Source organism: Oncorhynchus mykiss, chromosome 17 (assembly GCF_057628025.1).
Source record: "Oncorhynchus mykiss isolate SJ-2025 chromosome 17, ASM5762802v1, whole genome shotgun sequence".
Taxonomy (NCBI): domain Eukaryota; kingdom Metazoa; phylum Chordata; class Actinopteri; order Salmoniformes; family Salmonidae; genus Oncorhynchus; species Oncorhynchus mykiss.
The window spans coordinates 8,182,050-8,254,138 of record NC_143038.1 but is presented as its reverse complement, the minus strand read 5'-3'; the positions used below and the strand labels follow the sequence as shown (position 1 = coordinate 8,254,138).

Here is a 72,089-nt window from a genome sequence, read left to right as displayed (position 1 = left end):
GCCTCATTTTGACTTGTTTTAGGGACAGTACATCAAAGTTGGATCAGCCTGTAGTGTGGTTTTCCACTTTAATTTTGAGTGTGACTCCAAATCCAGACCTCCATGGGTTGATACATTTGATTTCCATTGATCATTTTTGTGTGATTTTGTTGTCAGCACATTCAACTATGTAAAGAAAAAAGTATTTAATAAGAATATTTCATTCATTCAGTTCTAGGATGTGTTATTTTAGTGTTCACTTAATTTTTTTGAGCAGTGTATATTTGCATTCAAGTTGAGCTTCATCACTCAAGCTTGTAAACATCTTTGGTGAAGTCAAGATTAAATTGAGGCCTACATTTTGCAATGTACAACTTATTATAATTATTTTCCGACCCCACTGACATTATCAGCTGAGTCTATTTGCCTACCCCTGACGTATGTGTTAATATAGTCCAAGTATGTTTACATCAACTGTGTGAAAAGTGTGGTGAAGCAGCCCTGTCTTTTGTGAGACTTTACGTCTCTATTCTTAGCTGTTGTTTTCCTGTTAATTCTGTTGTCTTGCAAACATGGCCTGTACACCTTTTCTTATTCTAGGTTGAAGATACCCATTAACTTCAACCTATATGTAAATAGTGAGAAACTTAAAAGGCGGGTTTGTTATTTAGAATGCACTGGGTAAGGTAAGAGGAGATACTTGGATCAGGTGTTCCATCCGGTAAGAGGACAGGAAAGAAAGGAATCCAGTTGGAGAGTTTGTGCTCCCATTTCCTTTCCACTTTCAAGGCATGGAAGAAAAACGATACAAATATTTCCCATTCCTCTGAATATACAGTACACCTGCACAAAAACACAGTACTAATTAACTAATTTACAGTGCCTTGCGAAAGTATTCGGCCCCCTTGAACTTTGCGACCTTTTGCCACATTTCAGGCTTCAAACATAAAGATATAAAACTGTATTTTTTTGTGAAGAATCAACAACAAGTGGGACACAATCATGAAGTGGAACGACATTTATTGGATATTTCAAACTTTTTTAACAAATCAAAAACTGAAAAATTGGGCATGCACTTTCAGTGCAGCAAACTCTCTCCAGAAGTTCAGTGAGGATCTCTGAATGATCCAATGTTGACCTAAATGACTAATGATGATAAATACAATCCACCTGTGTGTAATCAAGTCTCCGTATAAATGCACATGCACTGTGATAGTCTCAGAGGTCCGTTAAAAGCGCAGAGAGCATCAAACCAATGACCCTAAGCACATAGCCAAGACAACTCAGGAGTGGCTTCGGGACAAGTCTCTGAATGTCCTTGAGTGACCCAGCCAGAGCCCAGACTTGAACCCGATCGAACATCTCTGGAGAGACCAAAAAATAGCTGTGAAGCATTGCTGCCCATCCAACTTGACAGAGCATGAGATGATCTGATCTATCCTTCCTGTTTGGCCCTGTCCGGGGGTGTCATCGGATGGGGCCACAGTGTCTCCTGACCCCTCCTGTCTCAGCCTCCAGTATTTATGCTGCAGTAGTTTGTGTCGGGCGGCTAGGGTCAGTTTGTTATATCTGGAGTACTTCTCCTGTCCTATCCGGTGTCCTGTGTGAATTTAAGTATGCTCTCTCTTTCTCTCTTTCTTTCTTTCTTTCTCTCTCTCGGAGGACCTGAGCCCTAGGACCGTGCCTCAGGACTACCTGGCATGATGACTCCTTGCTGTCCCCAGTCCACCTGGCCGTGCTGCTGCTCCAGTTTCAACTGTTCTGCTTGTGATTATAATTATTTGATCATGCTGGTCATTTATGAACATTTGAACATCTTGGTCATATTCTGTTATAATCTCCACCCGGCACAGCCAGACGAGGACTGGCCACCCCACATAGCCTGGTTCCTCTCTAGGTTTCTTCTTAGGTTTTGGCCTTTCTAGGGAGTTTTTCCTAGCCACCGTGCTTCTACACCTGCATTGCTTGCTGTTTGGGGTTTTAGGCTGGGTTTCTGTACAGCACTTTGAGATATCAGCTGATGTACGAAGGGCTATATAAATACATTTATACATTGTCATTATGGAGAACTGTTTAGATTGATGAGGGAAAAATAATTTAATACATTTTAGAAAAAGGGTGTAACGTAACGAAATGTTGAAAACGTCAATGGGTCTGAATACGTTCAGAATGCACTGTATAAATACAAAGTATGTGGACACCCTTTCAAATGAGTGTATTTGTCTATTTCAGCCATATCTGTTGCTGACAGGTGTATAAAATCGAGCACACAGCCATGCAGTCTCCATAGACAAACATTGGCAGTAGAATGGCCTTACTGTAGAGCTCAGTGTCTTAACGTGGCACTGTCATAGGATTCCACTTTTCCAACAAGTCAGTTTGTCAAATTTCTGTTCTGGTAGAGCTGCCCCGGTCAACTTTAAGTGCTGTTATTGTGAAGTGGAAACTTTTGTGAGCGAAGTGGTAGGTCACACAAGCCCACAAAACGGAATCAGAGTTCAGTGTGTCAAATCGGAGGGCCTGTTGTCCGGACCTCTGGCAGTCTCTATGAGTGTGCCACTGGGTTCAATCCTCGGGTCGACTCTTTTCTCTGTATACATCAATGATGTCACTCTTGCTGCTGGTGATTCTCTGATCTACCTCTACGGAGACGACACCATTCTGTATACTTCTGGCCCTTCTTTGGACACTGTGTTAACTGACCTCCAGAAGAGCTTCAATGTCATTCAACTCTTCTTCCGTGGCCTCCAACTGCTCTTAAATGCAAGCAAAACTAAATGCATGCTCTTCAACCAATCGTTGCCCCCCCGTCCAGCATCACTACTCTGGATGGTTCTGACAACTACAAATACCTAGGTGTCTGGCTAGACTGTAAACTCTCCTTCCAGACTCACATTAAGCATCTCCAATCCAAAATTAAATCTAGAATTGGCTTCCTATTTCGCAACAAAGCATCCTTCACTCATGCTGCCAAACATACTCTCGTAAAACTGACTATCCTACTGATCCTTGACTTCGGTGATGTCATTTACAAAATAGCCTCCAACACTGTACTCAGCTAATTGGATGCAGTCTATCACAGCGCCATCTGTTTTGTCATCACCAAAGCCCCATATACTACCCACCACTGTGACCTGTACGTTCTCGTTGGCTGGCCCTCGCTTCATATCCATCGCCAAACCCACTGGCTCCATGTCATCTATAAGTTTTTGCTAGCCCCACCTTATCTCAGCTCACTGGTCAGCATAGCAGCACCCACCTGTAGCACGTGCTCTAGCAGGTATTTTTCACTGGTCATCCCCAAAGCCAGTTCCTCCTTCGGCCGCCTTTCCTTCCAGTTCTCTGCTGCCAATGACTGGAACGAACTGCAACAATCACTGAAGCTGGAGACTAATATCTACCTCACTAGCTTTAAGCACCAGCTGTCAGAGCAGCTCACAGATCACTGCACCTGTACATAGCCCATCTGTAAATAGCCCATCCAACTACCTCATCCCATACTGTTATTTATTTTGCTCCTTTGCACCCCAGTATCTCTACTTGCACACTCATCTTCTGCACATCTATCACTCCAGTGTTTAATTGCTATATTGTAATTATTTCGTCACTATGGCCTATTTATTACCTTACCTTTGCACACACTGTATATAGACTTTTTCTATTGTATTATTGACAGTATATGTGTTTATTCCATGTACAACTCTGTGTTGTTGTTTGTGTTGCACTGCTTTGCTTTATCTTGGCCAGGTCGCAGTTGTAAATAAGAACTTGTTCTAGCCGACCTGAAATAACATTTAAAAAGGGGAAATCTTAACGCTATAGCATGCAATGGCATTCTAGATGATTCTATGCTTCCAACTTTGTGGCAACAGTTTGGGGAAGAGCCCTGACCTCAACCCCATCGAACACATTTGCGATGAATTGGAACGCCAACTGCGAGCCAAGCCAAATTGTCCAACATCAGTGCCCAACCTCAATAATGCTCTTGTGGCTAAATAGAAGCAAGCCCCCACAGAAATGTTCCAACATTTTGTGGAAAGCCTTCCCAGAAGAATGAAGGCTGTTATAGAAAAAAGATAAACATTTATGTTGAAAAAAAAAATATATATATATACTGGTAGGCTTGTTGCCACACTTCGCTGGTTAATGAATTAATGAAATTCTAAGTGTTTACGGTTCCCATCCGGACAAAATGAATGCATACTGTATGTGAGGATGCTATTCATTGACTACACCACAGCCTTCAATTCCATAGTGCCCTCTAAGCTCACCACAAATCTCACGGCCCTGGGTCTGAACTCCTTCCTATGTAACTGGGTCCTTGACTGGCTGCACACAGATGGTGAAGGTAGGCAGCATTACCTCCTCAACACTGATTCTCGACACGGGGGCCCCACAAGGGTGCATCCTCAGGCCCCTTCTGTATTCTTTGGATGGCCTCACACAGTTCCAACTCCATCATCAAGTTTGCTGACAACAACGACGAGATGGCCTACAGGGAGGAGGTAGGCACTCTGACTGCATGGTAGCTGATAAACAACCTCTCCATCAATGTCACAAAACAAAGGAGCTGATTGTGGACTTCCGTAGGAACCAGCCTGGACAGCCCCCATCCTCATCAACAGGACCGCGTGGAGATGGTCAAGAACTTAAAGTTCCTCGGCGTACACATCTCCAAGGAGCTGAAATGGTCAAACCACACGGACGCCGTGGTGAAGAAAGCACAGAATGCTGAAGAAATTTGGCCTGTCCTCGAGGGCCCTCACAGAGTCCTACAGGAGCACCTTCGAGATCATACTGTCGTGCTGCATCCCAGTCTGGTACGACAACTCCATCGTCATGGACCGCAAGGTGCTACAGAGGGTGGTACGCTTAGCCAAAAGCACCATTGGGTGCACATGTGACAGGTTAAATGAAATATTCATAGCCTGTTATACATTAAAAAGTATTAGTAAGTTCATAGTATGTGAGGATCTTAAAACATCTAATAAAAAAAGATCATGCATTCAGTATTAGTTGATAGAGATTGATAACTGTTACAACTTCTAACAATGGTGAGTGGAGGAGTCAAGCGCAGAGAGCAGGTAATTCAGTACGTGGATATTTTATTCCATAGACTGTGGAACCACGACATGCAAAACACCAGGGCGCATGAAACAACCCGTCCCAAAATACAACTGTTATGGTGAGTGAATGAGGACCCAAAAGCGAACTAACTTAAACAGAGCTTCTTTAATAACCAAACATAGGTAGGCTCAGATAGACCGGCAGATTCCGACAGGACAGGACAAGGTTACAGCAAACATGACGATAGTCTGGCTCAGGCATGAAACACAAACAAGAATCCGACAAGGACAGGAACAGAAACAGAGAGAGATATAGGGACCTAATCAGAGGGAAAAAGGGAACAGGTGGGAAACGGGGTGAATGGGTAGTTAGAGGAGACAAGGAACAGCTGGGAGAAAGCGGGGGAGAAAAGGTAACCTAACAACGACCAGCAGAGGGAGACAGGGTGAAGGGAAAGGACAGAGACAAGACACAACATGACAGTACCCCCCCACTCACCGAGCGCCTCCTGGCGCACTCGAGGAGGAAACCTGGCGGCAACGGAGGAAATCCTCGATCAGCGCACGGTCCAGCACGTCCCGAGAGGGAACCCAACTCCTCTCCTCAGGACCGTACCCCTCCCAATCGACAAGGTACTGGTGACCACGGCCCCGAGGACGCATGTCCAAAATCCTGCGGACCCTGTAGATGGGTGCGCCCTCGACAAGGATGGGGGGGGGGGGGGGGGGGGGGGGGGAAGACGAGCGGGGGCGCGAAGAACGGGCTTAATACAGGAGACATGGAAGACCGGGTGGACGCGACGAAGGTATCGCGGAAGAAGAAGTCGAACTGCGACAGGATTAATGACCCGAGAAATACGGAACGGACCAATGAACCGCGGGGTCAACTTGCGAGAAGCCGTCTTAAGGGGAAGGTTCTGAGTGGAGAGCCAAACTCTCTGACCGCGACAATATCTAGGACTCTTAGTTCTACGCTTATTAGCAGCCCTCACAGTCTGCGCCCTATAACGGCAAAGTGCAGACCTGACCCTCTTCCAGGTGCGCTCGCAACGTTGGACAAAAGCCTGAGCGGAGGGGACGCTGGACTCGGCGAACTGAGATGAGAACAGCGGAGGCTGGTACCCGAGGCTACTCTGAAAAGGAGATAGCCCGGTCGCAGACGAAGGAAGCGAGTTGTGGGCGTATTCTGCCCAGGGGAGCTGTTCTGACCAAGACGCAGGGTTGCGAAAAGAAAGACTGCGTAAGATGCGACCAATAGTCTGATTGGCCCGTTCTGCTTGACCGTTAGACTGGGGGTGAAAGCCGGAAGAGAGACTGACGGAAGCCCCAATCAAACGGCAAAACTCCCTCCAAAATTGAGACGTGAATTGCGGACCTCTGTCCGAAACGACGTCTGACGGAAGGCCATGAATTCTGAAAACATTCTCGATGATGATTTGTGCCGTCTCTTTAGCAGAAGGAAGTTTAGCAAGGGGAATGAAATGGGCCGCCTTAGAGAACCTATCGACAACCGTAAGAATAACAGTCTTCCCCGCTGACGAAGGCAGTCCGGTGACAAAATCTAAGGCGATGTGAGACCACGGTCGAGAGGGAATAGGAAGCGGCCTGAGACGGCCGGCAGGAGGAGAGTTACCGGACTTAGTCTGCGCGCAGACCGAACAAGCAGCCACGAAACGACGCGTGTCATGCTCCCGGGTGGGCCACCAAAAACGCTGGCGAATGGAAGCAAGCGTACCCCGAACGCCAGGGTGGCCGGCTAACTTGGCAGAGTGAGCCCACTGAAGAACGGCCAGACGAGTAGGAACGGGAACGAAAAGAAGGTTCCTAGGACAAGCGCGCGGCGACGGAGTGTGAGTGAGCGCTTGTTTTACCTGCCTCTCAATTCCCCAGACAGTCAACCCGACAACACGCCCCTCAGGGAGAATCCCCTCGGGGTCAGTGGAGGCTACTGAAGAACTGAAGAGACGAGACAAAGCATCAGGCTTGGTGTTCTTAGAGCCCGGACGATAAGAAATCACGAACTCGAAACGAGCGAAAAACAGCGCCCAACGCGCCTGACGCGCATTAAGTCGTTTGGCAGAACGGATGTACTCAAGGTTCCTATGGTCAGTCCAAACGACAAAAGGAACGGTCGCCCCCTCCAACCACTGTCGCCATTCGCCTAGGGCTAACCGGATGGCGAGCAGTTCGCGGTTACCCACATCATAGTTACGTTCCGACGGCGACAGGCGATGAGAAAAATACGCGCATGGGTGGACCTTGTCGTCAGAGAGGGAGCGCTGAGAAAGAATGGCTCCCACGCCCACCTCTGACGCGTCAACCTCGACAACGAACTGTCTAGAGACGTCAGGTGTAACAAGGATAGGAGCGGATGTAAAACGATTCTTGAGGAGATCAAAAGCTCCCTGGGCGGAAACGGACCACTTAAAGCACGTCTTGACAGAAGTAAGGGCTGTGAGAGGAGCGGCCACCTGACCGAAATTACGGATGAAACGACGATAGAAGTTCGCGAAGCCGAGAAAGCGCTGCAGCTCGACGCGTGACTTAGGGACGGGCCAATCAATGACAGCTTGGACTTTAGCGGGATCCATCTTAATGCCTTCAGCGGAAATAACAGAACCGAGAAATGTGACGGAGGAGGCATGAAAAGTGCACTTCTCAGCCTTCACAAAAAGACAATTCTCTAAAAGGCGCTGGAGGACACGTCGAACGTGCTGAACATGAATCTGGAGTGACGGTGAAAAAATCAGGATATCGTCAAGGTAAACGAAAACAAAGATGTTCAGCATGTCTCTCAGGACATCATTGACTAATGCCTGAAAGACAGCTGGAGCGTTAGCGAGGCCGAAAGGAAGAACCCGGTATTCAAAGTGCCCTAACGGAGTGTTAAACGCCGTCTTCCACTCGTCCCCCTCCCTGATGCGCACGAGATGGTAAGCGTTACGAAGGTCCAACTTAGTGAAAAACCTGGCTCCCTGCAGGATCTCGAAGGCTGAAGACATAAGAGGAAGCGGATAACGATTCTTAACTGTTATGTCATTCAGCCCTCGATAATCTATGCAGGGGCGCAGAGACCCGTCCTTCTTCTTGACAAAAAAAAACCCCGCTCCGGCGGGAGAGGAGGAGGGGACTATGGTACCGGCGTCAAGAGCTACAGACAAATAATCCTCGAGAGCCTTACGTTCGGGAGCCGACAGAGAGTATAGTCTACCCCGGGGGGGAGTGGTTCCCGGAAGGAGATCAATACTACAATCATACGACCGGTGTGGAGGAAGAGAGGTGGCCCTGGACCGACTGAACACCGTGCGCAGATCGTGATATTCCTCCGGCACCCCTGTCAAATCACCAGGCTCCTCCTGTGAAGAAGAGACAGAGGAAACAGGAGGGATAGCAGACATTAAACATTTCACATGACAAGAGACGTTCCAGGAGAGGATAGAATTACTAGACCAATTAATGGAAGGATTATGACAAACTAGCCAGGGATGGCCCAAAACAACAGGTGTAAAAGGTGAACGAAAAATCAAAAAAGAAATGGTTTCGCTATGATTACCAGAAACAGTGAGGGTTAAAGGTAGCGTCTCACGCTGAATCCTGGGGAGAGGACTACCATCCAGGGCGAACAAGGCCGTGGACTCCCTTAACTGTCTGAGAGGAATGTCATGTTCCCGAGCCCAGGTCTCGTCCATAAAACAGCCCTCCGCCCCAGAGTCTATTAAGGCACTGCAGGAAGCTGACGAACCGGTCCAGCGTAGATGGACCGACAAGGTAGTGCAGGATCTTGAAGGAGAGACAGGAGTAGTAGCGCTCACCAGTAGCCCTCCGCTTACTGATGAGCTCTGGCTTTTACTGGACATGAAGTGACAAAATGACCAGCAGAACCGCAATAGAGACAGAGGCGGTTGGTGATTCTCCGTTCCCTCTCCTTAGTCGAGATGCGGATACCTCCCAGCTGCATAGGCTCAGCTCCCGAGCCGGCAGAGGAAGATGGTAGTGATGCGGAGAGGGGGGCAACGGAGAACGCGAGCTCCTTTCCACGAGCTCGGTGACGCAGATCAACCCGTCGCTCAATGCGAATAGCGAGTTCAATCAGGGAATCCACGCTGGAAGGGACCTCCCGGGAGAGAATCTCATCCTTTACCTCTGCGCGGAGACCCTCCAGAAAACGAGCGAGCAAAGCCGGCTCGTTCCAGCCACTGGAGGCAGCAAGAGTGCGAAACTCAATAGAGTAGTCTGTTATGGATCGATTACCTTGACATAGGGAAGACAGGGCCCTGGAAGCCTCCTCCCCAAAAACAGATCGATCAAAAACCCGTATCATCTCCTCCTTAAAGTCCTGATACTGGTTAGTACACTCAGCCCTTGCCTCCCAGATTGCCGTGCCCCACTCACGAGCCCGTCCAATAAGGAGAGATATGACGTAGGCGACACGAGCAGTGCTCCTGGAGTAAGTGTTGGGCTGGAGAGAAAACACAATATCACACTGGGTGAGGAACGAGCGGCATTCAGTGGGCTCCCCAGAGTAACACGGCGGGTTATTGATTCTGGGCTCCGGAGATTCGAAAGCCCTGGAAGTGGCCGGTGGATCGAGGCGGAGATGGTGAACCTGTTCTGTGAGGTTGGAGACTTGGGTGGCCAGGGTCTCAACGGCATGTCGAGCAGCAGACACTTCCTGCTCGTGTCTGCCTAGCATCGCTCCCTGGATCCCGACGGCTGAGTGGAGAGGATCCGAAGTCGCTGGGTCCATTCTTGGTCGGATTCTTCTGTTATGGTGAGTGAATGAGGACCCAAAAGCGAACTAACTTAAACAGAGCTTCTTTAATAACCAAACATAGGTAGGCTCAGATAGACCGGCAGATTCCGACAGGACAGGACAAGGTTACAGCAAACATGACGATAGTCTGGCTCAGGCATGAAACACAAACAAGAATCCGACAAGGACAGGAACAGAAACAGAGAGAGATATAGGGACCTAATCAGAGGGAAAAAGGGAACAGGTGGGAAACGGGGTGAATGGGTAGTTAGAGGAGACAAGGAACAGCTGGGAGAAAGCGGGGGAGAAAAGGTAACCTAACAACGACCAGCAGAGGGAGACAGGGTGAAGGGAAAGGACAGAGACAAGACACAACATGACAACAACGGACTAAAAACTGTCCGGAAAAATATTGATAACACTAATACATAGATAACAGGAAACAAGCCCGCACAAATACCCAGCGGGCCTAGTGCCCTTAAATAGCCTACAAACAAACACTAACTCAAAACAGGTGTACCCAATTAAACCCAATAAACAAAAACAAACGGAAAGGGAATCGATGGCAACTAATAGGCCGGCGACGACGACCGCCGAGCGCCGCCCGAACAGGAAGAGGCACCATCTTCGGCGAGATTCGTGACAATAACGTTCATATAATTGTGTTAAAAAGTTCAAATCCGCCAAGCGTACAAAGGGTACGAATTGTGAGAGGAATGTGTAAACGTTATATTGATTACTTTATTTTGTGGTGCCTAATGGAAGGGTAAAAGTGTTAATCTGTGATCTACTAAATGCTCTTAATCTATGAGCCTAAGATCGATTGCTCTGGTGTCCACCCGTAGCTGCCATTTCATGTAGATTGTGAATGAACATGTGCGTTGTTAATAAGATATTTTGCGGTGTTATTTGCATAATGGTTTTTCAAATACTTTATTGCCTGTTGATAAATTGAGTTATGGTTTACTGAGTTAAAGCTTTGTGCTTGACAGTTATATTGACATTAGTATCTGTTTCAGTGAATTACAGTGTATACTGTTGTGACTTGAATAAGCCTTGTACCCTAAAAACTATCTATTTCCTGTAGATCTGGTGTTCTGTAAAATGTGTTACTTTTGTAAAATGATTGCACTAAAAGTCATTATTGAGGAAACAATAACGTATCACTCTCGTGATTATTTCTCCCCTTTTTCAGGGGCGTAACACACACTGCCTGACCTCCAGGACACCTACAACACCAGGTGTCGCAGGAAGGCAAATAGGATGATCAGGGACCACAGCCACCTGAGCCATGCCCTGTTCTCCCCTCTTCCTTCACTCAGACGCAGGCAGTACAGCAGCATCATGGCTTAAACTAGAAGACTGGCCAAGAGCTTCTACTCCCCAGACCACCAGGCTGCTCAATAGGAGCCACTACATTCTCCATCCCTCTGTTCCATGCCTCTGCCAGCAACGTGGATCAAGGTTGATATTAGGTTGACTCCAACATAATTTCTGATGTTCGCCGATAGCCTGATGCTCTAAAGCAGAGTGGCTGATATTCCAAACCTGGAGAGGTACTTGGAATATCTCGTGGCAGTGAACACCTCAATACGGGTTCCAGACCAATGCCTGTCTGACCATGAGGAGGTCCTGTTGATCCAGCGAGTGATGGGAAACGTTTTAGAATCATTAATCATCATCCTCATTGAGGTCCAGACCTCAGACCCAGGTACCAACATGGAGGAACTTGTGGAGGTTGAGGAGCATCAGCCCTCGGAGATGGAGGAGTAGCCCTTGGAAGTTTATGGCTGTTGGAAAGCCAGAGGTAGAGTTCCTCAGCCTTCGCAAGCATCTTCTGGTGACACCATAGGTTGCCAACGAGGAGGTGAACACAGAGGTAAGAAATAAGAGCCATCTGAAAAGGCCTATTATTATGATAGTCTTTGAATGAAATTTCAAGCAACCCTGCAGGTTTGGACGTAGACAACTTGACAATGTAGATATGACTTTGATATGTTTTGTAAAATGCTACTAGGTTCCAATAGTTATATGCGGTATGCCTGTCTGTTTGCAGACGGATTCCACAGAGAATGCAGACCTCAAACAACTAGGCACCATTCACCAAGGAGTAATGTGCCTGGAGATTAAATCTGAGCAACTCGCTCTGGGCAACACCAACAGCGAAGACAACTGTAACAAAGATGTCCTCCTCCTGCAAAGAGTCGGAGAAACAGGAGGCTATGATTTATACCTGGCCCTCGACTGTGTCCAAAGTAATATCATATCACAAATTTATATTACAAATGATCAACAATTATTTTCTTTGGATGTCTGTGGTATGTTTTGTGAAACAGCTACAGTAAAGATTGTCGTTATTCCTACTCTTACAGTGCTCTCGTCTGTCTGTTTTCAGAACACTGAATGCCTGCTGAAGGCCGTAACTCAAGAACTTATGTTAGCGACGGTCTCAGGTCTGTTCTTCTATATTCAAGGCAACACAACCCATCTCTATTGAAGCTCATACAACAGACATGCTTTCAAAACATTTATTTAGGCAATGTACATCACCATGGCAAATTGTTGCAATACTCAACGGTATTTCATTGTTTATAGAGGACGGAGCTGGAGGCAAATAGCCGAAGAAGCAAAAGAACTTCATTAGGAAGATCTTCAGCCGCATCTGCAGGATCATACCGTGTTCCTCTGGGATCTCCAGAGAGGACGACAACTGTTTTACCAGTTGCTACCACCAACTGAAATATCACCATGGACAATTATATCATTGTATTTAAATAACCCCAAAATAAAAACTCAATTTTGCCGAAAATAAACATTCTGTATGTGCATTTTCATACTATGCTGTTATAAAACATGCACAATTTTTTAAAGACATTTTTAAATCAGAAGAGAGTACCACTTAGACCTTGCGCATTCTGATTTAAGAATGAGATTTACACAAAGACAAAGTCGTAGAGTGTGAGAATAGGGATACAGCCTATGTTCCATATTCATATGTCATGCAGGTCATGCTGTGTGTGTTTGGTTGTTGTGGAGGGCCTTGGAATTGAGGTATTCACTCACTGTGGTTGGTTTCTGAAAATGGTGGGCGTGTTAAGCGGAAGCACTGTGTTTCCCTGGGATGTTGGATATGGTTTTGCGTGTGTCTGCTGCCACCACATCAGAAATCACTGTCACCAGCAGCACACTGAGGTCTGGCTTACATGGGTCTGTTTGACATTTATATTGTACTTGACTTATGGATATGATTGTAGAATGTAGTGTCAAAAACAACTTAATGATGCTGCTCATGTATACTGAAACGTTAATTGGACATTAAAAGTGATTCAGACCGGAAACGTCACATATTTGTTTAACCATTTATTAGAAAAAGACTACAATACAGTCAATACTTTACTCTTGGCGTTAGGCTCTGCTCCTTCGGGGTAGCTCACTGCCAGAGCATGCATAATGATAACATAATAACAAACAGAGAGCCAAGTATGCTATACCAATCTCCCTGACTGAAACAAAAGCAGTGCCCAAACAGGTGGAGTCTGGGGTGGGTGGTCAGAAAGCAGACGTGCAGGGTGAGTACCGCATGTTACAGCATCGCATGTCACCAAGAACACCAGTGCATAGCTTGCGTGCAGCAGACATCATGAAATGATGTGCATTACCTGGTTAACTAAATAGACCGCCATATTACGGTAGAGTGAATCTAATTGGTTCAATATCAGCAGATACAAATACTCTGGTTTCCTGTCTGAACTTTTCCTCGATTGATACTGTAAGCAATGTAGCTTTACATCACCAATGCATGCCAGAAACACATACACAAATACAACATAAACATGACATACACAAGTGGAATATCACATGACTATCAATGATGTATCAATATTTTGATTCAAATGGAAAATGGTGAGAATATTTTTCTTCCTTTAAAAAAAATGCAAAACACATTTACAGCTATTTAAAGTGAAAATAGCTGTTAGGAAGTTGAAAAATAAGTTTAAAAAAACAGTGACTCGTAGTGTAAAACAAATACTATGTCACTTGGTAAAAATAGTTTTTCCAACCACAAGACGCACTCGTTACTCCGTACCAGCATGAAAACAATGTACTCAGACCATTATGGTTTAACCTACTAGCTATCTCAACTAAAACCATAGATTAATCAAATGTAATTATAAAAATTGCTTATATCCTAATGTACCTGAAAGTTTAGGCAGCTAAAATATTTGTACCTATGATAAAATATAATAAAAGTCTTAACAAAATGTTCTCATTTTAACATTGAAGCTCTTTTGACTTTGTGTGCAGACAACATGCACAGGAACAGCTTGATGAGTGGTCCAGTGACCTAAAAACACTAAAATAAAAACAGCAATATAAATCTTATTACCTGATCTATTGAAAAAAATTATAGGGAGGCCTCCATCGCTATCAACTGTGCACCTTATGGACTAAAACAAGGATATTCAACTGGCGGCAGCGGGCCAGATCCGAACCGTTCAGTAATTTAGACTGGCCCCCTGATCAATTCTGAACATTCACAAAAGATCGGCACCAAACTCCGACGTTCAGTGCCGAAATGAAAAGCACTATGGTTGCTGTCTGTTATTTATTGAGATGCTTTAGTTGTCAGATGATTTTCAAATCACCTAATTACTTTAAAGACTCTTTCAATAGTTCAAATGGGGAGCAAGCATTGAGCCGGTTTCTTTTCAATGAGGACCACATTGTTTGGTTGCACCTCGACTCACGTTGATCGAGCACTTTCCACTTCTTCCCTAACTACTTTTAGCAACATTTCATTAGAAGAAAAGTGCTTTACTGGTGTGTGTGGGAAATGTCCGGCCCCCCTGCAATGAACTTTTTTTTTACATCTGGCCCCCGTAAGAATATAGTTGAATAGAACTGGAATATAACACTGGATGTTCCCTCTTTTGTTGAAATATGAATACTATCCATATAGAGATTTTATTCACACACATAAGCATGGTATGACGCACACACATACAAACAATTTACCAATAAGACTTGCATTGAGGCTAGAACTGCGAAAAACAGCAGAACAGGTTTGTCAATTCTGAGAAAGTAAAGAAGCAATATTCAGAAAAAGCATTTGAAGAAGCTACACAGTGGTCCTACTTCCTCCTTTGGTAGACACAGAATAGGGGTATGATTCTACCTGCTGTGTGCCTGGTGGATAAATGTGATTCCGGGCCATGTCTTCATAGACTGAGTCAGGAAAGACCTGTGCTGTGTATCCTCCCTGGTTACAGCACCTCTTCACCTGTGAAACAGGAATGTTGCTTCATTCATATCTTCTGATCGCTACAAGAAATCAACTACATTGTCTAATTCAACCACTTTAATTATTCTTGGACGACATTGTGTTTTGAGAGTTTAGAACAAAATGTAGATCTGCGTACTGGTAATATGCATTGAACGTGTTTATTAGGACAGGACAACTTGTTAAAAAAGGACAATGTTTTGACAGATATGCGTCATTGACCCATCACCTGGGCAACCTTCAGCACACTCACCAGTGGAGCGACCCAGACGAGGAAGATGACGGCACATATCAGGGTGGTCAAGATGCTGGTGATGATGATGATGATGATGATGCTTTCCACGCCGGATGGGCATGGCTTCTCGTTGACTGGGTGAAAGGGGGTCAGTGTTACTGCAGTAGCTGTGGAGCATGGCAGCTGGAGGGCATCGTCTATGGAAGACATCACCAGATGGGAAAATCGAATCAGTATGCTGCGGCACTCACACAAAATAACTATCGGAGACAGAATTGTACAAAAGAAAAGCCACTGAAAGACAATTTCTAAACTTTTTGGTATCGAGACCTGCAGGCTCTGGTTGTTTAGATTGAAACTAACACTTGAGAGTTGACTAAATTGGTCTGAAACACTGCAGGGACCGCTGCCAGTTCATGAACCAAAGACTGAGAAACACCCGTCTGAATTCTAGATTACACAAATGTTTTCTACATGTGAAATTGACTGTTCATTCATGAGAAGAGTAAAACATACATCTACCATTCACCACGACCAGAGTGGAGCCTCTTCCTTGGTTGATGTCATTTTCATATGTGGCTTCATTGAATTTTGTGTAAACACACCAGTAGACACCTGTGTCCTCTATGGTCAGGTTACTGATGGTGATGGTCAGTTGGTCCACAGGTCCCTCAGTCTTCACTCTGTCCCAGTAGCGTTTCCTGGGGGTCAGCTTGGAGTCACGCTGGTAGTAATACAGCACCTCCCTGTCCCTGTCCAGCCCAACATACAGGTACATTCCTTCCTGGTCTTTTAGAGTGGTGGAGCATTTCATGGTAAACTTCTCCCCCGTATTCACCCAGAGAATGGCTTCTAAAGAAAAGACAGGGAAGAAAGTGAAACCATGGTTGTTAGATTCAAAGTATATGTAAATATGTACCATACTGATGACGTAATACAGAATCAACCTTGATTGGTGGGAAGAAACAGCTTGCCTTACCTGCTGCTGTGGTCAATTCATTGAATGAGAAGTAGAACAACAGCAAACACCTCAGCAGTGGCATCATATCACCACATCTGGCTGTGTACTGCTGTCTGTCTCTGTCTGACATCTACTTATAAAGAACAGGAAATACGATACATCTGACATTACAGTCCCTCACAGTCAACCACACCTTCATGTATTACTGCAGTCAATTCCAACCTTTTGCGGTTACTGTACCACCAACTGAATTTTGCTCTGCCCGGAGTACCCCCGAAGTACCCCCTCGTGCAATTTACCAGTAAACCTATGGTCTAATCATGAGTCTTAAGTTCCTGCTGTGGATAGGCCAAGTACCTCCATGGTTCCTAGTACCCCTGGTTAAGAATCTCTGTATTACTGAACACTTTACACAATCTAATTTAGATTTCTTTACTGAATCAAATTCTCTATATATGTTATTATAATTTCAATGGTTTATTGTGTTAGTGTGTTGGACATGAAATATGGTGAGTGGAGAGTTTAGATGGATTGTATTGTTATAGAACCACAACAACATATCCAACTGTAAATGAACTTCACTGCATTCACATTACAACAGGCATGTTAAAAAAACATATCAAAGTTACATCATGTTGTGTTCATGTTATTCACCTTCCAGATGTCGATTTTTCTCAATGTTAATCAAACTCAGCTCATACCTCTTATCAGGCTTTGCATCAGAATTTGAATGAGAGGAGAGAATTCCCTCTAGTGGACATGTTGCTTCTGTTCAGTGTCACATGTCTAACTTCAGTTCAATCAATCCAGGGTTGTATTCACAAGGGACCAAATGAAAGCCGATGTAGAGGGACCACCAGACCGTGTCCAATAAGAAACTTGTTTTCGTTGTCCACTGTGAATTGTTTTGCTACTTCCCTGTACTGTCACCGGGCTAAAAAAAAGTAGTCTTTAGGTACTTTATCCACTTCTATAATACTTAATGATGGGGGGGGGGGGAACAACAGACATTCTTTGTACAGAAATTACATAAATGTTTCTTGTTGTGGGTTTCCTGCTTTTGGTTGCTTGAGTTAAACTTATTAAAACAGTTTAAATCTTAGAACATGAAAGAAGGCAGAATATTCTCTCTAAAAATGATCATTTTACTCTGTTTCAAGATTGTAATAATAAAATACAACAATTGAAATCCTTCCCTTCATTCCTTGAATATGCCATTATATCCACATATTCTACAGATATTTACTATCCAGACACTGACCATAATGTCTATACATCACATACAGTACCAGTCAAAAGTTGACACACCGACTGTTTGTAGGGTTTATATTTATTTGGACTATTTTCTACATTGTACAATAATAGGGAAGACATCAAAACTATGAAATAACACATATGGAATGATGTAGTAACCAAAAAAGTGCTGATTCTTCAAAGTAGCCATCCTTTGCCTTGATGACAGCTTTGCACACTCTTGGCATTCTCTCAACCAGCTTCGGGGCCGCAGTGTAGGACGTGGAAAGCTTTAAGTTCCACGACGTACACATCACTGACAAAACTGAAATGAATGGAACACACACACACAAAAAACACTGTGGCATCAGCATGTGTTATATTCCGATTCTCTGATCCCAGGCGCACGTCCTGTACGTTGGGAACGAGTGGGAAGCACAGATGGGGTCTGAAATGGGCCAGTGATAAGCCAGTGAGGCAGAGGTATGCTGTGACACACACAAACCACTATGTGTATTAATAGAGCACAGCCTAGAGAGGGCCAGCACATCACGGCCATAGAGAGCAGGAAGGAGAAGGACAAAGGGATGAAGCATAATGGGACAGACAGAGGCCTTAATGGCTAGAGAAGTCCAGGAGGCTCTCCTCTAGATGGAGAACACTCAGTCTGCATACACACACTGGTCAGAGGGGAGAGACGAAAAATGCAAGAGACAGAAAGATCAAATAAATAAAAGGAGAGAGTCTCAATAAAAAGGAGAGAAATGGAATAGAGGTGACTGACCTGTACTGCTCTGTGTTAAAATATAGGCTCTAATGACAGTGCGGCTTGGTTGGGTTGTGTATCGGAGGACGCATGACTTTCAACCTTCGTCTCTCCCGAGCCCGTACGGGAGTTGTAGCGATGAGACAATATAGTAGCTACTAAACAATTGGATACCACGAAATTGGGGAGAAAAAGGGGTAAAATAAATAACAAATATTTTTTTAAATGGCATGCTGCCTCAAAACTAGAGACATCTGTGGCATTATTTTGTGACAAAACTGCACTTTAGTGGCCTTTTATTGTCTCCAGCACAAGGTGCACCTGTGTAATGATCATGCTGTTTAATCAGCTTCTTTATGTGCCACACCTGTCAGGTGGATGGATTATCTTGGCAAAGGAGAAATGTTCCCTAACAGGGATGTAAACAAATTTGTACACGACATTTTAGATAAATAAGCTTTTTGAGGGTATGGAACAATTCTGGGATATTTTATTTCAACTCATGAAACATGGGACCAAAGCTTTACATGTTGCGTTTATATTTTTGTTCAGTAAAGTTGTAGCAATAATGAAACTAATTCAGTGAGGGCATAGACCTAAAAATGTTGGCCTTTGTCTCGCTGAAATTGATTTCCCCAAAAAATATAATGTGTTATCATATCTTTAGGCCACTGACAAAAACTTTAGCTCAACTTTTTATTATAGCACATGAAATATTAGAATTTGATATGGATGAGATTAGTCACTCGCTTAATATTTTATACTTATAGCTTAAGTTTCACATTTCACTTGAAATAGGCAGGTGAGCTCCTATTGTCTGAGCCTTATCTATATCCACACTAGCTCTCAAGAACCAAAGGGGGCTTATAGCCTTTTGGGTTGTCAGCTGAAAGTATGGACCACAACTGGCTCTATGTGAACTACAATCCCAACACTCTGTTTTAACGTTTAGAAACGTTCATAATCCTAGCTCGCAATACGGTTTTGGAAACTTTTGGAACTGAACTTTTGTACCAGCGAGTAAGAATCAAAATATACTCTTACTGTAAGCAGTTTAGAAAGTTGCACCCAGCTGTAACAGCCTTCAGCCATGGAATGACACATCCTCTCACTGTGCACTCACATTTCCATTGGACCCTTCCATTCCATATTTCCGGTCAGAAGCAGGTGTTAATCAAAACACAGCTGGCTGCAACTTTGCTATACTGTGTAATGTATGCAGTAAGTGCATATTTTGTGGTTGAAAAATGTTGTCATTCATATTAAAGTTAAGTTACAAATGTTTCCAAACGTGTTTCGAAGGCGAGGTGTATTTGCGATTAGATAGAGGATTTGGGCAGCGTCTAAGAGTCGGGGCATTTCCCTGACAAAGCTAAAGGGGTCATCCAATGACCCAAATGTAGTGCAATTGAATTGGAGTCATGATAATGGCTAAATCCACACTAACTTTAGGTTAAGACATGATTTGGGCTCCTCTTGTGAAGCCTAAAATAAACTTACCTTGCTGAAATAACTTACCTTGATGAAGTACAGTACTTATTCATTTAATATGGTTAGTTCCAACTCTGACTCCAACTCATTTTAGTGGCTGGAATGGAGTTTATGGAACAGAGTCAAATGTGGTTTCCATATGTTTGTGTTTGATACCATTCCACTTATTCCATTCCAGGCATTACAGTTAGCCCGTCCTCCTATAGCTCCTCCCACCAGCCTCCTCTGGTAGTCCTTTTTTTAATATGAATGATATTGACCTATCTGCCGCCTGATTGTCCAAAACAAAATGCTATACAGGCCTCAAGCAGCCAATCAAATTTGATTAGGCTGCTGGTTTTAAACGTAAAACAGCTGCCGAATGTTTAAAACAAAAGGCTGTGACAAAATACCCACTGGGCACAGACGTCTATTCAACTTTGGATCAACGTCATTTCATTGAAATAAGTGGAACAACGTTGATTCAACCAGTGTGTGCCCAGTGTGTAGGCTTCTGTTAGCAATTTGTCTTGATGACAATTGATGACGAGGCATGCATCCATTGGTTAATTCAAGCAACGTCAGAGCGGGGGAATGCGACCATTGGGCTTGTTCGACATTGTTGGCGACTGCCGAAGGACTGATCTACAAATCTTAAATAATTACTCATCAATATTTGCAGATCAGTCAGTGAGTCACCATTTACCCACAATGCCTCATGGATTTGATGCTCTCAGACGTAGCAAATGGCATCTCCTCATACCCCATATAGGCCTACATTATCATGGTTTTGCTGCCCTCTAGTGAACATACATTTAACAACTACAGTTTCGGTTACTGTCTGCAAAATGACAGTCACATCTTTTCTGGTTTACAAGGGAGAGGCCACAGCAGAGCATCTATCACTGTAAACTTTAAACACATCTTATACCTGTGTGAGGAGGCAGCCTTAGCCTGGCCTCATCACCATTTTAAAAGGTTTGTGCAGGTGTACTGTATATTCAGAGGAATGGGAAATATTTGTATAGTTTTTCTTCCATGCCTTGAAAGTGGAAAGGAAATGGGAGCACAAACTCTCCAACTGGATTCCTATCTTTCCTGTCCTCTTACCGGATGGAACACCTGATCCAAGTATCTCCTCCTACCTTACCCAGTGCATTCTAAATAACAAACCTGCCTTTTAAGTTTCTCACCTCCTTTTATTTCTGTATTTATTTCACCTTTATTTAACCAGGTAGACAAGTTGAGAACAAGTTCTCATTTACAATTGCGACCTGGCCAAGATAAAGCAAAGCAGTTCGACAGATACAACGACACAGAGTTACACATGGAGTAAAACAAACATACAGTCAATAATACAGTATAAACAAGTCTATATACAATGTGAGCAAATGAGATGAGAAGGGAGGTAAAGACAAAAAAGGCCATGGTGGCAAGGTAAATACAATATAGCAAGTAAAACACTGGAATGGTAGTTTTGCAATGGAAGAATGTGCAAAGTAGAAATAAAAATAATGGGGTGCAAAGGAGCAAAATAAATAAATCAATTAAATACAGTTGGGAAAGAGGTAGTTGTTTGGGCTAAATTATAGGTGGGCTATGTACAGGTGCAGTAATCTGTGAGCTGCTCTGACAGTTGGTGCTGTCACCAACTGCTTTACCTAGCAGGGTCTTGTAGATGACATGGAGCCAGTGGGTTTGGCGACGAGTATGAAGCGAGGGCCAGCCAACGAGAGTGTACAGGTCGCAATGGTGGGTAGTATATGGGGCTTTGGTGACAAAACGGATTGCACTGTGATAGACTGCATCCCATTTGTTGAGTAGGGTATTGGAGGCTATTTTGTAAATGACATCGCCAAAGTCAAGGATTGGTAGGATGGTCAGTTTTACAAGGGTATGTTTGGCAGCATGAGTGAAGGATGCTTTGTTGCGAAATAGGAAGCCAATTCTAAATTTAACTTTGGAATTGAGATGTTTGATATGGGTCTGGAAGGAGAGTTTACAGTCTAACCAGACACCTAAGTATTTGTAGTTGTCCACGTATTCTAAGTCAGAGCCGTCCAGAGTAGTGATGTTGGACAGGCGGGTAGGTGCAGGTAGCAATCGGTTGAAGAGCATGCATTTAGTTTTACTTGTATTTAAGAGCAATTGGAGGCCACGGAAGGAGAGTTGTATGTCCTTATTTACATATAGGTTGAAGTTAATGGGTATCTTCAACCTAGAATAAGAAAAGGTGTACAGGCCATGTTTGCAAGACAACAGAATTAACAGGAAAACAACAGCTAAGAATAGAGACGTAAAGTCTCACAAACGACGGCTGCTTCACCACACTTTTCACACAGTTGATATAAACATACTTGGACTGTATTAACACATACGTCAGGGGTAGGCAAATAGGCTCAGCTGCGGGGCGATGTTTGTGTGGGGCCGGAAAATAATTATAATAAGTTGTACATTGCAAAATGTAGGCCTCAGTTTAATTTTTATTTCACCAAAGACGTTTACAAGCTTGAGTGATGCAGCTCAACTTGAATGCAAATATATATATATATACACTGCTCAAAAAAATAAATGGAACACTTAAACAACACAATGTAACTCCAAGTCAATCTGTGAAATCAAACTGTCCACTTAGGAAGCAACACTGATTGACAATACATTTCCCATGCTGTTGTGCAAATGGAATAGACAACAGGTGGAAATTATAGGCAATTAGCAAGACACCCCCAATAAAGGAGTGGTTCTGCAGGTGGTGACCACAGACCACTTCTCAGTTCCTATGCTTCCTGGCTGATGTTTTGGTCACTTTTGAATGCTGGCGGTGCTTTCACTCTAGTGGTAGCATGAGACGGAGTCTACAACCCACACAAGTGGCTCAGGTAGTGCAGCTCATCCAGGATGGCACATCAATGCGAGCTGTGGCAAGAAGGTTTGCTGTGTCTGTCAGCGTAGTGTCCAGAGCATGGAGGCGCTACCAGGAGACAGGCCAGTACATCAGGAGATGTGGAGGAGGCCGTAGGAGGGCAACAACCCAGCAGCAGGACCACACCTCCGTCTTTGTAAAAGGAGGAGCAGGAGGAGCACTGCCAGAGCCATGCAAAATTACCCTCCAGCAGGCCACAAATGTGCATGTGTCTGCTCAAACGGTCAGAAACAGACTCCATGAGGGTGGTATGAGGGCCCGACGTCCACAGGTGGGGGTTGTGCTTACAGCCCAACATCATGCAGGACGTTCGGCATTTGCCAGAGAACACCAAGATTGGCAAATTCGTCACTGTGCTCTTCACAGATGAAAGCAGGTTCACACTGAGCACATGTGACAGACGTGACAGAGTCTGGAGACGCCGTGGAGAACCTTCTGCTGCCTGCAACATCCTCCAGCATGACCGGTTTGGCGGTGGGTCAGTCATGGTGTGGGGTGGCATTTCTTTGGGGGGCCGCACAGCCCTCCATGTGCTCGCCAGAGGTAGCCTGACTGCCATTAGGTACCGAGATGAGATCCTCAGACCCCTTGTGAGACCATATGCTGGTGCGGTTGGCCTGGGTTCTTCCTAATGCAAGACAATGCTAGACCTCATGTGGCTGGAGTGTGTCAGCAGTTCCTGCAAGAGGAAGGCATTCATGCTATGGACTGGCCCGCCCGTTCCCCAGACCTGAATCCAATCGGGCCCTCATGCCACCCTCATGGAGTCTGTTTCTGACCGTTTGAGCAGACACATTCACATTTGTGGCCTGCTGGAGGTCTTTTGCAGGGCTCTGGCAGTGCTCCTCCTGCTCCTCCTTGCACAAAGAACCGCCAGCATTCAAAAGTGACCAAAACATCAGCCAGGAAGCATAGGAACTGAGAAGTGGTCTGTGGTCACCACCTGCAGAACCACTCCTTTATTGCGGGTGTCTTGCTAATTGCCTATAATTTCCACCTGTTGTCTATTCCATTTGCACAACAGCATGTGAAATTTATTGTCAATCAGTGTTGCTTCCTAAGTGGACAGTTTGATTTCACAGAAGTGTGATTGACTTGGAGTTACATTGTGTTGTTTAAGTGTTCCCTTTATTTTTTTGAGCAGTGTATATAATAATTAATTTAAAACAAAGGACATCAAAGCGGTGATCCTAACTGACAAAAGACAGGGCATTTTTACTAGGATTAAATGTCAGGAATTGTGAAAAACTGAGTTTTAATGTACAGTGTGGCAAAAAAGTATTTAGTCAGTCACCAATTGTGCAAGTTCTCCCACTTAAAAAGATGAGAGGCCTGTAATTTTCATCATAGGTACACTTCAACTATGACAGACAAAATGAGAATTTTTTTTTCTCCAGAAAACCACATTGTAGGATTTTTAATGAATTTATTTGCAAATTATGGTGGAAAATAAGTATTTGGTCAATAACAAAAGTTTCTCAATACTTTGTTATATACCCTTTGTTGGCATTTACAGAGGTCAAACGTTTTCTATAAGTCTTCACACACTGTTGCTTGTATTTTGGCCCATTCCTCCATGCAGATCTCCTCTAGAGCAGTGATGTTTTGAGGCATTTGCATTTACATAAGTATTTAGATTACAGCCTGGAGTCTTCTTGGGTATGACGCAACAAGCTTGGCACACCTGTATTTGGGGAGTTTATCCCAATCTTCTCTGTAGATCCACTCAAGCTCTGTCAGGTTGGATAGGGAGTGTCACTGCGCAGCTATTTTCAGGTCTCTCCAGAGATGTTCGATCGGGTTCAAGTCCTGGCTCTGGTTGGGCAACTCAAGGACATTCAGAGACTTGTCCCAAAGCCACTCCTACACTGCCAGCTGGGCTGTGCATGCTCTGAGTACTCACCCTGGAATACTTCCGGCATTGCGAGTGTTGACCAGATTAAAAAACCTTACATTGGCCTCAGAGAGCGAGAACACCCAGCCCTCTTTGACAGCAGGGGCCCTTGTGAATGGCTCAGTGTTGTTTTTAGTAGAAAAGTGCATAAGATGCATTGAATTTGTCTGGTAGAGAGGCTTACAGTGGGGCAAAAAAGTATTTAGTCAGCCACCAATTGTGCAAGTTCTCCCACTTAAAAAGATGGTTTTCACTCAAAATCTCACAATACAATACACAATACATTCATTCTTTCCTGTACACGGATCAGTCGTCCTGGTCCCTTTGCAGAAAAACAGCCCCAGAGCATGATGTTTCCACCCCCATGCTTCACAGTAGGTATGGTGTTCTTTGGATGCAACCTAGCATTCTTTGAACTCCAAACACGACAAGTTGAGTTTTTACCAAAAAGTTATATTTTGGTTTCATCTGACCATATGACATTCTCCCAATCTTCTTCTGGATCATCCAAATGCTCTCTAGCAAACTTCAGACGGGCCTGGACATGTACTGGCTTAAGCAGGGGGACACGTCTGGCACTGCAGGATGAGTCCCTGGCGGCGTAGTGTGTTACTGATGGTATGCTTTGTTACTTTGGTCCCAGCTCTCTGCAGGTCATTCACTAGGCCCCCCGTGTGGTTCTGGGATTTTTGCTCACCGTTCTTGTGATCATTTTGACCCCACGGGGTGAGATCTTGCGTGGAGCCCCAAATCGAGGGAGATTATCAGTGGTCTTGTAGGTCTTCCATTTCCTAATAATTGCTCCCACAGTTGATTTCTTCAAACCAAGCTGCTTACCTATTGCAGATTCAGTCTTCCCAGCCTGGTGCAGGTCTACAATTGTGTTTCTAGTGTCCTTTGACAGCTATTTGGTCTTGGCCATAGTGGAGTTTGGAGTGTGACTGTTTGAGGTTGTGGACAGGTGTCTTTTATACTGATAACAAGTTCAAACAGGTGCCATTAATAAAGGTAACGAGTGGAGGACAGAGGAGCCTCTTAAAGAAGAAGTTACAGGTCTGTGAGAGCCAGAAATCTTACTTGTTTGTAGGTGACCAAATACTTATTTTCCACCATATTTTGCCAATAAATTCATTAAAAATCCTACAATGTGATTTTCTGGATATTTTTTTCTCATTTTGTCTGTCATAGTTGAAGTGTACCTATGATGAAAATTACAGGCCTCTCTCATTTTTTTAAGTGGGAGAACTTGCGCAATTGGTGGCTGACTAAATCTTTTTTTGATCCCACTAGCAATTTTTTGCCATAAACGTAGATGTGAAACGAGTCGAAACACATCAAAACAAGAGACATTGTATCAAGAAATAAGTCATCTACGATTCCCCACATAGTGAATTAACAAAGAATGTTGACATAATATGGAGTGACGAGTGAGAATTATTCTTGCAAGCTGACATGACGTTGCATGATGTAGCCTAATAAAAGGAATTTTCATACGTCACAAGATAAAAATGTATTCAACCAAATTAAACTCGCTATATCATTTTCCATAGCAGTCAGATTCAACTCTGACTGCTATCGAGTTTAAATAAATCCCTGTTGCACGTGTAAAACTATAGTCAAGTCCAGCCTCAAGGACCGCCAGAGGGCTCTATTATTCCAGACGTTGTCTGATCCCTGGTGTCCCAAGGCAGTCAGCCCAGCGGGTGATACACTCGTGCTTCCCCGCATCGAGCAGGTACATAAAACATCCTCCATTCAGGCTGTAAAGGCATTGGTTTCCTCCTAAACTAGCTTCAATGGCAACCAGTCCTAAAAAGCAGGGAAAATACCGGTACCGTCCGAAACAAAATAAAATGTGCTAACACCATGCTAGGGTGGGTAATGCTACTTCCGGAGGTTGCATACAGCCAATCCAATTTCACCATTCTGTTGTTTACCCCTTGGATGAACTCACCTGTGACTATGGCATCACCTTGGTCTGCGTTAGGATAAGGGGGTGAGGCAATAAATAGGCCATAGTGGCAAAATTAAATACAGTATGGCAAATTAAACACTGGGGTGATAGATGTGCAGAAGATGAGTGTGCAAGTAGCGGTACTGGGGTGCAAAGGAGCAAAATAAATAACAATGATGAGGTAGTTGGATGGGCTATTTACGGTTTCTGTCAAGAAATACAACGCTGCTGAGTTTCACGCTAAACTGTTTCCTGTTAGTATCAAAAATGGTCCAGCCAACTGTGGGTCAGCTAGGTGTTACGCTTGTAAAAATATCGCACCTCTACGCCCCTGTCCAGCCCAACAGAGCATTGGCGGCAGGTGGGAGGAGCTATAGGAGGACGGGCTCATTGTAATGGCTGGAAACAATAAATGGAACGGAGTCAAACAAGTAGTTTCTATATGTTTGATACCGTACCATGGATTCCAGCTATTACAATGAGCACTTCCTCGTATAGCTCCTCCCACCAGCCTCTGACATACAGGTATATTCCTTCTTGTTCTTTTAAAAAAGTGGAACACTTCATGGTAAACTTCTCCCCCGTCTTCACCCAGAGAATGACTTCTATAGAAAAGACTGGGAAGAAAGAGGAACCATGGTTGTTAGAGTCAAAGAGGATACATATGTCCCATATTGATGATTTAATACAGTCAACCTTGATTGGTGGAGTTGGATTCTGAGAATATGAAATATACTTATTCATGTCACTGAGGGAGAGGGGAATGTATAACGTTCACATTCTGTCTGGATATGTTATCGTTAGCCATCAGGGATCCTATGGGAGGAGAAAAGACACGGTCTGGTTCGAGTCACCATGTCAGCCGTGATTGGGGAGGAGTGAGCACTTTGGGGCAGAGGTCAGGTCAGACGAAGTGAGGAAGAACAGATATCACTAAGGTTCTGTCTAGCAACAGAGATGCATTGGCTGTTCAGATGCGTAGGAGGAGACTCCGCATAGGAGAAAGGGTTAAATATCAGAGCTTGTGTGAATATGTCTTGTCTGTCCAGCTGTTCGATCCTTTGGGGTGAATATACTTGGTTTAAGCTTTCATAGTGTCCGTCGAGTTCTTACTCTGATATATAGAACCTAAACGTGGGAAGAAACAGCTTGCCTTACCTGCTGCTGAGGTCAATTCATTGAGTGACAAGTGGGACAACAGAAAACACCTCAGAAGTGGCATCACCATCACCACAGCTGGCTGTGTACTGCTGTCTCTGTCTTATATATATATGCTTATAACGACACAGGAAATAGGATACATCTGATATCACAGTCCCACACCTGCATGTATTACTGAATACAATCTAATTCAGATTTTGTAATTTAATTGTATATGTTACATATTAAATTATTATAATTTAAACGGTTTATTGTGTTAGACAAATAAAATGTTAAGTGGAGAATTTAGATGGATTGCATTGTTATAAAAACACAAAATACCCACCTGTAAATCAACTATTGCATTCCAGTGGCGATTTTAGCATGTACATTTTATGTAGGCCCTAAGAGTTTGTGGGCACCGTTTGCCACCGTTCTAGTGCCATTTATGTATTGTGTTGTGGCTTTGCTGGCATGCAACTAAAACAGTTTTTTTTTTGTGAGGAGTCTGTTTCTCAAACTAGATACTCTAATGTACTTCTCCTCTTGCTCAGTTGTGCACCGGGGCTTCCCACTCCTTTCTATTCTGGTTAGAGACACTTTGCTCTGTTCTGTGAAGGGAGTAGTACACAGCACTGTACGAGATCTTGGTTTCTTGGCAATTTCTAGCATGGAATAGTCTATTCTTGTTCTGAGAAATAAAGGCTGTCGAGTTTCAGAAGAAAGTTATTTGTTTCTGGCCATTTAAACCCACAAATGCTGATGCTCCAGATACTCAACTAGTCTAAAGGTGGCCAGTTTTATTGCTTCTTTAATCAGAACAGTTTTCAGCTGTGCTAACATAATTGCAAAAGGATTTTCTAATGATCAATTAGCTTTTTAAAATTATTAACTTGGATTAGCTAACATAACGTGCCATTGGAACACAGGAGTGATGGTTGCTGATAATGGGCCTCTGTACGCCTATGTAGATATTCTAACAAAAAGCAGTTTCCAGCTACAATAGTCATTTACAACATTAACAATGTCTACACTGTATTTCTGATCAATTTGATGTTTTAATGGTGCTTTTCTTTCAAAAACAAGGACATTTCTAAGTGACCCCAAACTTTTGAACAGTAGTGTAGTTGAGTAAAAGTAGTAAAAAATATAACTGTATATTTTTGGGGGGCAAAATGAAACCACCGGCCCGTGGGCCGCCATTTGGGGAACCCTGATCTAATGGACAAGTTGTCTTCTGTTCAGTGTCACATCTCTGGATTCAATCAAACCAGGGTTGTATTCACAAGGAACGAAATTATAGATTGACCAAAATGTGGGGGGGGACCACCTGAACTTGTCCAATAAGAAACATTTGTTTTCCGTTGCAAATTGTTTTGCTACGGTGTGCACTAATGAATGCAATGATGTACTGTCGCTGGGCAAAAAAAAAATGTCTTTAGGTACTGTAACTACTTATATAATGCATAATGATGGATAAAAAAAATTATTAAAAAATCTTTGTGCAGTAATTATATACATTTTTCTCACAATGGTTTACCGCTTCTGGTTCCTTAAAACAGTTGACCTTAGAACATAAGAACATTTCAGATTAGCCTCCCCATCAATTAGGATTTTCATAAAAAAAAAAAAGATTGTAGTAATTAAAAACTACAATTAAAATCTTCATCCTATTTACAACACCTGAACAGTGTCAAGGTGTGGGATTTGAAAAGGAATTTCAAAGTGTGAAATATACAAAACAACGGGGGACAACAAAAACGTAAGTGAAGTAGGCCTCAAGCAGGCACATCAACAAATCGCTTGATATACACTTCATACAGAGAAGAAAACAACATTTTGTTGAACTGCGAAATAAACAAAACTTTACACATGAACATCTCAAACCACTATAGTAGAGCTAAACCAAAAGCCCAAGCTTCTTTGGAAGAGCCCTGACCAGTGCCAAGCAGGGTAGCATATAAATTGATTAATAGTTCTAGCTGTATCTATAGTGCCAACTTCCAATCATGTACTGAAGTAAGAAGGAACTGATACAAGATTTGGCAGGAATTATGGGAGGTGGAGTCTTGTCGTGGACACCATTCACTTCAAGCTGCCACAATACAACAGATTAGTCAGTCTATACGTAATGCCATCAGCAACATGATAGCAGTAAAACATCATGGGAACTGAAACAGTCATTCTATAACTACAATATTAAGACAGTAGCAGCCTCTTTCATAACATAAAACAATTGTGGCATTTACAAAAGTATCATAATCAACCATCAGGTAAACATTTACATGTTCAACTTGAAACTGATAACTAATTCTCTCAGATGACTAATTGACTCTCGTTTTTCAGGTTTAGCGTTCCATTGCACTGCCTTCATGGAGGCGAGCCCTGGGCAAGATATAAATGTAGATCTGAATTTTGCACCAGCAGATGGCGCCAGACAATGAGAAAGAGGAAGGCCAAAAACAAACAGCTGTGGGAGGAGTGACAGGCTGACTTCTGATAATGGTTATATGTTACATTCAATGCCAAAAAATGATAAAACACAAAGTCAAGTCAAAGGTTGCATTCCAAATGGCACCCTATTCCATCTGGTCAAAAGTAGTGCACTATATAGGGAATTGGGTGCCACATTCTCCCCAAAGATATTGTAGTAGAATCAAAGCCCAGGGAGAATACTGACAGATGCAGGAGTATCTCTTGAAACCTGATGATCAACATGTTTACAGTTTCATTCCATTGCATTTCCTGGACGTGCGCTCTGAGCAAGATATAAATCTGCATTTTACACTAGCAGATCGAGCAAGACAAGGAAAAAGAGGAAGGCCTAAAACTAAATCTGTGGTAGGAGCAACCGGCTGGCTTTTGGTTAGAAGAGTGGTTGTTGTGCAGTCTTGTGAAACCCTCTTTCAGAAGGGTAACCAGTTTTGCTACATGTTTTCAGAAAAGTACAGTGTTCAAATTGAATGTTCGCACAACCTTAGTATAGAACAGCGTGTAACATTAGTGATTAGATGGTATGGTGTTACAGTATAGTAATAACAACCAATATGGTAGAAACTACAGTAGAGGAAATGTGGAATGTTAAACCATGCACCTCGTGGTATAGTGTGCACAGTGATTAGATTACCTGGTATTACAGTATACCAATGTTCTACAGTGGTAGAATCTAGAGTATAGTGACACCATGGCAACCCTGTATAGAAACATATCATTTGTAATCAACCACAGACTTTAAAGGCTGCCATCAGCAGTAGATTGTGAAGAAACAAATGCCTCGATTAGAATGACCCGAGTGCCAAAGTGACTGTCATTGGACACTTAACAGGAAACAGTCCATCAAAGGATAGTGACAAGCCCCTTATTGATCGTCAAGGAAACAGTCCCTTCCAGAGACTGCCAGTTAACAAATCAGTTACTAAAGACTGGAATGCTGGTCCTGTGTACTGTCACTATTTAGACCTGGAGAGACAGAGAGAGGGAGCGAGAAAGAGAGAGAACAAGAAAGAGCATATTGTTATACAATAAGAGAAAGTAAAAACAGGAGAGACTTTTCACTAATCATTATAAGGAGCACGGCCAGCATGTAAACTACAATCATTAAAAAAAACATGTCCCCTATGAAGCTATGATGCTGAATAGAAAGAGAGCTATTATAAATACAGTAGATGTAGATACAATATGTTTTAGATATTCATTTTAGATGTACAATAGAGATATAGACATATTAGATGTAGATACAACATACAGTAAGGATAGCGTTTCCTTCTGCCTCATCATCGTGGTGCCTGTCAGTTGGGTGGCCACTGTGACCTATAACCGACAAGGACAAGTCAGAAGCTGATCTGTGACATATGGTGGACGAATGTCGTGTAAGGTTTCAATCTCCAGAGGAGCATTGCCTCCTTCAAATGTCAGTGAAAATAACAGTAGGTCAGATTTTTTTTTTAAAGTTAGTCAAGAGACTTGCAAGTAGGGTTGGGCGATGTGGCCTAAAAGTAATGGCTCCATTCCCCCCCTATATCTATCTATCTATCGAGATAGAGATATATAGAGAGATAGAGATATATAGAGAGATAGAGAGAGATGATAGAGAGATGATAGAGATGATATAGAGAGAGAGAGAGATAGAGAGATAGAGATATATAGAGATAGAGATATATATCGAGATATATACACACACCTTGATCTCTTGTTTTTCTATAAACAAATTAAAAAGGACAAGACTTAATTCTAAACAGAATTTTCTTTATTAAAAGAAAAAATATACAAGGCCTCAAGGCCTATTTGTGCAAAACAAATGAACACACATCCACACGTCTATTCTATCGTTTAGAAATGTTTGAGACGCTCGCTGTTTGAATATGTCATGTATATAATCATTTTGATTGGAAATGCATTAATTTAGTTAATTTGCTGTTATAATTAAAACAGCCTGTGGTTATTTGCTATTGGATTGGCACACAACACATTAGCCTACAGCTGGCCTGAACATAACTTTTTTTGAATGCACTTATCCAATGTCACACTTACCGATGGCGAGGTGAAGCCTGTGTCCAAAGCACTGCAGGCGGGTCCAGTTGTTCAAGCACAATGCTTTTATCATGTTGCTCCCGCTGTCAGTTGTCATGCACACCTGTTGGCCTTCACTCATCTTCCACAATGCCTGAGTCTTTGAGATCCTGGGCTATTACTTCACCCGTATGATCATCGGGGATGTAAGACGTCTGTAGGCAGACGTTTTACAATTTCCAGTCTTCATTTATGTAGTGGACTGTCAAATTTAGGTATGGCTCTGACGTTCTGCTCGACCATAGATCGGCTGTGCAGGAAAAATAAGAAACACTAGCCAGGTTCTCTGCGACTCTTTCGTGGGTAGCAGTGTATAATCGCGGCAGGGCTTCTTCTGTGAAATACTTGCGGCTTGGCAGCTGATTTGTGGTCACCTGTACCTAGCAGATTTTTAAATGCTGTCTTTTCTACTGTAAAGATTGGAACCATATCTTTCGCCATGTAATAGGTCACTGCATCCGTTATCTCCTTCCACCTCAAACTTTTGTCATAAGGGATTACATTTGAAAAGGAAGCGACTGCCACGGTCTTCCTCCTCTTCATCTGAAGAGGAGAGGCGAGAAGGATCAGAGGACCAAAATGCGGCGTGGTATGTGTTCATAGTGAATATTTAATTAAAGAAAGTACTGAACACTGCATACAAAAACAATAAACCAATAACGACCGTGACTCTACAAATGAGACCTGTGCTGACGCAAGCAACTAGCATAGACAATCACCCACAAACAAACAGTGAAACCCAGGCTACCTAAGTATGATTCTCAATCAGAGAAAACTAATGACACCTGCCTCTGATTGAGAACCATACCAGGCCGAAACATACAAATCATAGAAAAACAAACAGACTGCCCACCCAACTCACGCCCTGACCATACTCAATAAATACAAAACAAAGGAAATAAAGGTCAGAACGTGACAGCGACTATGGTAGTTTGTCTTTTAGCTGACATTTTGGAAATTGGGCGACTGGAATCGGCATTGCATAGTCTCACGAATTCCTCCCATTCCACCGCGTGTTTCATTTGCAGGTGATGGAAGGGGTTGGTTGTGCTGCTGCTTTTCGTAGCAATTGTCTTTCAACACATTTTGCACAAGACATTCGTTTGCTGAACAACAGACCTCTTCAACCCAAACCACTTCCATATTATTGAAAAAAGATTGCAGCCCTTTTCGGGGATGATTTCATCCTCACGAGAGGCTGAGTTGGTTTCCCCACTTTCCATTTTGGTGGAACTCTTACCGCCGCTACACTTTGTCAGTGTGGTTACAATTTGTGAAAGGCTGTCTACAGTTGTGATTGGTGGATAACCTCTGTGCACGCGTTGGCACATGATTCGACATTGCCCTGACAGCGAAGAGACAGTGAGAAGCTGCATTTGTCAAACGTTACAACATTATAACAGAACCTCAATTCTTGCGATAGACAATTTCCATATCAGTTTAAAACAAACTCGAATATATCGAAAAAAAAACTTGATCGCCCAGCCCTACTTGCAAGACAGCAGGTCTTCCCTCACAGTGCAGACAGGCCCATATTTAACCCAGCATTACAAAATAAACTCTGCAAAAAAAAATAACTGTCATTCAAAGATAATTGGTAAAATTCAAATAACTTCACAGATCTTCATTGTTAAGGATGTCAACACTGTTTCCCATGCTTGTTCAATGAACCATAAACAATGAACATGCACCTGTAGAACGGTCGCTAAGACACTAACAGCTTACAGACGGTAGGCAATTAAGGTCACAGTTATGAAAACTTAGGACACTAAAGAGGCCTTGCTAATGAATCTGAAAAACACCAAGAGAAAGATGCCCAGGGTCCCTGCTCATCTGCGTGAACGTGCCTTAGGCATGCTGCAAGGAGGTGTGGCCAGGGCAATAAATTGCAATGTCCGTACCATGAGACGCTTAAGACAGCAGTACAGGGAGACAGGACGGACAGCTGATCGTTCTTGCAGTGGCAGACCACGTGTAAAAACACCTGCACAGGATCGGTACATCCAAACATCACACCTGCGGGACAGGTACAGGATGGAAACAACTGCCTGAGTTACACCAGGAACACACAATCCCTCCATCAGTGCTCAGACTGTCCGCAATAGGCTGAAAGAGGCTGGACTGAGGGCTTGTAGGCCTGTTGTAAGGCAGGTCCTCACCAGACATCACCGGCAACATCGTTGCCTACGGGCGGGCACAAACCCACCGTCCCTGGACCAGACAGGACTGGCAAAAAGTGCCCTTCCCTGATGAGTCACAGTTTTGTCTCACCAGGAGTGATGGTCGGATTCGCAGTTATGAGCGTTACACCGAGGCCTGTACTCTGAAGCGGGATCGATTTGGAGGTGGAGGGTCCACCATGTCACAGCATCTTCGGACTGAGCTCGTCATTGCAGGAAATCTCAGCGCTGTGCGTTACAGGGAAGACATCCTCCTCCCTCATGTGGTACCCTTCCTGCAGGCTCATCCTGACATGACCCTCCAGCATGACAATGCCACCAGCCATACTGCTCGTTCTGTGTGTGATTTCCTGCAAGACAGGAATGTCAGTGTTCTGCCATGGCCAGCAAAGAGCCCGGATCTCAATCCCATTGAGCACATCTGGGACCTGTTGGATCGGACATTGAGGGCTAGGGCCATTCCCCCCAGAAATGTCCGGGAACTTGCAGGTGCCTTGGTGGAAGAGTGGGGTAACATCTCACAGCAAGAACTGGCAAATCTGGTGCAGTCCACGAGAAGGCCCATGAGAAGCACTGCAGTACTTCATGCAGCTGGTGGCCACACCAGATACTGACTGTTACTTTTGATTTTGACGCCCTTTTTGTTCAGGGACACATTATTAAATGTATGTTAGTCATGTCTGGAATTCGTTCAGTTTATTTCTCAGTTGTTAAATCTTATGTTCATACAAATATTTACACATGTTAGGTTTGCTGAAAATAAACAGTTGACAGTGAGTCATTTCTTAAGATTTCCCCATGAGAACAATACAAAAGCGGAGCTATCTTCATCGCCAACTGTTTTGGTAAACAATTAGTAATCATCTGGCCTCCATTTTCTACTCCACTTGTGAGGGAAGAAACACTACCGTTTGAAGTACATTCAATCAAATAAGTCATTCAATTCAAAGGAAGAGAACGGTGTTCCGGCTGAGTGGCTAGTTTCACAAACCAAATGCATGTGAATGCTAGCTTGGTCAAATATCTGTTTGTACTACTCTTGCCAACTCCATCTCATTGTCAAGACAAAGATGTTAGGCATGCCAATGAGTGACAAGGGGTTGGCATGATAGCCCAAACAGACTGGCACTCAGGATATGTGACTGCATTATGGAATGTTGTTTTTGCCTTGGAAAATGTAATCATTTTAATTTGTTGAGTTATAATTATCAAGTTTTCCAAATGAAGATGCTGGTCATTATAAAGTATGTGTATTGCTTTTACAGGGAATTATGTGAACTGTCTAGGAAAGATGGGAAACCATTTTTTATTTTTTTATAAATACTGAATATTGAAGGACTTACTCATTAATGGGAAGGTGGACTGCCTTCGAGCACCTGTGAAAAAGAAATGACATAAAACCTACTATTACAATTTAGCTTAAAACAAACTATACTGAACAAAAATATAAATGCAACATGTAAAGTCTCGGTCCTATGTTTAATGTCCTGAATTAAAAATTCCAGAAATGTTCCATATGCACAAAAAACATATTTCTCTCAAATTTTGTGCACAAATGCATCCCTGTTAGTGAGCATTTATCCTTTGCAAAAATAATCCATCCACCTGAGATGTGTGGCTTGTCAAGAAGCTGATTAAACAGCATCGTTACACAGGTGCACCTTGTGCTGGGGACAATAAAATGCCACTAAAATGTGCAATTTTGTCACACATCACAATGCCACAGATGTCTCAAGTTTTGAGTGAGTGTGCATTTGACATGTTCACTGCAGGAACGTCCATCAGAGCTGTTGCCATATAATTAAATGTCCACTTCTCTACCATAACCCGCCTCCAATGTCGTTTTAAAGAATTTTGCATTATGTCCAACCGGCCACACAACCGCAGACCACATGTGACCACGCCAGCCCAGGACCTCCACATCCGGCTTCTTCAACTGCAGGATCATTTGAGACCAACCAACCGGACTGCTGATGAAACTGAGGAGTATTTCTGTCTGTAATAAAGCCCTTTTGTGGGGAAAAATGAATTAGCCTGTCCTGGCCCCGAAGGGGGTGGACCTATGCCCTCCCAGGCTCACCCATTGATGCACCCCTGCCCAGTCATGTGAAATCCATAGATGAGGGCCTTATTCATGTATTTCATTTGACTGATTTCCTTATATGAACTGTAACTCAGTAAAATGGTTGAAATTGTTGCATGTTGCGTTTATATTTTCGTACAGTATACATAAAAAAGCTAATAAGTAAAGCAAAAGTGATGTTGATGAACAATAAATAGCCTACTAGTGCAGTTCATGCTGAATCCATTAATATTGACTTCGAGCATCAAATACACTGTTTTTCATGGTTAATATAAGCCTATGCCACACATGGCTGAAAGCCACTGATCGTATAGTAAAGATGTCTGATGTTTAACTACTGTATATGACGACTGGCTGAGCCTGGGTATTTTCACTACGTTGTTTGACTACTGAGGTTCTTGGCAGTGTAACTTTAAGGTAATCATCCCTATTCAGAGACAAAATGGGTGGCTGCCAACTGCTAAAGCATGCAGACCCACTATACAGGTTAATTTAGCACGCCAAGCAGAGATCCATGATACTCAACAAAGCTTCATGCAATGATATCTGTTCATGGAGGAGTTACACACACAGAGAGATCACACATATCAGCCAGGCCCATGTAAGCACCGTCTGAGAGCTGTCATCAGTCTGTATTGTATGACAATTCATGTACTTACGTTGGACAGAGCGCCTCTTAAATATCAGCAGCGCAGCAAGGAGTCCAATGACCAGAGATCCTATGACCCCAACTGGGGCAAGCCACTGGGTAGTGGAGTCAGAAGCAAAATCATCTTTTGAACCTTCAAATGCAGGTGGAAAATAAACAATTTGCCAATTAAATAGGAAATTCACAGGTATTTGAATTAAATACTGGTAGTGCTACTCTGTGACCAGACATAGATGCACGAAGTCCATGATTGAGAACAAATCAAATCTGATTATTTTTACAAATCTAATCCAGCAGACCTGGATTCAGTCAACCAAAGTTTAATGTCATTTCAACTAAAAAGAAGTTCCAATATTATTCTAAAATATCAAATCCAGAGGAAAAGGTCATTTATGATTGGTCAAAGTCAGCATCAGGTCAACTTCATTTCCTGCAGTATAATATTTGATTATTTTGATATCTTAAAATAAACAGACTAGAGCTCTTTTCTAATCTAAATATAATCTTAATTTACTCCCCATTGCTAAGACTAATTCGTTTTCGCATCAGATGGATAATTTGTGTTTGGAAATTCCCAGCCAGGCAGGTCTGAAAAAACATTCAAAATGGCTGCGAGAGGTGAGAAACAACTGCAGAGAAGGAATGTTCTGGTAAGAAGGTATTATGACTGCACTGAATCGTGATAAAGATGGAGCATTGGAGACGATGAGCTCTAATTTGCAACTAGTGCAGGTAATTTACAACCACTATTTCTTCTAGGATCACCAGATGACACGCAGACTGGGTTAAGCAAACATTGAACATCTTCTGGGGTCATAGTGAAACATGGAATGTTTCTTAGCCAAACCAAGACATTAATTTTATTTTTTTCATTTTCAAGGAAGATGTTCAATCAGATTTGGGAGCATGTTATGGCCTGATCTACTCCACCCCTCAGTGACATGTTTTCTCATTACGAGGCTGATTTATTGTGCTCACACATGATAAAGATGTCATTAAAAAGGCCTATGCTAATAAAAGTAGGCTAGATTGAGGCTGAAATGTTTACAATGATCAGGGTTAGGATGAGCGAATAAGGGAGACTGGCATGTTTTGGATTTGGCCCATCTTTCAAAAAGGATGACATCACAAACATTCATAGACACTGTGTATACCGACCACGATGGCAGAACATACCTGCTGAACATACAAACGGGATCTCAAATGATGCCTTCCCCTCCTGGACTCCATTGGTGTTGTGCACTGTGCATGAGTAGTTTGTGGAACCACTGTATGTAGCCTTCAGAACTGTCAGTTTACTGGAGAGGCTAAACAGTGTATCGTCTGTCTTTTTGGCCACGAGTTCAGCACTGCCTGTGCAGTTCGTGCCAAACTCGTCAAACCACCAGATCAACCCTTTCTGGTGCCCGCCTGTAGAGTTGCAGAAAATGGTCACACCAGTGTTCTGTTTTATGCAGTTCTCAGGACTGGAACTCATGGTTGGTGATTTGTACATAGCTGGACGAGAGAGAGAAAGATACATTATATTACATACAGTTGAAGTTGAAAGTTCATACACCTTAGCCAAATACATTTAAACTCAGTTTTTCACAATTCCTGACATTTAATACTTGTAAAAATTCCCTGTCTTAGGTCAGTTAGGATCACCACTTTATTTTAAGAATGTGAAATGTCAGAATAATAGTAGAGAAAATTATTCATTTCAGCTTTTATTTCTATCATCACATTCCCAGTGGGTCAGAACTTTACATACACTCAATTAGTATTTGGTAGCATTGCCTTTAAATTGTTTAACTTGGGTCAAACATTTCAGGAAGCCTTCCACAAGCTTCCCACAATAAGTTGGGTGAATTCTGGCCTATTCCTCCTGACAGAGCTGGTGTAACTGAGTCAGGTTTGTCGGCCTCCTTGCTCGCACACGCTTTTTCAGTTCTGCCCACAAATATTCTATAGGATTGAGGTCAGGGCTTTGTGATGGCCACTCCAATACCTTGACTTTGTTGTCCTTAAGCCATTTTGCCACAACTTTGGAAGTATGCTTGGGGTCATTGTTCATTTGGAAGACCCATTGGCAACCAAGCTTTAACTTCCTGACTGATGTCTTGAGATATTGCTTCAATCTATCCACATAATTTTCCATCCTCATGATGCCATCTATTTTGTGAAGTGCACCAGTCCCTCCTGCAGCAATGCCCTCACAACATGATGCTGCACCCCCGTGCTTCACGGTTGGGATGGTGTTCTTCGGCTTGCAAGCCCCCCCCTTTTTCCTCCAAACATAACAATGGTCATTATGGCCAAACAGTTCTATTTATGTTTCATCAGACCAGAGGACATTTCTCCAAAAAGATTGATCTTTGTCCCCATGTGCAATTGCAAACCGTAGTCTGGCTTTTTTAATGGCGGTTTTGGAGCAGTGGCTTCTTCCTTGCTGAGCGGCCTTTCAGGTTATGTTGAGATAGGACTCGTTTTATTGTGGGATAGAGATACTTTTGTACCTGTTTCCTCCAGCATCTTCACAAGGTCCTTTACTGTTGTTCTGGGATTGATTTTCACTTTTCGCACCAAAATACATTCATCTCTAGGAGACAGAACGAGTCTCCTTCCTGAGCGGTATGACGGCTGCATGGTCCCATTGTGTTTATACTTGAGTACGATTGTTTGTACAGATGATCGTGGTACCTTCAAGTGTTTGGAAATTGCTCCCAAGGATGAACCAGACTTGTGGAGGTCTGAGGTCTTGGCTGATTTCTTTTGATTTTCCTATGATGTCAAGCAAAGAGGCACTGAGTTTGAAGGTAGGCCTTGAAATGCATCCACAGGTACACCTCTAATTGACTCAAATGATGTCAATTTGAGCCTATCAGAAGCTTCTAATGCCATGACATCATTTCCTGGAATTTTCCAAGCTGTTTAAAGGCACAGCCAACTTAGTGTATGTAAACTTCTGACCCACTGGAATTGTGATACAGTGAATTATAAGTGAAATAATCTGTCTGTAAACAATTGTTGGAAAAATGACTTGTGTCATGCACAAAGTAGATGTCCTAACCAACTTGCCAAAACTATAGTTTGTTAACAAGAAATGTGTGGGGTGGTTGAAAACGATTTTTAATGACTCCACCCTAAGTGTATGTAAACATCTGACTTCAACTGTACATGTGGGTGCAGTTCGCAACAACGTCAGCGGGTAAACATCGTTAAGACAGACTTTGCACCTTTTCAACACCCATCAAAGGGTTATAACTTGGAATGAGATTACTGGAGGAGTGATTTTAATAAACTGGAATTACCTTTTATCACTCACATGTTCTAATTGAGTCTGTGTACATTATTTGTAAACACTGATTGCGTGACGTGGGTAGAATGGCATTATGGAGGCTAGTTGTGGACATTCCCACTGGTACTACTCTGTGCCATTTGAGAACTGTCAAGTAACTCTGGCTCCTGCTGTGCTGTCCAATCTCTCTCTCTCTCACAATAGATCTGAACTCCCCCTGAACACATTTCAGACTAAACATCCTTATCAACTTTTTATCATACATGTATGGGCAGGTGTGTGTGTGTGTGTGTGTGTGTGTGACAACAATGGAAGTTGAATATAACTTCATTTCAACATGTGGGCATCATAACACCCTGATGAAGGCTATGAGCTGAGACGCATTTAAAAAAAATAAGTGTTGTATTGTATTGTATTCTTCTATTGCCCTTAAAGAGTGGCTGAATATCTCACATGTTCCAGTTTTTTCCTTTCATTGACCTGTGTTGAAAGGTGCTTTTATAATCACATTTGGTTGAACTGTAGACAGTATAGGACTCACCTGTGACACTGAGGCTGACTGTAGCTGTAGCATCACCACTGTCTGTTCTCACCATGCATTCATACACACCCTTGTCGGCCATCTTGGTATTTGTCAACAACAAGGACACATTCATATTATTCTTGTTCCAGGATGGCTCAGCAAATTTAAATCCAAGGGTTGAGGCATTTGCATGTTTATGGTATTCCAACAAAGGTGCATCACCTCCCACCCTCTTCCAGGTCACCGTCAAGATGGTCACGTTCTGAACAGCTTTGACAATACACTCCAGCAATGACTGCTGACCATAAACCCCATGGTATTCTTCTTCACACTCCAGTTTGACAAATGCTGTAAGTAAAATATCATTTCAGAGAAAAAGACCACATAAATACAGAAGATAATTACTGTTATAGTGGTCAGGTTTATCATAATGTCACCAATCTTATTGAACTTTTAGTAAAAAATAATATACAGTTCTTCCAAACCACAATGTTAATAATCTGCTGAAAACAATAAATAAATTGTTGTATTTATGTATATAACATTTTATAATCATTATTATGGAATTTATGGCACAACTTACTCTCAGAAGAAATTCCAGCTCTGATATAGGCTAAATGGATCGCAAAAAACAGAAAACTGGTAGCTGAAGTCATCTTTGGATTCCTGAGTAGGAAGAGAGAAATGTACAATGACAACACTTGTCACAGCAGTTTGAGATAAGTCTGTAGACTGCGTGAGGTAGGTCTATAGACTGCCTATCACTCACAGAGTGGCTCTGGACTGTCATTGGAAAATAAGGACATAAAACAGTTGCTAACAGAAACAAATCCTGATCGACTAAAGTAAAGGGCTGAATAGGTCTTAATTATACTGAACAAAAATATAAATGCAATATGTGACAATTTCAAACATTTGATTAATTTACAGTTCATATGATGAAATCAGTCAATTGAAATAAATTCATTAGGCCCTAATCTATGGATTTAACATGACTGGTAATACAGATGCATCTGTTGGTCACAGATACATTTAAAAAATAAAAGGGCCTCACAGTAATTCTGTGCGTTCAAATTGCCATCGTTAAAATGCAATTGTGTTCATTGTCCGTAGCTTATGCCTGCCCATACCATAACCCCACCGCCACTATTGGACGTACTGCCAAATTCCCTAAAAGGACGCTGGAGGTGGTTTATGTGGACATCTATAAGTACCTAGGTGTCTGGCTAGACTGTAAACTCTCCTTCCAGACTCATATCAAACATCTCCAATCTAAAATCAAATCTAGTCGGCTTTCTATTCTGCAACAAAGCCTCCTTCACTCACGCCGCCAAACTTACACTAGTAAAACTGACTATCCTACCATTCCTCGACTTCGGCGATGTCATCTACAAAATAGCTTCCAATACTCTACTCAGTAAACTGGAGGCAGTTTATCACAGTGCCATCCGTTTTGTTACCAAAGTACCTTATACCACCCACCACTGCGACCTGTATGCTCAAGTCGGCTGGCCCTCGCTACATATTCGTCGCCAGACCCACTGGCTCCAGGTCATCTACAAGTCCATGCTAGGTAAAGCTCCGCCTTATCTCAGTTCACTGGTCACGATGGCAACACCCACCCGTAGCACGCGCTCCAGCAGGTGTATCTCACTGATCATCCCTAAAGCCAACACCTCATTTGGCCGCCTTTCCTTCCAGTTCTCTGCTGCCTGTGACTGGAACGAATTGCAAAAATCGTTGAAGTTGGAGACTTTCATCTCCCTCACCAACTTCAAACATCTGCTATCTGAGCAGCTAACCGATCGCTGCAGCTGTACATAGTCCATCGGTAAATAGCCCACCCAATTTACCTACCTCATCCCCATACTGTTTTTATTTATTTACTTTTCTGCTCTTTTGCACACCAGTATCTCTACCTGCACATGACCATCTGATCATTTATCACTCCAGTGTTAATCTGCAAATTTGTAATTATCTGCCTACCTCCTCAAGCCTTTTGCACACAATGTATATAGACTATTTTTTTCTTTCCACTGTGTTATTGACTTGTTTATTGTTTACTCCATGTGTAACTCTGTGTTGTTGTCTGTTCACACTGCTATGCTTTATCTTGGCCAGGTCGCAGTTGTAAATGAGAACTTGTTCTCAACTAGCCTACCTGGTTAAATAAAGGTGAAATAAAATAAAAATATGGTATAGAAATGAACAATAAATTCTCTAGCAACAGCTCTGGTGGACATTCCTGCAGGCAGCATGCCAATTGCACGCTCCCTCAAAACTTGAGACATCTGTGGCATTGTGTGGTATGACAAAACTGCACATTTTAGAGTGGCCTTTTAGTGGACCCATCACAAGGTGCACCTGTGTAATGATCATGCTGTTTAACCAGCTTCTTGATATGCCACACCTCTCAGGTGGATGTATTATCTTGGCAAAAGAGAAATACTCATTAACAGGGATGTAAACAAATTTGTGCACAACATTTGAGAAAATATTGTGGGCATGGAACATTTCTGGGATCTTTTATTTCAGCTCATGAGACATGGGATCAACACTTTACATGTTGCATTCATATTTTTGTTCAGTGTAAGTGCATAGTGAATGAGAGCCTAACATAGGCAACTGCCCCCTATTAAGCTATCTATTTGTCACCTCCCACCTGGATTGTCAACATACCTGTTTTAACTATTTATTTGGCAGGCAAACACAATAAAATGTGAACATTATGCAAATCGACAAAAGAGCATTTACATTTTAGTCATTTAGCAGACACACTTATCCAGAGCGACTTAGGTGTTCATCTTAAGATGCACTACATGTACAAAAGTATGTGGACACCCCTTCAAATGAGTGGATTCGGCTATTTCTGCCACACCCGTTGAAGACAGGTGTATAAAATTGAACACACACCCATGCAATCTCCATAGACAAACATTGGCTGTAGAATGACCTTACTGAAGAACCCAGTGACTTTCAACTTGGCACCGTCATAGAATGCCACCTTTCCAATAAGTCAGTTCATCAAATTTCTGCCCTGCTACAGCTGCACCGGTCAACTGTAAGTGCTGTTATTGTGAAGTGGAAACATCTAGGAGCAACAACGGCTCAGCCGCGAAGTGGTAGGACACACAAAATCGTCTGTCCTTAGGTGCAACACTCACTACAGAGTTCCAAACTGCATCTGGAAGCAATGTCAGCACAATAACTGTTTGTCAGGAACTTAATGAAATGGGTTTCCATGGCCAAGCAGCCGCACACAAGCCTAAGATCACCATGCACAATGCCAAGCTGTGGCTGGAGTGGTGTAAAGCTCGCCGGCATTGGACTCTGGAGCAGTGGAAACGCGCTCTCTGGAGTGATAAATCATGCTTCACAATCTGGCAGTCTGACGGACGAATCTGGGTTTGGCGAATGCCAGGAGAAAGCTACCTGAATGAATGCATAGTGCCAACTATAACGTTTGGTGGAGGAGGAATAATGTTCTGGGGCTGTTTTTCATGGTTCGGGCTAGGCCCCTTAGTTCCAGTGAAGGGAAATCTTAATGCTAAAGCACACAATGACATTCTAGACGATTCTGTGCTTCCAACTTTGTGGCCACAGTTTGCGGAAGGTCTTTTCTTGTTTCAGCATGACAATGCCCCCATACACAAAGCGAGGTCATTACAGAAATGGTTTGTTGAGATCGGTGTGGAAGAACTTGACTGGCCTGCACAGAGCCCTGACGTCAACCCCATTGAACACCTTTGGGATGAATTGGAATGTCGACTGCAAGCCATGCCTAATCACCCAACATCAGTGCCCGACCTCACTAATGCTCTTGTGGCTAAATGGAAGCAAGTCCCCACAACAATGTTCCAACATTGCTGGAGAGCCTTCCCAGAAGAGTGGATGCTGTTATAGCAGCAAAGGGGGACCAACTCCATATTAATGCTCATGATTTTGGAATGAGATGTTTGACGAGCAGGCGTCCACATACTTTGGTAATGTAGTCTAGCTAGGTGGGTCAACCACATATCGCAGTCATAGTAAATACATTTTTCCTCAATAAAGTAGCTATCAGTAAAGTTAGAGCTAGTAAGGGAGGGAGAAGTCAAGTGTGAAAGGCTTTTTTTCACACTGAAGGAAACACATTCTGTTATTAAGGAAACAATGTGTGGGAGATGACAGTACTGTAAAATTAATTAAAGTGGCCACTAAAGCTGTTGGAGTTATTCTCACCCACAATATAGTTGTTGCTTCTGGAGTCAATGTAGCTGAAGAATAGGGATAAACAGCTGCAATGGGAGAACAAGGGATTTTTTCCTCCCTTGTGAGGACTACTGAAAGGACCTTTTACAGAAAGATGCATGAAATAGGTCTACAGATGCAAAACTGCAGGCAATGATCAAGGGATAGGATGTAGTACCACGCTAACTTGGTTGTGGTTTAAGACAACAAAAAAATCCATACTTGACATGTGGAGAAAACTCAAAAATGTTGGACACACAAAATGAAACATTTGCAGGACTCAGAACCCTCACTTTAATGAGTTAACATGATTTAACACAGAATCAACCTTGATTGGTGGGAAGAAACAGCTTGCCTTACCTGCTGCTGTGGTCAATTCATTGAATGAGAAGTAGAACAAGAGCAAACACCTCAGCAGTGGCATCATATCACCACATCTGGCTGTGTACTGCTGTCTGTCTCTGTCTGACATCTACTTATAAAGAACAGGAAATACGACACATCTGACATCACAGTCCCTCACAGTCAACCACACCTTCATGTATTACTGCAGTCTAATTTAGAAATCTTAATTGAAATAAATGCTATATATATATGTTATTATAATTGCAATGGTTTATTGTGTTAGTCAAAAAATATGGTGAGTGCAGAGTAGATGGACTGAATTGTTATAGAACCACAACAACATATCCAACTGTAAATGAACTTCACTGCATTCACATTACAACAGGCATGTTAAAAAAACATATCAAAGTTACATCATGTTGTGTTCATGTTATTCACCTTCCAGATGTCGATTTTTCTCAATGTTAATACAACTCAGCTCATATCTCTTCTCACGCTTTGCATCAGAATTTGAATGAGAGGAGAGAATTCCCTCTAGTGGACATGTTGCTTCTGTTCAGTGTCACATGTCTAACTTCAGTTCAATCAATCCAGGGTTGTATTCACAAGGGACCAAATGAAAGCCGATTGGGAATTGTTTTGCTACGGTGTACTAATGAACTGTCGCTGGGCAAAAAAATACAGTCTTCAGGTACTGTAACTACTTATATAATAAATAATGATGAAGATTATTTTCTTTCTTTGTGCAGTAATTACATACATTTTCCTCACAATGGGTTTACAGCTTTTGGTTCCTTAAAACGTATGAAAACAGTTTACATCTTAGAACATGAAAGAATGCAGATTAGCCTCCCCATCAATTACGCTTTTCATTTGTTTCAAGATTGTAGTATTTAAAAACAACAATTTAAAATATTTACAAAACCTTCCGTGTAACATCTTTCTCACTGCCCTGTGTTTAATGAACAGTATCAAGGTGCGCCATTTGAACAGGAATTTCACAGTGTGAAATATACCCAGAAACATCACACAAAATGATATTCTGCATTTTACATGGTTTATCTGGACAAAGTAAAAAAACTTTCATCTCAATGATATCATTAATAATAAACAAAGTCACATAAAAACATACAAAATAGGGCAAGGTACATATGGGGTAAGGTACATATGGGGTAAGGTACATATGGGGTAAGATACATATGGGGTAAGATACATATGGGGTAAGGTACATATGGGGTAAGGTACATATGGGGTAAGGTACATATGGGGCAAGGTACATATGGGGCAAGGTACATATGGGGCAAGGTACATATGGGGTAAGATACATATGGGGTAAGATACATATGGGGTAAGGTACATATGGGGCAAGGTACATATGGGGTAAGGTACATATGGGGTAAGATACATATGGGGTAAGATACATATGGGGTAAGATACATATGGGGTAAGATACATATGGGGTAAGATACATATGGGGTAAGATACATATGGGGTAAGATACATATGGGGTAAGGTACATATGGGGCAAGGTACATATTTTGGGCAAGGTACATATGGGACAAGGTACATATGGGGCAAGGTACATATGGGGCAAGGTACATATGGGGTAAGATACATATGGGGTAAGATACATATGGGGCAAGGTACATATGGGGTAAGGTACATATGGGGTAAGATACATATGGGGTAAGATACATATGGGGTAAGATACATATGGGGTAAGATACATATGGGGTAAGACACATATGGGGTAAGATACATATGGGGTAAGATACATATGGGATAAGGTACATATGGGGTAAGGTACATATGGGGTAAGGTACATATGGGGTAAGATACATACGGGGCAAGGTACATATGGAGTAAGGTACATATGGGGTAAGGTACATATGGGGTAAGGTACATAGGCCTCAAGCAGACATGTATTGTATTGCTTTTACAGTGACTTCTGTGAACTGTCTAGGAAAGATGGGAAACCATAAACTCAAAGTGACAAATTAAAATGACATATACTGAATATTGAAGGACATACTCATTAATGGGAAGGTGGACTGCCTTCGAGCTCCTGTCAAAATGGACATAAAACCTACTATTACAATTTAGCTTAAAACAAATTCAATCAAAAAGATCATCATTAAACCAAAAGCGATGCTGATGAACAATAAATAGCCTACAAGTGAGGTTAATGCTTAATCCATTAACAGATTAACAATAAATAGCCTACAAATGCAGTTGATGCTTAATCCATTAACAGATTAACAATAAATAGCCTACAAGTGCAGTTGATGTATTAATAGATTATAGTTTTATTACAATATTATATTGTCTTTTTTTTGTACCTATTATCAAATCACTTGACAATCACTTCATATACAGACAGGAGTCCTCTCTCATCTTGGCCTCTTACACTACGAAATAACATTTCTTAATTTTGTTAGAATTGGCAAATTGTCATAACTTTACACACAAACATCTCAAGCCACCATAGTAGAGCTGAGCAAAAATGCAGGCTGGCATAGAGATAGGTTAATCATATCTGTATCTACAGTGCCAAGTTTGCACTTAAGCAAGAAGGAACAGATACTGTAGAAGGGTTGGAAGGAATTGTGGGAGGTGTAGTCTTGCTGTGGACAGCATTCACCTCAAGTTACCTCAATACAACAACAGATTTCTCAGTCGATATGTAACGCCATCACCAGCAACACGATAGCAGTAAAATGTGAACTGAAACGATCACTATATAAATATAAGACAATTGCTGCCCCTTGCATAACACAAAATGTTTTGAAATGTTTTTCCAAAATGATCATAATCAACCACCAGGTGAAGATGTTTACGTCACCTTGAAACTTAATTAATAATTGACTCTAGTCCATCGGTTTTCATGTTTACTGTTGCATTCCATTAAACTGACTTCATGGAGGCGGGCCTGGGCAAGACATAGACATGGATCTGAATTTTCCAGCAGCAGAAAGAGGAAGGAGAAATCAAAAGAAACTGCTGCGGTAGCACTGTTGAAGCAACAGGCTGGCTGTTGGTAACAAGGTTGGTTTAATGTTACAATAAGTTCCAGATATTACACAAAGTCAAGTCAAAGGATGACTTCAAAATGGCACCCTATTCCTTCTAGTCAAAAGTAATGTGCTATTTAGCTTAACATTTCTTCTCATACACATTGTAGCAGAATGAAAGCCCAGGGAGGACAGTGGCAGGCACAGCAGTATCTATTGAAACCTGATGATCAACAAATCTTTGGTCAAATGAAACGTGTCGTATTGCACTGTACAGTCTTGCGAAACCTCAGAGGCGAAATTAGTTTCACTTCATCTTTTTTGAAAAAGTGCTGTGTACACTCATGAACAATGTTCCCTCTAAGCTGCGCATGTGCAGCTCCCCGGGACTGATACGCAGAAGAAATATCAGCCCTGTGCGAGTCTGAACTTTACTCAACTTTCTAGAGTTTTGCCCGTTAGTTAACACTATCAGTGTTTCCCTTTACTGTGGGAATTGTGATCGAATGAACGCAATATCAGCCACTTTCAATACAACATACCGAAACAAAACAAACAGTGCAATACTTGCTATGCAAAACTAAATATATAAAATATTTTGTTGTAGGCAGAACGCATCAGAGTAGGATTCTATTGCATTGACAGGCAGACTTGTACTCTACACAGACCAGTGTGCCAATAACCAATCAGAGCTGCAGTAGGCCTATATACAAATAGACCATTGTCATCTGTGCCATTCACTTTGAACTGGACTGCTTTTACAGCATGAGCGGTTGTGAGTAGATCAAAGCAAGAACTATATGTAGCGACTTGTGCACATTTGTACATTTGTTCACTAGTTAGTGAGTTATTAGCCCAGTTATTGATAATTTGTAGTCAGAAATGTGGGAGGGGGGGGGGGGGGGGTGATTGCTTCCTACAAGAACACAAAACTTGTGCATTTCAGCCTTGAATACGCTAAGTAGCCAATAGGCAGAGGGTAGCATAATTTGTGTCATTCTCTGTCATAATGGTATGGGAATAATGATGCAAGTGGTTTCTTGCATCAAACAACACAACAACATTTTCAATCACCTCCTTGTCTGAAGGACAAGTGGATAAACAGGTTCATGTCAAGTCCTACATGTTTTTTTCAAAAGTCTCATGGAATGTAGACTTACATTGAACACCGCACATTGGCTGCTACTGTTGGCTGAATGATAGAACAGCTATTTCCATGTTATAATGTTATGGGATGCATTTTCTCCATTGTTTATTATGGTAGGCCACTCTGGTAGGCCTACATTATGATCAAATAGCCACAGTACCCTACTTGACCACTGTTAAAACTAACTTAAAGCAGGAACAGCCTGTAAACCTGCACCGGAAGTTGCAAAGAATTTTCACAGTATTCAAATTTGCTCTTAGCAGACCTGAGTTTTAACAATCATGCTGGTAGAATCTACAGTTTACCTACACCATGGCAACTCTGTATATAACAATTTATGTTAGGCTTTTAAACATAGGCTGTTAAAGAGTTATATCATTTGTAATCAACCACAGTGCTTAAAGGCTGGCATCCTCAGTAGATTATGAAGAAACAAATGCCTCAAATCAGAATGACCTGAGTGCCAAAGTGACTGTCACCGAACACTTAACAGGAAACAGTCCATCAAAGGACAGTGAAGGTGACAAGCTCCTTATTGATGGTCAAGGAAACAGCCCCTTCCAGAGACTGCCAGTTAACTAATCAGCTCCTGTCGCTGTTTAGACCTGGCAACAGGGAGACAGAGGGAGAGAGAGCAAAAGAGAGAAGGCGAGAGAGAGAGAAGGAGAATATGTTACAAAATAAAATAATAGAAAGTAAAAACAGGAGACACTTCACTAATCATTACAAGGAGCATGAGCAGCATGTAAACTACAAGATAACTAGAAGATAGAAGATAATCAATATAAAAAAAAAAATGAAGCTATGATGCTGAATAGCAAGAGAGCTATTATAAATACAGTAGATGTTGATACAATATGTTTTAGATAGATACAGTGGGGCAAAAAAGTATTTAGTCAGCCACCAATTGTGCAAGTTCCCCCACTTAAAAAGATGAGAGAGGCCTGTAATTTTCATCATAGGTACACTTCAACTATGACAGACAAAATGAGAAAAAAAAAATCCAGAAAATCACATTGTAGGATTTTTTATGAATTTATTTCCAAATTATGGTGGAAAATAAGTATTTTTGAAGTGTACCTATGATGGAAATTACAGGCCTCTCTCATCTTTTTAAGTGGGAGAACTTGCACAATTGGTGGCTGACTAAATATTTTTTTGCCCCACTGTATATTCATGAGATTTACAATATAAATATATTAATTGTAGATTGAACACGTGGATACAGTACCTCCTGCCTCAACATATTGATCATGCCTGGTATCTGGTTGGTGGCCACCTAAAAAAGAAAAATACTAAGTGAGAAGCTAATCTGTGACATATTGTGGAGGAATGTCATCTAACGTTTAAATCTCCAGAGGAGCATTGTCTTCTCCAAAGTTCAGTAGAATTAAGAGTTGGGCAGAAAGAGAAAAGTTAGTCAAGACAGCAAGTCTTTCCTCTCATTGCAGATAGGCCCATATTTCACCCAGCATTACATAATAGTATGACCCAAATAAATAATCTTCCTTCACTACAGCCATGCAGCTTAACTACCTTAATTAGAAAAGGGGTAAGTCAATTCTTAAGATTTCCCCATGAGAACAATGGTAAAGCAGAGCCATCATCATCGCCAACTGGTTTGGTAAACAATTAGTCATCCGGCCTCCATTTTCTACTCCACTTGTGACGGAAGAAACACTACCCTTTGACCTACATTCAATCACCCTAATAGTCATGTTTAATAGGAAAGCTAAGTCAGATACTGTGTGTACAGCATATCAGATATTACACAGGGACAGATACAGGGACGAACTGGGACAAGAAATCTAACAAACAGGCAATAATGTCTAACACACAGGCCCATGTTTGCCCCTGGAGGCCCCAACACCTGCCCTGGACTGATAGGACAGATACTGTATGTACAGCATATCAGACAATGTAAAGAAGGTATCTCCCTCTGAAGCAACAGTGAAGAGGAACTGATAGAGGATGTGGTTAGTGAGGAGATTTGGAAGGGTGAGAACAGACAGACATGTGTCCCGGGTGAGTGGCCACAGTTTCACAGTTTTACTGTCCAAGGCTGAGTGGCTAGTTTCACAAACCAAAATCATGTGAATGCTAGCCTGGTCAAATATCTGTTTGTACTACTCTTGCCAACTCCATAGCTCATTGTCAAGACAAAGATGTTAGGCATGACAATGAGTGACAAGGGGTTGGCATGATAGCCCAAACAGACTGGCACTCAGGATATGTGACTGCATTATGGAATGTTGTTTTTGCCTTGGAAAATGTAATCATTTTCACTTGTTGAGTTAAAATGTTGATCAAATATTCAAAATATGATGTTGGTCATTATAAAGTATATGTATTGCTTTTACAGTGACTTCTGTGAACTGTCTAGGAAAGATGGGAAACCATAAACTCAAAGTGACCAATTAAAATGACATATACTGAATATTGAAGGACATACTCATTAATGGGAAGGTGGACTGCCTTCGAGCTCCTGTCAAAATGGACATAAAACCTACTATTACAATTTAGCTTAAAACAAATTCAATCAAAAAGATCATCATTAAACCAAAAGCGATGCTGATGAACAATAAATAGCCTACAAGTGAGGTTAATGCTTAATCCATTAACAGATTAACAATAAATAGCCTACAAGTGAGGTTAATGCTTAATCCATTAATAGATTATAGTTTTATTACAATATTATACACTGAGTATACAAAACATCAAGGACACCTGCTCTTTCCATGAAATAGACTGACCAGGTGAATCCAGGTGAAAGCTATGATCCCTTATTAATTGATTGGCTGAGTTACCAGACAACATTACAGGTTGTGTAATCCCCCATGCAAGGCCAAAATGGATGACTGCCAGAGCATGCAGGCTTGGCAGAGACAGGGCCACTGTACAGGTTAATCTAGCACCAGCTAGCATGACAAACAGGTACATGATCAGGTACATGAGTATGACAATTAATGCACTTACGTTGGGCAGAACGCCTCTTAAAGAACAGCAGTGCAGCAAGGAGTCCAATGATCAGAGAGCCTATGACTGCAACCGGGGTTAGCCATTTGGTGGTGGAGACAATATCCAAGTGGTCACTTTTAATACCTGGACAGACAAAATGGACAGAAATTAGGAGTTACAAAATAAATAGGCAATTCATAAGAAGTCAAGAGAAAAAGCGTCACGACTTCCACGGAAGTCGGCCCTTCTCCTTGTTCGGGTGGTGTTCGGCGGTCGACGTCACCGGCTTTCTAGTCACTACCGATCCATTTTTCTGTTTTGTTTTGTTTTGTCTGATTACATACACACCTGTTTTACATTCCCTCCTTCTGTTCTGTCCGTGATTGTTTATGTCGTTAGTGGTTGTGTTCGTGTTAGAGTTTTGTTGTATTTTCCATTTTGGAATTTTGCTTTATTCTTTGAGTAAATTCAGTTGGATTACTCCATACCTGTGTCCTGCGCCTTACTCCGCTTTCACTCTGCACCCAATCGCTGACAGAATCACGGACCATTCAAATGGAGTCAGCAGGTACAGCCAGCCCTTCTCTTCCAGTAGAGGAGCGAGTTCAGCAGCACGCAACCATGTTAAACCGGCTAGGGACAGCCATGGATCGCGTGTTGTAAACTATGTACAGATGGGAGAGGAGGCTTTCCTGTCAACGCTACTACACCTCCACCCGAGCCTCAACCTACACCGATGTTCACCCCTTAGTCGTCAAGTCCCAGTGGAATTCGGCTCTTGCTCACAGGAGCGTATGACGGATCAGTTGCCGGGTGCCAGGGTATCCTACCCCCGCTGGAGCTCTACCTGGCAGCTGTTCAGCCGGCTCCTTCCGGACGTGAGAGAGTGGGCGCTCTCATCTCCTGCCTGACTGGAAAAGCCCTGTAGTGGGCCAACGCCATCTGAGGAAGGGAAGGTCCGACTCTGGATGACTACAGGACTTCTCCCGCCGCTTCCATCTGGGGAAGGGAAGGTCCGACTCTGGATGACTACAGGACTTCTCCCGCCGCTTCCATCTGGGGAAGGGAAGGTCCGACTCTGGATGACTACAGGACTTCTCCCGCCGCTTCCGGGCAGTTTTTGATCATCCACCTGAAGGGAGAGCGGCGGGAGAGAGATTGTTCCATCTGAGACAGGAGATGAGGAGCGCTCAAGAGTTCGCACTGAACTTCAGAACTCTGGCAGCTGGTGCGGGATGGAATGACCGGGCCCTGATCGACCACTACAGGTGTAGTTTACGTGAGGACGTTCGTAGGGAGCTAGCCTGCAGGGACACTACTCTCAACCTGGACCAGCTGGTGGACTTGTCTATCCGGCTGGATAACCTGTTGGCCTCCCGTGGACGTCTGGATCGGGGTCCGCCCGTAACATTACCAAGCACATTGGATCCCATACCTATGGAGTTAGGAGGGGCTGCTATGAGGGGGACCGGAGGGGGGACCATTCCCTGTACCAGTTGTGGCCGCAGAGGGCACACTGCTGGTCGGTACTGGGGTGGTTCTCCAGGAGGTCGAGGTAGCAGGCGGAGCACTGGTGGGTCATCCCAGGTGAGTAGGCACACAACTCACCCAGAGTCCCCTGTTGCACACGTGGTTACCTATAGAATTTCCTGAGTTCTCCCCACATTCCCAGCATAAGGCGCTAGTAGATTCAGGCGCAGCTGGGAACTTTATTGGCCGCTCCTTAGCACATAGATTAGGGATTCCTATTGTTCCTGTTGATGTTCCCTTCCCTGTACATGCCTTAGATAGTCGTCCTTTGGGGCCGGGGCTAATTGGGGAGGTCAAAGCGCCCATTGCTATGAGAACGCAGGGGGATCACGAGGAGAGAATTAGTATCTTCCTGATCGACTCTCCTGCGTTTCCTGTTGTATTGGGTCTTCCTTGGTTGGCCTCTCATTATCCTATTAATTCGTGGCAACAGAGGGCTCTCAAGGAATGGTCCTGTCAGTGTTCAGGTAGGTGTGTTGGTGTTTCCTTAGGTGCCACTACGGTGGAAAGTCCAAACCAGGTTTCCACCATGCACATTCCCCCCGAATATGCCGATTTGGCACTCGCCTTCTGTAAAAAGAAGGCGAATCAATTACCACCCCATCGACAGGGGGATTGTGCGATAGATCTCTTGGTAGATGCTGCACTTCCCAGGAGTCATGTGTATCCTCTGTCACAGGAGGAGACGGTGGCTATGGAGACATATGTCACCGAATCTCTGGGACAGGGATACATTCAACCTTCCATCTCACCTGTCTCCTCAAGTTTCTTTTTTGTGAAGAAAAAGGATGGAGGTTTGCGCCCGTGTATTGATTATCGAGGTTTAAATAAGATAAAGGTAAAATACAGTGTTTACACGGGGCGCGTTTCTTCACAAAATTGGCCCGCAGGAGCGCTTACAACCTGGTGCGTATCCGGGCAGGAGATGAGTGGAAGACAGCATTTAGCACCACTTCTGGGCATTATGAGTACCTCGTCATGCCGTACGGGTTAATGAATGCTCCATCAGTCTTCCAATCCTTTGTAGATTAGATTTTCAGGGACCTGCACGGGCAGGGTCTAGTGGTGTATATAGATGACATTCTAATATACTCCGCTACACACGCCGAGCATGTGTCCCTGGTACGCAGGGTGCTTGGTAGACTGTTGGAACATGACCTGTACGTCAAGGCTGAGAAATGTCTGTTCTTCCAACAGTCCATCTCCTTCCTAGGGTACCGCTTTTCAGCGTCAGGGTAAGAGATGGCGAATGACCGCATTTCAGCCCTGTGTAATTGGCCAACTCCAACCACGGTAAAGGAGGTGCAGCGGTTTTTAGGGTTTGCCAACTACTACCGGAGATTTATCCGGGGTTTTGGTCAGGTAGTGGCTCCCATTACCTCACTGCTGAAGGGGGGACCGGTGCGACTGCAGTGGACAGCAGGGGCGGACAGGGCTTTTGGTCACCTGAAGGCTCTGTTTACCTCGGCTCCAGTGCTGGCTCATCCTGATCCCTCCTTAGCGTTCATAGTTGTGGTGGACGCGTCCGAGGCAGGGATAGGGGCTGTGCTGTCTCAGCGCTCGGGTACGCCACTAAAGCTCCGCCCCTGTGCATTATTTTTGAAGAAGCTCAGCCCGGCGGAGCGAAACTATGATGTGGGGGACCTGGAGTTGTTAGCTGTTGTCATGGCTCTGAAAGCGTGGAGACATTGGCTTGAGGGGGCTAGACACCCTTTTCTCATTTGGACTGACCACCACAATCTTAAGTACATTTGAGCAGCGAGGAGACCGAACCCTCGTCAGGCAAGGTGGGCCATGTTTTTTACCCGTTTTGTTTTCACCCTTTCCTACAAACCAGGTTCCCAGAACGTTAAGGCAGACGCACTGTCCCGGCTGTATGATACAGAGGAGCGGTCCACGGATCCCACTCCCATAATTCCAGCTTCTCGCCTGGTGGCACCGGTGGTATGGGAGGTGGACACGGACATCGAGCGGGCGTCACGTGCAGAGCCCACTCCCCCAAGTGTCCAGCTGGGCGTCTGTACATTTCCGTTTGATGTCCGCGATCGTTTGATCTGTTGGGCTCACACGTCACCCTCCTCTGGTCATCCTGGCATCGGTCGGACGGTGCGCTGCCTTGCTGGGAAGTACTGGTGGCCCACTTTAGCTAAGGACATGAGGGTGTATGTGTCCTCCTGTTCGGCATGCGCACAGTGCAAGGCACCTAGACACCTGCCCAGAGGGAAATTACAACCCCTTCCCGTTCCACAACGATCATGGTCACACCTATCCGTGGATTTCGTGATGGATCTTCCCCTGTCGCAGGGTAACACCACGATTCTGGTCGTCTTTGCCCGGTCTCCCTACCGCTCTACAGACTGCGGAGGCCCTTTTCACCCACGTATTCCGGCACTACAGGGTGCCTGAGGATATAGTTTCTGATCGGGGTCCCCAATTCACGTCTAGAGTATGGAGGTCGTTTATGGAACGCCTGGGGGTCTCAGTCAGCCTTACCTCAGGTTTTCACCCCGAGAGTAACGGGCAGGTGGAAAGAGTCAACCAGGATGTGGGTAGGTTTCTGCGGTCCTATTGCCAGGACCGGCCGAGGGAGTGGGCGATTTACATCCCCTGGGCGGAGATGGCCCAAAACTCCCTCCGCCAATCCTCTACCAACCTATCACCATTTCAATGTGTGCTGGGTTATCAGCCGGTCCTGGCACCATGGCATCAGAGCAAGATCGAGGCTCCTGCGGTGGATGAATGGTTTCGGCACTCAGAGGAGACATGGAACGCTGCCCATGTGCGGCTACAACGGACCGTCAGGAGGCAAAATGCGAGTGCTGACCGCTACCGCAGTGAGGCCCCGGTGTATGCACCGGGGGATCAGGTCTGGCTCTCGACCCGAAACCTGCCCTTTCACCTGCCCTGCCAGAAGCTGGGTCCGCGGTTTGTGGGTCCATTTAAAGTCCTGAGGAGACTGAACAAGGTTTGTTATAGGTTACAACTCCCCCTGATTATCACATTAACCCCACGTTCCATGTGTCTCTCCTCAGGCCGGTGGAGGCTGGTCCGCTCCAGCAGTCTGAGGTGCGGGAGGTTCCTCAGCCCCCTCTGGACATCGAGGGGTTCCCGGCATATACCGTACGAGCCACCATGGACTCAAGGCGTCGGGCGAGGGGCCTCAGTACCTGGTGGATGACATCCTAGATCCCTCATCACTACACGAGTTTCACTGTCTCCACCCGGATCGCCCTGCGTCCCGTCCTCCTGGTCGTCCCCGAGGCCGGTGTCGGCGCGCTCCTGGAGCCGCGCGTCAAGGGGGGGGGGGGGGTATTGTCACGACTTTCGCCGAAGTCGGCTCTTCTCCTTGTTCGGGTGGTGTTCAGCGGTCAACGTCACCGGCTTTCTAGTCACTACCAATCCATTTTTCTGTTTCGTTTTGTTTTGTCTGATTACATACACACCTGTTTTACACTCCCTCATTACATTCCCTATTTAACCATCTGACACACATTTCTGTTCTGTCCGTGATTGTTTATGTCGTTAGTGGTTGTGTTCGTGTTAGAGTTTTGTTGTATGTTCCATTTTGGAATTTTGCTTTATTATTTGAGTAAATACAGTTGGATTACTCCATACCTGTGTCCTGCGCCTGACTCCGCTTTCACTCTGCACCCAATCGCTGACAAAAAGGTTAGTTGTGCTTGGGTCAATGTCAGTATCAGGGCATTTCACACACACAGACTTGAGCTCTGTTCAAATCTGCATGCATCTTAATAACCTTTTACTGCAGTGAGCTAAATCAAGGTCACACAGAGAGATTATTAGTCTTAAACAAATCTTGAAGACTGAAATATAACAAAACCCTTTTGACATAGAGACACCGGATTTGTTAAAAAAAAATACAAAAGAAAGGATAATAACATTCCACCCATGAGGCCAGAGAGGGCCCTTTTGGTCATTGACTGCAAGACTGGGCTACTTTACTTCCCATTGCTAAGAACAATTTGTTTTGGCATTAGATGCAAGAACAACAGCTGGATGACCGGAAAAGGAGTTACTCTTGGTTCGTTCAGCCATTCCTATGGTGAAAAAGAATGGGGAAAGAATATGGTTTTGAGATAAATGCCGAAAATAAGGTCAGAGGTTAACAAAGGTTTTGGAGATTTTATACATTTTGTTCTATGAGATACTATCAGTCAGTTAACACGACCTTTATGATTTATTAAGCCTTTTTGTGCTTTATTAAATTACATAAAGGCTTCAAAATTCACAAAAAGTTATGCTAACTGATGAAGATTCTCTCGTAGAACAAAACATATAAGATCTCCTAAGCCTATGCTTATCACAGACCTTATTTTTGGCGTTTATCCAAAAACTCTACAAAAACTCCATTCATTTCCCCATAGGTTTCGTCCAACAAACCATTGGGGGAGTTAGTGACTACAAAAAGATGCCATTACTATTGCTATCTATTTTTTCTTACCCAAATCAAGACAAGCATTTGTATTTTTTCCAGTTTCAAGGAAGATGTTCAGTCAGATTTGGGAGCATGTTACGGCCTGACCTACTCCACTCCTCAGTGACATGTTGTTCTCTCATTATAAGGCTGACTTTTATTGCGTTCAGAAATGTGATAAAGATGTCGTTAAAAGGCCTATGTTAATAAAGTAGACTAGATTAAGGCTGAATTGTTTTACAATTATCAGGGTCAGGATGAGGGAATTACGAGAGACTGGCAGGTTTTGGACTTGACCCTGCTTTTACAAAGGGTGACATCACCAACATATTCATACCCATAGGTAGCAGGCACGGCAGCACGTACCTAAGTCTCGCGACGCAAACTGGATTACAAATGACGCCATCCCCTCCTCTGCACCATTGACATTGAGCACTTTGCACGTGTAGTTTGTGTAACTGGATGTGGCCTTCAGCACTGTGAATTTACTGGAGAGGCTGAACAGTCCATTGTCCATCTCTTTGGCCACCAGTTCAGCACTGCGCGTCCAATTGGTGCCGAACTCGTCAAACCACCAGATCAACCCTGTCTGGTGCCCGCCTGTAGAGTTGCAGAAAATGGTCACATCTGTGTTCTCTTTGATGTTGGTCTCAGGGATGGAGCTCATGGTTGGAGTCTTGTACTTAGCTGGAAGAGAGAGAGAGGGAGGGAAAAATATATTATACATGCGGTTGATATACGCTAGTAGTTAGTTAAACAACGTCAGTGGGTAAACATTGTCTAGACGGACTTTGCACCTTTTCAACGACAATCCAATGGTTATAACTTGGAATGAGATTACCGTAGGAGTGATTTTAATAAACTGGAATTACCTGTCTTCTATCTCTATGACATCTTCTAATTTGGTCTGAGTACACTGTGATTGCATACCAATGGCAGAAAGAAAATGTGGAGGCTAGTTTTGGAAATTTCCACTGGTGCCATTTGAGCATTTGTCATTCTGAAACAAAAAGTTAACAAAGCTCCTGCTGTGCTGTCCCATCACACACTTACAAATAGATCTGAACTCCTCTAGTACATCCTTGCCTGTTTGTTTGTGTGTGTGTGTGTGACAACATTGAAAGTTGAATAGAACTTCCTTCCAAAGCATTTTCAGCGTATGGGCATCATAACCTATGAGCCGAGACACATTTAAAAAACATGTTGCCTATTCTTCTATTGCCCTCCAAGCTTGGCTGAATATCTCACATATTTAGTTTGCTCCTTTCATGAACCTGTGTTGACAAATGTGTATATTTTCCTAAAATCACACTTGGTTGAACTGTTGACAGTCTACGACTCACCTGTGACACTGAGGCTGATTGTAGCTGTGGCAATCCCAACATCTGTGGTCACCATGCATTCATACTCCCCCTTGTCGGCCATCTTGGTATTTGTCAACAACAAGGACACATTCATATTCTTCTTGTTCCAGGATGGCTCAGCAAATTTAAACCCAGGGGTTAGCTCCCTTTTCTCTTTATGGTATTCCAACAAATTAGCATCAGCTTTAGCAGCAGCTCCCATTCTCTTCCAGGTCACCGTTATGATGGTCACATCCACAACCACAGGTTTGACAATGCACCCTAGAATTAACTGCTGACCATAAACCCCATGGTATTCTGTTTTACACTCCAGTTTGACAAATGCTGTTAGTAAAATAACAGAGAAAAAAAATGTACATTAATACAAGAGAGAATTCATGTTATAGTAGTCAGTTTTATCATGTGGCCAATCTTATTGAACTTTTGGTTAAAAAAAACTAAAAAAACAATATACAGTTCTCCCAAACCACAGAGAAAGGTAACCAGCTGAAAGCTATTTTTGTATATAACAATTATTATGGCATTCATGGCACTACTTACACTCAGAGGAATATCCAGTGCTGATACAGGCTAAATGGATCGCAAAAAACAGCAAGGAGGTAGCTGAAGTCATCTCTGGATTCCTGAGTAGGAAGAGAGAAATGTACAATGACAAAACTTGTCACAACAGTATGGGGTAAGTCTATAGACCGCATGAGGTAGCTTTATACACTGTCTGTCACACAACATGACTCCGGACTGCAAAAAAAGCAATAGGAAGCAGCTCCCTCGCTGAGGCTAGTCAGAGTCTTCACAAGGACCCAGTCTACCACCGCTGAGGCTAGTCAGAGTCTTCACAAGGACCCAGTCTACCACCGCTGAGGCTAGTCAGAGTCTTCACAAGGACCCAGTCTACCACCGCTGAGGCTAGTCAGAGTCTTCACAAGGACCCAGTCTACCACCGCTGAGGCTAGTCAGAGTCTTCACAAGGACCCAGTCTACCACCGCTGAGGCTAGTCAGAGTCTTCACAAGGACCCAGTCTACCACCGCTGAGGCTAGTCAGAGTCTTCACAAGGACCCAGTCTACCACCGCTGAGGCTAGTCAGAGTCTTCGCAAGGACCCAGTCTACCACCGCTGAGGCTAGTCAGAGTCTTCACAAGGACCCAGTCTACCACCGCTGAGGCTAGTCAGAGTCTTCACAAGGACCCAGTCTACCACCACCAGGGCAGAGCATCTACCAGTCATCCGAATGTACGTTTAAATTCAGCTTGTAATAGATACTTTTGTCAGATTAAGCCTCACTTTAAAATGTTGGTTGTTGATTCATATGTGTTGTTGTTTTGATGGCTGTGGCATTTTTATTGTGATTACACACTAATGGTTCTTGTGTTCTTTTAATGTAATAGATGTATCAAGGGATGACACAGAGACCTCTGGCTCTGAGCAGGACAGTGAGCCAGAGCTGCCAGGAGGTGTCATCGAGCCCCTCCCTACTGCATCAAACACCAGATATGTTGTTCCAAAAAAGGATCCAACGGTAGGCCAGGCCTATACTTTAAACTACGCATTTTAGCTAGCAGCTGTTAGTATCTCATCTTGTGGCTCCCTTAATTATACATTTCCATAGAGACATGACACATTATTTCATGTGTATTTCAGACATTTCAAGTTCCAGAGAAGAGGGTCCTGTACAGCCGTGTTTGAAAACATTTCCCAGAACTCAGCATGGTACTAGGAAAAGGGCTTTCAACAGCTCCTGGTTTTATGACAATTCATGGATTGAATATTCTGTAAATCAAGATTTTATTTATTGTTTCGCCTGTAGGCAGTTTTTCTTTGCCCAATGCACCTGAATCTGGCTTCACATCACTGTCAGGTTTTTGTAACTGGAAAAAGGTGCTGTTTAAAGATTCTGGGTTTAAGCGCCATTCGAAGGCATATCAATGCTATGTATGCTTGGAATCAGTATAAAAGGGTTATTGACAGCAACTCATCAATGTTAGATGTCATAAATGAGGGCGGAAAAAGAAAGTGGAGGAAAACTGTGCTTACATTAAAACAACTGCAGATGTGCTCCTATTAACTGCCACTCAAAACATAGCGGAGAGAGGTCATCGAGAGTCTGACTCTCACAACAAGGGTAATGTTTTGACAATCTTAGAAGAAATAGCAAAGCATGACCCTCTCATAGAGAAAAGGATGAATGCATGTGGCAATGCTAAGTACACAAGCCACCAAATCCAGAAGGAAGTTCTCGAGGGCTGAGCTGAGATGGTACAAAGTGAAGTAATGAGAGAAGTAAAAGAAATTGAAGTTTTTAGTGTAACTGCAGATGAAACCAAAGATTTGGAGAAAAAAAGAAAAAATGTCTTTAGTTGTGAGATCTATTACAACGGGGCCATCCACAAAAGCTTTTTACACTTTCAGTCAGCTGAAAGCTTAGATGCAGCAGGTCTCACAAAAATGATAATTGATTGCCTTGAAAAACATGGTCTGGACTACAGAAATGATCTTGTGGGGAAAGGCTATGATGGTGCATCCGTCATGAGCGGAAAGCATTCTGGTGTGTCTGCACGGATTAAAAACAGTGCAAGATTTGCATTTTGTGTGCACTGTAATGCACATGGTTTACATTTGGTTCTTGTAAATGCTGTAAAATCAGTGCCTGAGGCAGTTAGTTTTTGCTCTCCTGCAGAAGCTTTAGAACTTTGTATCTGGCTCGTACGTTCATCTCAAGTGGCTTGCAGTTCAGAAAGAGCTTTATCCACAGCAGCAGCCCAAGGAACTACAGATAATTACAGATGTAAGGTGGGCATGCAGATACATGACATGCCGTAATCTGAGGGACAGGCTTCCAGTAGTTCTGAGAGTGCTACAGGATATCACACTTGAAAATAGTGGTGATAGATCACTGGAGGCAAGGAGCCTTCTTTCTCAGATTGATTTACATGTCATAGGGCTTTTGGTTTCCTTTTGTAAAGTGCTTGGTGATGCCAAATGTCTTTCTGACATGCTCCAATCAAGCTCTCTTGACCCAGCAAGGGCTGTGGATCTAGTAGGTGCCCTTACAGACACATTACAGGACTACAGAAGTGAGGGTTATTTTGGAGAACTATGGAAAGAGGTTGAAGAGATGGCAGAGCACTGCAAAACAAGTGTACAAACAGTGTGTAAAAGACAGCCTAAAACAAGCTTACGATTTCATGACTCATTGATGATGAGCACCGTATGACAGAACAAAGTGATGGTGAGAGCTTCCAAAGAGCTATCTTTTATCAGGTGCTCGACAGTCTCACAGCTGAACTGCAGAGGCGTTTTTCAAAGAAGAATTGCAAGATAATGCAACGGGTCCAGTCTCTCAACCCAAAGAGTACAACATTCTTGAATGAGGAGCCTCTGTTTGCCTTTGAGTCAGATTTAGAGGACCTCAAACATGAGGTTCATCAAACCAAGCGGCTTCTTGACAGGAGAGAGAAAAGTGGAAGAGACAGACCGTCTACTCTCCTTGACTTTGTTGTGTTTCTAGAACCTTCTATGAGTGTCGTGGAGGATCGTTACAAAATATAACACTTACAAGAACTTGTGAATTCAATATAGGCTTTTAGTACAAACATATCAGAAGCCTAGATGGTCCGCGGAACACACACTTTTCCAGAGCACTGGCTCTGATTCATACACATACAACATATGAGTCCATCCCACATGGAAATGAAGTTACTTCCCTCAGTCCATCTGCCACCATTATCTTTCAATCTGTGCTTCCTGCTTGTTCACGCCCAATAACGCCCATATCTGCTTTCAGTCAAGTTATAATGGTGACAGGACCTCTTCATGTCCCAAAAATAATACATGCCCATCTTAACCTATGGGCCCCAAACCTCTTGCACTTAGCCATCCCGGATCCGGGATCGTGAATACAGCCTCAAGCTCATTACCATAACGCAACGTTAACTATTCATGAAAATCGCAAATGAAATGAAATAAATATGCTAGCTCTCAAGCTTAGCCTTTTGTTAACAACACTGTCATCTCAGATTTTCAAAATATGCTTCTCAACCATAGGAAAACAAGCATTTGTGTAACAGTATTCATAGCTAGCGTAGCATTTAGCGTTAGCATTCAGCAGGCAACATTTTCACAAAAACCAGAAAAGCATTCAAATAAAATAATTTACCTTTGAAGAACTTCAGATGTTTTCAATGAGGAGACTCTGTTAGATAGCAAATGTTCAGTTTTTCCTGAAAGATTATTTGTTTAGGAGAAATCGCTCCGTTTGGTGCGTCACGTTTGGCTACCAAAAAACCCCGAAAATTCTGTCATCAAAACGCTGAACTTTTTTCCAAATTAACTAATATCGACTGAAACATGGCAAACATTGTTTAGAATCAATCCTCAAGGTGTTTTTCACATATCTCTTCGATGATATATCGTTCGTGGAAGTGCGCTTTCTCTCCTGAATCCCAGGAGAAAATGCCTGCAGCTGAAGATTACGCACGAATTTAGACAAAGGACACCGGGCGGACCCCTGGAAAATGTAGTCTCTTATGGCCAATCTTCCAATGATATGCCTACAAATACGTCACAATGCTGCAGACACCTTGAAGAAACGACAGAAAGGGCAGGCTCATTCCTGGCGCATTCACAGCCATATAAGGAGACAATGATAAACAGAGCCTCAAAAATTCTGCTAATTTCCTGTTTGAAGTTTCATCTTGGTTTCGCCTGTAGCATGAGTTCTGTGGCACTCACAGATAATATATTTGCAGTTTTGGAAACGTCAGACTGTTTTCTTTCCAACGTTGTCAATTATATGCATAGTCGAGCATCTTTTCGTGACAAAATATTGCGCTTAAAATGGGCACGTTTTTTTATCCAATAATGAAATAGCGCCCCCATAGATTCAACAGGTTAAGTTCAGCTTGGTGTGTTCTTTTGGTATGTCTGTCCTTATTAGGACTCATAGACTATGTGTCTCTTCTCTTCATGTCCTAAAAATATATGCCCTATGTCTATAGTCCATCCGTTGGTCATTTGGTTGACCCCCTCTGACTGTGACTGTGTGTCCCTCTGACCTCGGTATGTCCATGCTCTCACGGCCTTACTTTGGTTTCCTGTCCTATACAATAGACAATGCATTTGACCAGAATGGCAAATGCACTCTAAGTGTATCTTTCTCTTGTGGTACAGTATTATGTTTCTCCCTATATGTACATCTTGCTCCCACATGAGCTATTTCGACTTTGTAAGATTTCTGTTTCTTACACCAGTCAGCAGTGCTTCTTGCGAGAGAAGGTTCTCAGCTTTAAAATGGATTAAAACCCACCTTAGGACAACAATGGTTGATGACAGGTTAAGTCACCTCGGAATCCTCAGTGTTGAGTCAAGGTGAGTACGCTCCCTCAACATGGATGAGTTTGTGAAACATTTTGCCAGTTCTCACCAGAACCGCAAAATTATGCTGTTTTAAATCTACCTAGAATAATTTGGCACTTAGATGGTCCCTCTGGTCATGATTAAATCCTGCACTGTGTACTAGCTAGTACACTGCCATTCTAAAATGATAAATCCAAAGGGTATCATGTCACAGAGATTTAATGTGGTCCTGATTAGGCCAATTCCAAAACGTGTCTTTGATATTAGTTAACATAATATATATTAGCATAAATATGATACTGCACGTTTGTAATATTGATGGAAACCAAAATGATTTTCATTTTTCAAGTCCATTTCTGCTTGATACCTGGTATGTCAAATTGCAGTGTGTTTTTTTGTAAATTTCCTTTTTTGTAAATAAACTATGCAATTTATTTAACACAAATGCTATCTTATCTCCTTGGTGCTTTATTTTCTGAAAATATTTTGGATGTTTAACCTCTCTGCGCACGGAACCCGGTAGGTAGGATGAAATTCGACAACATACGGTGATCGCTACATAAATAGTCATATTAAACATTCATGAAAATACAAGTGTCTCACATGTTTCGAAAGCCTAGAATCTTGCTAATCCAACTGCGTTGTCAGATTTAAAAAAGGATTTACAGCGAAATAATACGATGCGATTATCTGAGGATAGAGCCCCATAAAAAAACAACTATTTCAACCAGCACAGGCGTAACAAAATCAAACTGCAATAAAATAAATTTTTACCTTTGACGATCTTCCTCTGTTTGCAATCCCAATGCTCATTGTTACACAATGAATGTTTTTTTGTTTGATAAAATCAATTTTTATAGCCTAACACGAAACATTTTGTGAACCGCTTGTGTCGTGAATTCCGTCTCATTCAATTTTCGACGACACATTCGAGGTAAATACACACACAGAACGTGACTTTTCCAGTCATGTTTGGTTTCATTGCAATCAACTGGTTTGTTTGTAACACAACCAAACCTGATGGGTCATTTCGCGGGACGTATTGACTGAAAGAAACCAATTTGAAGACAACAAGTAATGACATCATTGTGCACCAATGATTTGCCCGCTGTTTCGTTGATTGACTGTATTTCAACCCAATGACCACTGATCGTCTTGAAATCTAGCTGGGTAGATAGCCAATGAGCTGAGGTAAACGGCAATATGTAATGTTTATGTGTTGGAAGACCAACCAATGTAGTAAACTCCGGCGTAAAGAGGTTCATTCGCCATTGACGATTCATACCGGAAGGAGCAACGCATGTTGCGCACAGCATTGTTTTGGTAAAGCGCATATTCCGCTGTTTATATATCAATCAGTATGGCGACTAAGTCAGGAAAAGCTCAATCTAAGTCTAGATATACAGATGTACACACCATTTTAGAAGAAATTGATCGAGTACGATTAATTTAGCGATTCCCAAATGGAGGAATATTTTTTTAATGGAGAGGACATTGTTTTGGACTGGTAAGTTCTTCTCATGCTAATGCCGTTGTTTGAAATGAATAATATAAAATATTATTTGTGAAATGAAATAGCCTATTTGAGGCTGTTGAGGGGAGGGCAGGCCCACAACAATGGCCAAAGTGAAATGGAGACAGTAGATACAGCTGGTCTGTCATAATATAATAGAGACAGTAGATCTAGCTGAAATGTCATAATATAAATGAGACAGTAGATCTAGCAGATCTATAATAATATATTCAACCATGTTCCCTGTACTCTACATATATCTGTTTATTATACCTGTTGATACAGGGCTCATATGTGAAACTATTCTAAATGAAAATTTTCTTTCACAGTGACACTGACTCCGAATGGGAGCCCCCAGTGTCAAGGTGTCCATCCCCCACTGAAGCTGGTTCATCCAGCTCCTGCCACAAGTGGTGTTCATCTGCCCAAATGTATTTCTTCAGGCATGTACAGTGTGTGTGTGAGTGAGTGAGTGAGTGAGTGAGTGAGTGAGTGAGTGAGTGAGTGAGTGAGTGAGTGAGTGAGTGAGTGAGTGAGTGAGTGAGTGAGTGAGTGAGTGAGTGAGTGAGTGAGTGAGTGAGTGAGTGAGTGAGTGAGTGAGTGAGAGAGAGAGAGAGAGAGAGAGAGAAATTGAGCTGCAGTTCTGAGGTAGAGACACTGACTATTCATAGTATGTTAAAGAATTCTAGTGAAGTAACCCTTTTGGACCACACTATCTGCCACATTGAAGAACTCTGGGTGAAGTGAATTATCACTTCTACCTCTAACCAGAAATCATAGGATTCATTCACGCTCCTTAGACGCCAGGTTAGGGTTACACACGCATTTTCTGTCATGGTCTATGGACCTCCTGAAGCAGCCTTGGCCACACCATGTAGAAAACTCTAGTTCCGCCACTGTTTGTAAAGTCATGGAAATTTGTTTCATAATTGTTGTTAACGTAATTCATGAAAGCACACATTTAAATATGATCAATCAATTAAAAAACAACATATCAGCCATTATCGGATTGACCCTTCATTGCATGTCTGTGGTGCTGTGTGTGTGCCAGTGTGAGTGGTCCATTGCCCGAGGAGAGAGAGCGAGACATTTCAGCAGCAGGTATAACATAATGACAGATGAACTAGATCACCAATTTAAAACATAACTGCTACAAGTTATCTCGCTAGTTAACTACAGCTATCTAAGCATTAATTCCGTTGTTGCCTTTCCACCTGCACTAAAGAGCCTAAATAGATCTGCACTGTTGGAAAATGGGAATTAAACAGTAGCCATGTAATTGCGACAACGTAAAACAATATTTGAAGAATAGCCTAATTGACAAATAACTTGCTGTGCATAGATCTCCCCCGAAACATGAATATTTATGCCGTATATATAAACATGTCTAGTTAGATACCTTTGAAGTAGCATACCTTATCCATTTGATCCCTGATTTATTGAATGAGGGAATTATTTTATAAAGACAAAAGTATTTGGTTGTAATGTTGAAAAAGCCAGGAGCTCTCCAGATGGAGGGTTAACCACATGTTGACATGTGATTGACAGTGCAGTTCTATGCGGGGGGCTAAGTGCCTTGATCAAGGACACAACGGCAGGAGGTGGTAGGTCTACATGGGATCAGACACAGCAGCTTTCCAGTGTCAATATTTCTTATTTTTTTCATGTAGGCTATAATAACAGTCTTGGAAATTTGGTTAAAATTCATGGAGAAATCATGGGAAATGTGTATAAACCGTTAACAGTGAATGATCAGAGGTCTCTATCGCATAATGTAATTTGTGAATTTCAGTGAACATAGTCTAATGGACCGACTTGTAAAAAGACAGCTCCTGCACTTCTTCCATCCCAAGTCAACCATTGGTCTTAACTCAGTTCAGTGTGAATAAGAGCCTCACATAGGCAACAGTCCCCTATTAAGCTATCTATTTGTCACCTCCCATCTGGATTGTCAACATGCCTGTTTCAACTATTTCTTCGGCAGACAAATGCAATAAAATGTGAACATTATACAAATAGACAAAAGAGCATAACACTCACTGAAGGAAACACATTATATTATTAAGGAAACAATGTGTGGGAGAATTAATTAAAGTTGCCACCAAAGCTGTTGGAGTTATTCTCCCCCACAATATCCTCATTGCTTCTAGAGCCAATGCAGCTGAAGAATAGGGATAAACAGCTGCAATGCGAGAATAAGGGATTTTCTTTTCTCCCTAGTGAGGGCTACTGGAGGGACCTTTCACAGAAAAATGCATAAAATAGGCCTACGGATGCTAAAATGTATGCAATAATCGAGAAACAAATGTGCAGTACCCTTGTTTGTTTTAGCAGTCTTTGTACTCCACCTGGTCTTTGATAGTATATATTTTTTTTTTAATATATATAGAGTGTACTGCCTTGCACCTTTGCGTTCCCAGATGGTTGTGATGCAATTATCAATTCCTTTTTTAATAAATGAGACATTGTATGGGTGTAATGTTAATAGAAAAATACATTTAGCAGTAGAATCCCAGTAGAGCTCAGGTAAAGGGGAAGTAAAGGAGAAGGAAGTTCTATAACTATAATTCAGTTTATGGACTCGGCATTTCACCTGGTTGTGGTTTGGGGACAAAAACGAACAAGCAATTCCATATAGTATACTTGACATGTGGAGAAAGCGCCAAAATGTATGATAACACAAAAGGACTCCGAACTTTCTCTTTTACTATGCAAATAGATAAGAGGTGGTGTAGCCTGTTCGACTAGGGAAAGTCCACCATGTATTTTGAGGGTAGCCCAAAGCAAAGAAACATTACTAGTAACGGTACCTCACAAATCTAACCCTCGTGAAACATAGCCTAACGTTACCCATAATGGTTTTGAGTAGCCACTGTCAGTTGCATATAACTCACAACAACCCGCATGCAGGCAACCTAGTTTTTCTCAGGGTCAACTTTTAAAAAGTTGCACATACGAATAATTGTGTCTCGAAGACACTAACATTTATTTTTCAAATGTATAAAACAAGATCAATAAGCAACAATTAAGAATATGTATTCAGAAAAACATAACATAGTCTACAGACACGGAAAACGTAAAAATCTTACCTCGCAAACAGTACAGGCTGTTGACGTTTAGAAGGTGTCGAAAGATCTGATAACGATCGCAAAATCGTCCGGCAACAGGCTGTTTGGCTACTTTCGGTTTCGCTATTACTACGGTGACGTATCAATTATTCAGAAAGTATTCACACCCCTTTAATTTCTTCGCATTTTGTTGTGTTACAGTCTGAATTTAAAATGGATCAAATCTGGGTTTTTTTTTTTGGGGGGGGGGGGGCACTGGCCAACAGGGCAGCAGGGTACTAGTAACCGAAAGGTTGCAAATTCAAATCACCCAGCTGACAAGGTACAAATCTGTCGTTCTGCCCCTGAACAGGCAGTTAACCCACTGTTCCTAGGCAATCATTGAAAATAAGAATTTGTTCTTAACTGACTTGCCTAGTTAAATAAATATTTTAAAAACACACAAATCACCATAATGTCAAAGTGGAATTATATTTTTCGAAATGTTGACAAATTAATAAAAAATGAAAAGCTGAAATGTCTTGAGTCAATAAGTGTTCAACCCCTTTGTTAAGGCAAGCTTAAATACACCCAGGAGTAAAAATGTGCTTAACAAGTCACATAATAAATTGCATGGACTCACTCTGTGTGCACTGATACTGTTTAACTGAGGATGGATTAACAACATTGTAGTTAATCTCCACAATATTAACCTAATTGGCTGAGTGAAAAGAAGGAAGCCTGTACAGAATACAAAATATTCCAAAACATGAATCCTGTTTGCAACAAGGCAACAAAGTAATACTGCAAAAAATGTGGCAAAGCAATTCACTTTTTGTCGTGAATACAAAGTGTTATCTTTGGGCAAATCCAATACAACACATTACTTAGTACCACTCTCCATATTTTCAAGCATAGGGATGGCTTTATCATGTTATGGGTATGTTTGTAGTCGTTAAGGGCCGGATAGTTTTCAGGATAAAAAAAATAATGGATTGGCGCTAAGCACAGGCAAAATCCTAGAGGAAAACCTGGTTCACTCTGCTTTCAGAATGGCAATAATCTAAAACACAAGGCAAAATCTACACTGGAGTTGCTTACCAAAAAGACAATGAATGGACCTGAGTGGCCGAGTTGTAGTTTTGACTTAAATCTACTTGAAAATCAATGGCAAGACCTGAATTTTTTGGTCTAGCAAAGATCACATGGATTAGTAGCAACATTGTTGCGAAGCTTTGACATACAAACCATCGGACAGTCAGACAGTACACCGGCATGCCTGAAGACCACAGCTAAGATCTCGCTTGTTCTCTTTCTCTCTTTTTCTTCCCTCTATCGTTCCAGTGCTTTACCCTGCAACAGACTTTCTATTTTTCAAATGCACTTCCCATTGAAGTTCATTAGAGCTGGACTAATATTGCCCTGACAGAAGTATTTGGGTGGACATTTTAGTTAAAAGGGAGGTTGTTTGCAAGTTGTGTATTGTTATTTGAACTGAATTGAGGTGGGGTGTACTAACGACATGTGGCCAAGAAGATTGTGGACAATTTTAAGGCCTTTGTTGTGTCTATGAACATCCCCCACATTCATACCCTCTGCACTCCTCTACTGGGAGATAATGCATATTACTGCAAATCCTCTGTTGGTCACTGGGTTCTTTCCTGTATGAAGTTGCTGTTCAATTGCTCTGCTATTATTATTATATGAGGTATTCTTGGTGGGGTTACCCCTGTGCTGTGATGTGGGTTTTATAGGGTGTGTATTCTCTTTTCTCTACACTGGCTATCTGGTAAACAGGCTACAATCTAGGCAGTCTCTTCTGCTGACGTGTGTGGGTCTGGTAGTGGTATTCTCTCTATTCTACTCTTTTCCTTTCGGCATGGTTAATACCTGCCTGGCGCCCGAACAAAATCTTTATCTTTAACCCTCTAATAAATACCGCTACAATTGTGCGTAAAATGTGATTGACATTCTGACTGGAAATAAATATTGCAATGCAACACCAGCCCTTTCCCTAGGTACCAATGTAGCACTTGCACGAAATATTCAGTCGCACCCAGGGCATTTTGCAGTTAATAAATCCCTTTCCTGCAGTCAAATAACCAAATCGCTATCTAGTGGCCTCTTGGGTGAAATATTGTACAGCTTTATCATAATTTCATTATTAAACAATTTATTACAAACGATAAATCTGGTGTTTAGTTGGCCAAAAGTTA

The 72,089-nt window shown here is 42.7% G+C and overlaps 3 protein-coding genes across 6 annotated transcripts; all 3 read right to left on the bottom strand.

The window, feature by feature from the left end:
- Positions 1-13,145: 13,145 nt before the first annotated feature.
- On the bottom strand, positions 13,146-16,465 carry LOC110493562 (uncharacterized). 2 transcript variants are annotated; one of them, XM_090204654.1, is made up of 4 exons: positions 16,294-16,465; positions 15,837-16,166; positions 15,333-15,511; positions 13,146-15,079 (listed from the first exon to the last, which is right to left on the bottom strand). In XM_090204654.1, exons 1-4 carry the CDS (start codon positions 16,403-16,405, stop codon positions 14,918-14,920), a joined length of 783 nt encoding a protein of 260 aa, XP_090060780.1. In that variant the 5' UTR covers positions 16,406-16,465; the 3' UTR covers positions 13,146-14,917. The 2 variants fall into 2 exon arrangements, with proteins under 2 accessions (XP_090060780.1, XP_021423584.3); XM_021567909.3 differs by having other exon boundaries at positions 15,831-16,166; positions 16,294-16,462.
- Positions 16,466-28,693: 12,228 nt separating this feature from the next.
- Positions 28,694-45,656, bottom strand: LOC149975704 (CD276 antigen-like). 2 transcript variants are annotated; one of them, XM_021567908.3, is made up of 8 exons: positions 45,530-45,656; positions 41,523-41,605; positions 40,958-41,287; positions 38,313-38,633; positions 37,147-37,269; positions 35,748-35,780; positions 31,401-31,465; positions 28,694-31,114 (listed from the first exon to the last, which is right to left on the bottom strand). In XM_021567908.3, exons 2-8 carry the CDS (start codon positions 41,593-41,595, stop codon positions 31,109-31,111), a joined length of 951 nt encoding a protein of 316 aa, XP_021423583.3. In that variant the 5' UTR covers positions 41,596-41,605; positions 45,530-45,656; the 3' UTR covers positions 28,694-31,108. The 2 variants fall into 2 exon arrangements, with proteins under 2 accessions (XP_021423583.3, XP_090060778.1); XM_090204652.1 differs by lacking the exons at positions 28,694-31,114; positions 31,401-31,465 and adding an exon at positions 32,820-34,240 and having other exon boundaries at positions 45,530-45,646.
- A 2,140-nt stretch (positions 45,657-47,796) lies between these two features.
- Positions 47,797-70,262, bottom strand: LOC110493561 (uncharacterized). 2 transcript variants are annotated; one of them, XM_036949491.2, is made up of 8 exons: positions 69,916-70,262; positions 60,500-60,582; positions 59,939-60,283; positions 58,962-59,282; positions 52,649-52,774; positions 52,125-52,157; positions 50,904-50,951; positions 47,797-50,277 (listed from the first exon to the last, which is right to left on the bottom strand). In XM_036949491.2, exons 2-8 carry the CDS (start codon positions 60,570-60,572, stop codon positions 50,255-50,257), a joined length of 969 nt encoding a protein of 322 aa, XP_036805386.2. In that variant the 5' UTR covers positions 60,573-60,582; positions 69,916-70,262; the 3' UTR covers positions 47,797-50,254. The 2 variants fall into 2 exon arrangements, with proteins under 2 accessions (XP_036805386.2, XP_090060779.1); XM_090204653.1 differs by lacking the exon at positions 52,125-52,157.
- Between the last annotated feature and the right edge of the window lie 1,827 nt (positions 70,263-72,089).

Excerpts from the sequence above, each read along its gene's own strand:
- LOC149975704 (XM_090204652.1), bottom strand. The coding sequence starts at position 41,595 with ATGACTTCAGCTACCAGTTTTCTGTTTTTTGCGATCCATTTAGCCTAT. Across the intron at positions 41,288-41,522 it reads AGCTGGAATTTCTTCTGAGA|CATTTGTCAAACTGGAGTGT; the intron begins GTAAGTTGTGCC and ends TTTTACTTACAG. Across the intron at positions 37,270-38,312 it reads CCCGTTTGTATGTTCAGCAG|GTTCAAAAGATGATTTTGCT; the intron begins GTATGTTCTGCC and ends CTGCATTTGAAG.
- LOC110493561 (XM_036949491.2), bottom strand. The coding sequence starts at position 60,572 with ATGACTTCAGCTACCTCCTTGCTGTTTTTTGCGATCCATTTAGCCTGT. Across the intron at positions 52,158-52,648 it reads TAAGAGGCGTTCTGCCCAAC|GAGCTCGAAGGCAGTCCACC; the intron begins GTAAGTGCATTA and ends CCATTTTGACAG. Across the intron at positions 50,278-50,903 it reads TCAATATGTTGAGGCAGGAG|GTCTAAACAGCGACAGGAGC; the intron begins GTACTGTATCCA and ends CCCTGTTGCCAG.
- LOC110493562 (XM_021567909.3), bottom strand. The coding sequence starts at position 16,405 with ATGTCAGACAGAGACAGACAGCAGTACACAGCCAGATGTGGTGATATG. Across the intron at positions 16,167-16,293 it reads TGAATTGACCACAGCAGCAG|AAGCCATTCTCTGGGTGAAT; the intron begins GTAAGGCAAGCT and ends TCTTTTCTTTAG. Across the intron at positions 15,512-15,830 it reads GGTCGTGGTGAATGGTAGAT|ACGATGCCCTCCAGCTGCCA; the intron begins GTATGTTTTACT and ends TGTCTTCCATAG.